This window comes from Micromys minutus (genome assembly GCF_963924665.1).
Source record: "Micromys minutus genome assembly, chromosome: 3".
In the NCBI taxonomy this organism is placed as follows: Eukaryota; Metazoa; Chordata; class Mammalia; order Rodentia; family Muridae; genus Micromys; species Micromys minutus.
This window is the reverse complement of record NC_137972.1, coordinates 22,827,739-22,889,473: the sequence shown is the minus strand read 5'-3', so window position 1 is coordinate 22,889,473 and position 61,735 is coordinate 22,827,739. Positions and strand designations below refer to the sequence as shown.

Here is a 61,735-nt window from a genome sequence, read left to right as displayed (position 1 = left end):
ACTCAAAGACCAAAATCACATGGTCATCTCACTAGATGCTGAGAAACATTCGACAAAATCCAACACCCCTTCCTGTTAAAAGTCCTGGAAAGAACAGGAATCCAAGGTCCATACTTAAACATAATAAAACCAATATACAGCAAACCAACAGCCAACATCAAACTTAATGGCGAGAATCTTGAAGCAATCACACTAAAATCAGGAACTCGGCAAGGCTGCCCACTCTCCCCCTACCTATTCAACATAGTACTGGAAGTCCTGGCTGGAGCAATTAGACAGCAAAAGGAGATCAAGGGGATATAAAACAGAAAGAAAGAGATAAAAACATCACTCTTTGCCAATGACATGATAGTGTACTAAAGTGACCCCAAAAATTCCACCAGAGAACTCCTACAGCTGATAAACAAATTGAGCCAAGTTGCTGGATACAAAATTAACTCAAACAAATCAGTAGCCTTCCTATACTCAAAGGACAAACATGTGGAGAAAGAAATTAGGGAAAAGGTACCCTTCACAATCGTCACAAAAACTATGGAATACCTTGGTGTGACTCTAAATAAGCAAGTGAGGGACCTGTATGACAAGAACTTCAAACCTCTAAAGAAAGAAATTTAGGAGAACCTCAGAAAATGGAAAGATCTCTCATGCTCATGGATTGGAAAAATCAACATCTTAAAAATGACCATCCTGCCAAAAGCAATCTACAGATTCAATGCAATCCCCATCAAAATTCCAACCCAGTTCTTCATGGAATTGGAAAGATCAATGTGCAATTTCATATGGAATAACAAAAGACCTAGAATAGCGAAGTCTATCCTCAACAACAAAAAAATATCTGCGGGAATCACTATCCCTGACCTCAAGCTATATTACAAAGCAATTGTGCTGAAAACTGCATGTTACTGGTACAAAAAGAGGCATGTGGATCAATGGAATAGAATAGAAGATTCAGAAATGAGCCCTCATGTATATGGTAACCTGATTTTTGACAAAGAAGCAGTAAACATTCAATGGAAAAAGGACAGCCTATTCAACAAATGGTGCTGGTCCAACTGGCACTCAGCATGCAAAAGAATGAAAATAGACCCTTTCTTATCTCCTTGTGCAAGCTCAAGTGTAAGTGGATCAAAAATCTCCACATTAAACCAGATACACTGAAACTATTAGATGAGAAAGTAGGGAAAACCTTAGAACACATAGGCACAGGAGAAAATTTCCTGAACAAAACACCAATGGCTCAAGCTCTAAGGTCAAAGATTAACAAATGGGACTTAATGAGATTGCAAAGTTTCTGTAAGGATAAGGACATTGTCAAGAAAACAAAACGGCAACCAACAGAATGGGAAAAGATCATTACCAACACCACATCAAATAGAGGCCTAATATCCAAGGTGTACAAGGAACTCAAAAAGCTAGACACCAGAGAATCAAATAACCCTATTAAAAAATAAGGTACAGAGCTAAACAAAACGTTCTCAGTTGAGGAACACCGAATGGCCGAGAAACATCTGAAGAAGTGCTTGACATCCTTAGCCATCAGGGAAATGCAAATCAAAACAACCCTGAGATTCCACCTCACACCAGTCAGATTGGCCAAGATCCAAAACTCAGATGACAGCAGATGCTGGCGAGGCTGCGGAGAAAGAGGAACACTTCTCCACTGTTGGTGGGGTTGCAAGCTAATACAACCACTCTGGAAATCAGTCTGGCGATACCTCAGAAAATTGGATATAGTACTACCTGAAGACCCAGCTATTCCACTTCTGGTCATAAACCCCAGAGACACTTTAATACACAACAAAGATATATGCACCACAATGTTCATAGCAGCTCTATTTATAATAGCCAGAAGCTGGAAGGAACCCAGATGTCCTTCAGAAGATGAATGGATACAAAAATTGTGGTACATATACACAATGGAATACTACTCAGCCACCAGAAACAATGACTTAACCAAATTCTTAAGGAAATGGCTGCATCTAGAGAATATCATCCTGAGTGAGATAACCCAGTCACAAAAGAACAGACATAATATGCAGTCACTGATAGTGGGATGCTAACCCCAGAGGCATGCACTCCCCCAGAAACAACTCACAGACTGTAAGAAGTCCAAGAAATAAAGAAAACAAAACAAAAAATAATAATTACAAAACAAGAAAACTTTAACTATTTCCATGTTACATTTTGTTTTACATGTACTTTAGTTCATTGTAACTATTAAGTTTTCAAGGCATACAATCAAACCTTGAAAAAAATCAAGTACTGACTAAAAAATATATTCATATAGTTTTATGTAAAAATTATGTTAAAATCTGAAAAAATAATACTGACAAAAAATGTATAATTTTAAGCAAAAAAATGTTTAAAATATGTACATTTATCTTTGTTTTGTAAAACAAAGTTGTTTAGAGTGGAAAAAAAAAAAAGAATGGAGCAGAAACTGAAGAAAGGCCATCCAGAAACTGCCCCACCAGGGGATCCATTCCACATGGAAACACCAAATCCAGACACAGTTGCTGATGCCAAGAAATGTTTACTGACAAGGTCCTGATACAGCTGTCTCCTGTGTGGCTATTCAAGATTCTGACAAATACAGATGTAAATGCTTGGAGCCAGACATAGACTGATCACAAGACCTCAGTGGAGGATTTAGGAGAAGGACTCAAGGAGTTGAAGTGGCCTTATCTGGCATCAGTGAGAGAGGAGACCCTTGGTCCTGTGAAGGCTTGATGCCCCAGTGTAGTAGAGTGCTAGGGCAGTGAGGCAGGAATGAGAGTGGGCAAACTCATAAAAGTAGAGCAAGTGGTGATTGGATCTTGGGTAAGCAGTGGGGAAACATGTAAAGGAAATAACGTTTGAAATGTAAATAATAAAATATCCTATTTAAAAAAGAAAAGAAAAAGAAAGAGAAATGTCTGACACATTTAGCCTCATGTAAAGTAGACATTTTTAAAAGCAAAGAGTACCCCATGAATCACTTTCTATGAAGTAAGGAAATTAGAAATCATGACATTGCTTGAAAAAAGATGTGTGAATTAAATATTTATATTTAATTTTCACATTGTATATGTATTTCAAAACACTGTACTTATAAGCATATACAGTGTAAGATGCTAAAAATACACAAGTGGATAATTGAGCCCATAAAGTAATCATAAATAATATTTTCTACTTGAAGCCTTTGGCCTTGCCTTACAGAAACACTCTAAAATGACACTGTTGTTAAAGGATTAAGGATCCAACCTTCCACCCCCAACCCCTACTCCCAGAACACTGAGCCCTTAGATGCCTCTTTCAGATGACCATTTATGACATAATTATGTCACCACTGGTTAGTTTCTATTTACCTTGGGGTTTTGAGGAGTCTCAGCTCACTGAGTGGACACATCCCATGGGTGTTTTAGAGGACTTCACACTTCTTAATTGTGTGTTTTTCTCCTGAGGTTCAGGATTCCCAAGTGCCAAGTCAAGGGGTCCTTGAGCCCTTTGAGACCAACAGTGACTCTGTAAAGGGGACATCATCTAAGGCTAAGTATGTGCAAAGCAAAGTTTACTCCTAGGAAACAGAAGTGTTTGGATCCTGGTAAGCCTATATCAGGACAGAACAATGCTTTATACCCTTGATCCACACAGACCAGACCGACACATGTTCTTTGTGTTTGTTGATGTACTATCAGGGTTGATTAGTCACAGACTCTCAACTGAACAGATTTCTGGGTTTTATCAATTATTTATCAATGTTAGTATGAAATTACTTATTGCTTTCTGTCTCCTGATTGTTTTCATTATATTCCAGGAACAAGTTTCTTGTTTCACTTTAATTATACCTGATTCTACTAGCTACTATCAAGACGGGGATTTTGTCATTGGAGGACTCTTTTCCCTTAGAGTGATTAGTGGAGATGCTAGAAGTGTACAGGACTTCACAGATACAACCTTTAAACGGGAACATGTTCTTGCGTAAGTGTTTGGCTTCTCTCTTTAAAAAAAAATAGTATTTCAGGATTTAGAATGTATAAAATATTTGTTGATCAAACCCTCTTCAATTACTTCCACTCCAGTGTCCAATGTTTTCTTTCTCTTCATGGTATGTTGGTCTCCCCTCCCCTTCCCCAACATCACAGACTATAACTTACTCACAGTTTTACATCTACTGTTTTCATTTAGGCATGCCAGTACTGTAGTAGTGTAAGACATAATCTAGAGTGTAACAAGCTACTTGGGCAAACCTCACTCAACACTCAGCCACCCTTTTCTAGTAGCCACCAAATGCCAATAGCTATTCAGCCATGACTATAGCTCTGTAAGTCACTCTCCTATTCATGCTGAATTCTCCTAAATATATAAAAAGGCTTGAAAACATTTTTCATTTGAAGCAATTTTCTTTGTTTTGATTAAGTGTATTGTACTGAGAACATAATATTTTTTGCTTTAACTGAACTATTTTAAGTTGCCATAGTTGATCAAGCACTGTATTTTCCAAGGTTTATCCAACCTTTAAGACCTCATGAAATACTGTATTAATACTTGCTATATTTCCCACATGCTGTACTTCTCAATTTTAATTTACCAGACACAAATTGCACACTAAAAACTAAAATTGTACATTTGATAGTTTTTGGTTGTACAAATATTTCATCTCAGAACTTGAGAAACAGAGGTACATGGATCTCTAGTAGATTGAGGCTTACCTAGTTACTTAGTGAGTTTCAATCCAGCAAAACTAAATAAGCAAGGCTCTGTCTCAAAAAAAATTTAAAGAAAATTGTGAGTTTTGTAATAATTTGTACTACAAAACTTTTTCAAGACTAATTCTTCAACATATTTAATATAGAATATCCTGTTTGTTTCTTGGATTATTCTGTATTTTTTCATAGGACTTAAATTGTTAGGAAAAAATCCAGAATTTTAGGCAGCATGGGAGGAGCTACAGAGAGAAAAAAGAGAAAAGTAAATGATGTAATAATATTTTAATTAAAAATTAATTTGGAAAAGAAGACATGATGATCTTTCTAATTTTTCCTCCTAGATATCTCACTAAACATTATCAGCACATTTTGGCAATGGTTTTTGCTATAGAAAAAATCAACAAGGACCCAAATATTCTATTCAATATGTCTCTGGGATTCTATCTCTTCAATGTTGACTTTACTGAGATGAGGGTCACAGAGAGTTCTATGACTTTGCTCTCAGGCGAGAGCCGCCCACTTCCTAACTACAGCTGCAGGCCCGAGAAGACTGATAAACTGGTTGCAGTGATAGGAGGTGTTTCAACAGGAATTTCAACTCAGATCTCTCGAGTTCTAAGCCTCTACAATGTCCCACAGGTATGCAAGGAATGATCCTTAGGTTAAACATACTAACACAGTAATAAATGCAATTAATCCATTTATTGTTTATTAATAAGGTATAAAACTACTTAAAAGTTTACTACTTATTTTCAATCTAAAGTATATAATTTATTCATAAGTTGAAATCATGCTTATATAACAAATTTAATTTAAAGCCTTTACATTTGAAAAAGTAGATACTGTAATTAAAACCTGTATTTCAATCACTCCAAGAAAGTTTATTTACCTTATACTTTTATTGATACTGTATTTCTTTGGTATGCAGTTTTAAAACATTACAGAACATGTGGACTATAATAATTCTGTTCATGTACCTTCATTATAACTACAACAGACATATTTCTGTTTATTTTTTACTGTGTTGTCAAGTCAGATTGCATATAACATTTATTTTTCCAAAGAACAAAGAGGTCAGACTACTCTGGCTGGACGATTGGGCTGTTAGTAATTTCCCTCAGTTGGTAGGGAAGTTTTGATTTTTTTCTTTGTTTTCAAGTCTATTTCTTGATCAGTAATAATGTCTTATAAACAATGCTAGAGAGGTAGCATTTATAAGAACATTGTATCGTAATTAGCAATAAAATTGGAAAGGATTACTTAGGAATAGATTAAGTTGCAAATTACATTGATCCAGAGCTTAATGTATCCTCAGTGATTTTAAGTCTTAGGAAAGTGAATTCAGCTGCCATGTTGATTTATTTTAATTTCAATCTTTACTTATTTGTATACTCTTAAGACTGGTTCTCACTATGCAAAGTTGCCTGATCTTGACATTCCAATGTAGCCCAGAATAACCTCACTTAGATCCTCCTTCTTTAATTCTCTAGGGCTGGAATTAAAGTATTCACTAGTATGCCTGACCATTATTGTTCATTTTAGAAGCTTTTATGAGTAAATTTTATTTTTTTCTTATATGTATTTGACTTTGGACAAATGTAAATTATGACATTCATAACTAATACAATTTTTCACAAGAAATATATGCATAATTGTACTTGAAATTGGTTCTTCTACCAGCTTCTCAATTGCCCCTGGCCTCACACCTAACAGGTCCTCATTCAGTTTTCCTGACATAGGATCCTTCCCTTTTCTCTGCAGCCTTTTCGCTCCATGTAGGCCCCTGATCAGCCATACAATGATCTGCTGAGCTTCCATAGTCCTTTCAGAAAATGCTTGTACCAGTCTTTCTGTTTATTTAAACAACAACACCACAAAAAAAAAAAAAAACATTTACCCTCAATGATTAACTATGTGTAATTATTACCACTTGAAACTATTCTAAATCACTAGGTTTTCTCAAAGTTAATTAGCTTGGGTAAGTTATAAAACTAAATTAGTCTTCAACTCCCTCAAAAATATGAGAGTGGCAAAATATCTAAAATGATAGGAAGTCTAACATGGCCTCCAGAGCTGAAACAGTTTGTAGAGACACATCTACACTAGCAGTCCCCTCTTAACAACATGTGAGAGGAATTCTGATTGTGTAGAGGTTAGAAGCTTTTTGTGTAGCAAGTTTGTAAATTGAGAATTTAACATACAAACCTGTTTGATAAGTTAATGAATATGGAGTCATATTTTACCTGGCTGTGGAGAATGTGAGCTAAGTTTTTCTCTAGTAGAGAAAGAGCTGGGTTGAGTGATTTCAGCACAGTAGCCTGCAGCTCCATGCAAAAACTGGTATCCAAAGTTAAACAATAAAAGAGAGATAGCTGAAAGAGGATAAAGTGGGGATTCCATGGTAGAGAAAAGGCACAGGCTTCTGCACTAGAGCAGGATAAAAGGTTACCACTTTTTAATATTTACTGCAACACCATGATTTCTTTCTTATTATTGATATATACAAATCTATTAGTTTGGATGTTTATTTTGTGTTGTTAATTGATGAAAGTGTATATCAGGGCTGAGAGTGTTCATGATTAGTGTTCCAGTAAGAGCCCTTAAGAAAACCTTCAGACATAAACATATCATATGTGAATGGGGATAATTTTCCAAGTTATCGTATTTGTATGATTGTGTTAGGATAACAAGCTAAAAATGAATGGCAAAAAGGAATAGCCTTTAGCCCATTGCTGGTAGTTTTATTAAAAATCTTTTATATTTTTCATCTGGCATTTTATCCAAGTCACTATCCCCATTTTCAGAAATTAAGGAGTTAAGATCTTTGAGGTGTCATGTTGCTTTGGGAGGTTCATGTTTCTTTTGTCTCTGTGATTGTGTTGGATTTCTGCTGGCCTGAATACTTCCTTTGAATTTACTTGTATATCTCATTAATGAGCCACTCAATCTCTTTATTTAGATATATTTTAATATTTTGGAGAGAGACAGAAAGAGAGAGACAAAGAGAGAGATAGAGACAGAGAAAGAGAGACAGAGAGACAAAGAGAGAAAGTAATTGGTTTAGTAATTAAGATTTTTTTATTTTATTTGTATAAATTTTTGTCCTGTGTCCTGCATGCATGTTATGTATATCTCTGTGTACTTAATGTCCATGTGCCTCTACTCACAAGGAAATCAGCGGGAACCTGGGATCACTTGGGAGAAAATGAGGGACAAGAGGCACAAAGAACAGACTGCAAGTCAAGAGGTCTGGACAAGCTAACAAATTTTTATTTTTCACATGCTAGTTTCATTCAGGTAGAAGAAGGAAGACAGGCACAGGGATAGAGGACTATCCAGCTAAAGAAACATTCACAATACCCTTTTGGAGAATTATATAGGTAGGGGGAGTAAATAGGTGCAACAGAATGTTCTGCCAAGAGGATCTTTTGCCTGGGTGACTGTTCTACTCAGCTAGCTACCTAACCAAAGTGAGATCATCTGATTGCTTGGAAAAAGCCTCTACCGTGGGAAAGAGAAACCTAGGCCAATATCTAGGCAAAATGGTGTTACTCAGTCTAAGGGAATTTAATTCTGTCAGCTCCCAGCCTATCCTTCCTTTTTATTTGGTTTATGACTTCTGTGGCTATAGGCAAGTGGTCATCTATCTGTCTGAAGACAAAGGTCTTTCACCAGAGAGGTGAAGCACTGACTGATCCTTCTAGATTTGTTTACATGATGTCTTTTTGAAGAGAAGGTCTGTGTCCTTATCAGAGATTCGAGAATGGCCAAGAGCACCTCTGAACACCAAACTCTAAGCATCCAGGTTTGCTTCCCAGGGGTCTCAGAGACAGAATGCATGGTCCTCCACTTTGCAGTGCTTTGCCTTCAACCTCTCAATGGTGCCCACACTTCTCATAACCAAGTGTGCATAGATCTGAGTTCTATGCACACCCTTAAGGAGGCCCACTCATTGTGGGTTCATCAAGACCACAATCTGCAAAGTCAGTTGGTAATGGACTTGTATTTGGATGCAAAGGATTCAATTTGCTGGCAGATGAACTTCACCAGCATGTTAAAGTCCCAGGGTGCAAAGGCCAGCAGTATCAGAAAACCTACAAAAGGGCCAAGAATGGATTGGAGAAGTGTGGTAAGTCATGGAGAAGTAGGTGAAAAGCTCAGCAGAAAGAACAGAGCAGAATATGTTACCTAACAACCTGACCACAGAATTCATGAAGGTGGCCTGAATAGCCTGGTGATATTCTATACAACCTGAATCATAGAAGCTGGTGTAAACTATTAATATTGACACTAATGTATTTTATAATGAATGGCTCCCAATATCTCTGGGGATGCCCACCATACTGTAAACATGGACCCTATATTTTGGTCCCTGGTAAAAGTTTAATGCTTTGGGTTGGGTGGAGATGGCTGGTGAGAGATCTATGCCTGTATCTTCTTCTTCCAAATTTAACTGATCTTACTTAGATAGCCTAGAATAATGTATCTGAATTGGTTTTTCTGCTAAGTTATTTATTTGTTGTTTAATAAAGCTGGTTAGTCTATTAAAGGCCCAAAAAACAAAAGAAATAAGAAATAATCCTACTAAGGGTCCTAAAATGTTAGGCTGGAGTGTAGACACCAAGGTGAATTTGACAACCAGTTTTTGTACCAACTCTCTCTCTCTCTCTCTCTCTCTCTCTCTCTCTCTCTCTCTCTCGTCCTTCTCTTACCTTTTTCATACTTTCTTTGACTACTACTGTTTTTGTCTACATAAAAATAGAACTTTACATGAGGGCAGCACAAAAACCACCCTGTTGGAGAAAAAGGAGGTCCAGTCCTCACATGTTTTGAAGAATGACTTCAGACAAAGAGGAGAGGGAATAATGCAGGTCATCAATCTGCTGTTGGAGATGTTGGATGTGTTCATCAATGGCCATCTGTATTTCTCTGTATCTGGAGTCTGAACGTATAATGGAGGAAATACCTGTTTTAGTTTCTACAGGCATTAGGATGAGAACAGATATAGTAATAGCCAAAATGGGCTCTCTCCTTTGCTTTTGCAGGTCAGGAGAGGTGTCTGAAGACTGATCACACAGATAGAAAAATTCATCAGAGCAATAGCAGGTTAATCAGGGCACCATCTTAATGAGAATGCAAAGTCTGGGTCATGCTCGAAGAAGACAGAGATGAAAAGGCAAAGTATTAGGCCATCAAGGCAAGTCCACCATGTCTCATTGGTGGGGATAATGAAAGCACAGGCCTTGTCATAGACAAAGGTCACATTGCAGAGGTAGGAGTAGTGAGGGGGTGAATTGGAGGAGCCAGCACAAACCCCTGGGCCTGACACCTGTGATAGGGACATTTCTTGCTATTTTGAGGTCTGCCACTGACATTCCCATGAAGAATTGGCATAGAAAAAAATCACCAAAAACAGCAATAGCTTCATTGAACAGGGGCTGAAAGTGATAACAAAGCCAACAATCATTAACCATATTGAGGGAGGTGGCATTGAGCATATGTATGTTTTGTTTACCAGGGTCAGGATAAGGGTTTTAGTGGGTGTGTATAAGGGAGAGGGTAAGGGGGTAATGAAAGGACCAGCAGAAAGTACAGATGATCCAGCAGATCCTGGATCTTGGGCAGAAGGACCTTTTGTAGTTGAAATGGGGGTGGGGCATAGGAGGCTTAGAGATAGGTAGAGGAACTAAGACAGGGTTTGGCATGATGGGAACTGCGCTATTGTTGCATATTGGCTCTTTAAGGGGTTTCACAGTGAAAGTTAGACCTCTACCAGTGTGATATTGGTAGAGCCTAAGTCTCCAGGAGAAACCTTTTGTCCAATCTTTTGTCTTGGTCCTATCTAAGATTCTACTAGTTAAGGGGAAACACCAGCCATGAGTTTTGATATTGGTGTCCTTACATTCTGGGGAGAAAGTGTTGAGGCCAGCTTTTGGAAATCTCTGTTCACTGTTATATAATCCCCGGTAGAAAAGGCAGATAACTCCCTATAGTATTGCTTCCCTAGATCTTACAGAAAAGATCATGCAAGCTTCCATACATATGCAGGAGGAAATGGTCATGATGCCACCTTGGGAAGACATAGAAATCTGTTCTTTGTAGGAATGTGTGGCAGAATTGGTTATCACAGTTAACTTTGACAGACTGAAAGATTGAAATAAGGAGATTTTGGGGGGAGTATGACTGTGTATTGAGTATGTTTTCTTGGGAGCAGTATATAATTTGAGCTGGTGTTCAACACCCCAAGTGGGCATTGCCCCAAGGACAAGTTTACAAAGGTCTTTTGAAGTCATGGGGCCTTTTGAAGAGGTAGGTTAAAGGTTGTTATCATATTCCAGAGGATCATCACCAGTCCTTGAAGGAGCAGCATCTGAAAGAGAAGAAGAACAAGTCTCAGGAGGAGACTGCTGCTCCATTCTGGACAATGAAGTGTTAATAGGTTTAATTAGCTTCTCAGGGAACCATCTTGGATCTTGAGTATTCTTGATCATAAATGCAGGCTAAACCTCGACCCCATAAGAAGGCCTGGATGAGGTCCCTTCCATTGGACCATAAGGGGATCTCTCCACTGTACTAATGCATGTGAATCCTGAGATGTTGGATGTCAAGTGGCTTAAGTCCCAAAATGAAAAGGGACTTTTGAGAGAATGCTTGTCCCATCATGTTACTTTTAAGGATTTTGGCTCAAATGTGTTTTCTGAGAGCTATGAAAAGGCAGGTCGTGTAGTAGTTGTCTCTCTCTGGAAGAACACAGAAGTCCTTCCTTACTATATGCACAGAGTTCTCTCCAGAGAGACCCAAGAGGGCCGCACAAGTTGGGTGCCAATTGTCCGAACTGGCAGGGCAGTCAAGGGGAACCCAGAATCACCTATGAGAGAATGAAGGACAAGAGTTGCAAAGAACAGACAGCAAGTCGAGAGGTTTGACCAAGCTGACAAACATTTATTTTTCACATGTTATTTTTATATAGGTATAAGAATACAGTAAGGCATGAGGCTAGGGGACTTTTCAGTTAAAGGACTTTTCACAATACCCTTTGTGGAGAATTACATGGAGAGGGGAACTACTGAGGTGTAACAGAATGTTCTGCCAAGCAGAATCTGTTGCCTGGGTGATTGTTCTACTCAACTAGCTACATTACCAAAGTAAAATCACCTCATTTCTGGGAAAAAAAAAAAAAAAAAAAAAAAAAAACCTCTACTATGGGAAACAGAATCCTAGGCTGAGATGTGCAAAATGGCTTTACTCAGGCTAAGGGAATTTCTTAATTCTGTCAGCTACCAGCATCCATGGAGAAAGACAGAATAAGGTGCTAAATCATCTAGATATGGAGGTATGGGTAGTTGTGAGCTGCCCTAAGTGGTGTTGGCAATGGAACCCAGATCCGCTACAGGAACAGTTCATATTCTTAAATGCTGAGGGACCTTTTCAGTCCCAGCTACATATTCTCATGATGAAAAAACTATGACTAAAGTGAAAGAGTAAAAGTATTTGTAACTTGGATTTCACCTGGTGGTTAAGGATATTTAACACAGTTAAAATATTTATCAAACATGACATCCTAAGACATTGTTGTCATTTCTTTAAGTAATTCTCTTGCACACAGCTTAAGCATGAACTGTGGAGCTGGCAGTGCTTTGCTGCTGACCATGTGCTACACTTATTTCCTGTCCTTTATCAGGTTGCCTTTTTTGTTTGAGTTTTTCGGTGTAGATTAATTAAACAATCTCTAGTATATGTAAATGAATCTCTAACATATGCAAATCATTCCAACTTTATTTAGACAGATGATCCTTTGTTCCCATTTCCTCTTTGGCTCTCTGAGTGTTGTGTGTCTGTTCTCAGCCAGTTCTGTGTGTTGGGTTCTCTGTATGCTAAGACCCACATCTTTCTTTCTTGATTCATTTTACATTTCCAGACCCCTTAACTGAGTTGATGAAAATTTACAAAGGTTTTTTGATTTGACCGAATTGCATTTTAACTTATAGAAGCTTTATTTAGCTGTTTTATAGTTTAGAATTTTCCCTCAACATTTTAGATTTTCTCCACTAAAAGCCTGTTTGCTAAGTTCTATTTAGATTCTGTTTATGATCTTACTGCCATCTATCTGATTATGGGATCTCTGTTTGTGATTATTGTGAATATTGGTCACTATGCAATGTGTCATCTCTGACATCCAATCTCGTGTCATTTTCTTATTCTCTTTCATTTCTAGTACTGAAGAATTATGACTTCATGGAGGTGCCATAAGTATTTGTTATTTGTTTTCCCACCCCCGTTGAGAGTATGTGCACGTGAGTGTGTGTGTGTGTGTGTGTGTGGTGATATGAGTATGTGTGTATCTGTGTGCTTCTGGTATATGACATGCCATATAACTTGTGTTAGGACTTTGCAGATAGACATGTTGGTACACCTGAAGCCAGATGCTCTTCCTTCATCACTGTCTACACAGTTGACTTGAATTAGGGTTTTGCCCTGAATTTTTTTGTTTTTTTGAACATCTTTATATTAAAAAACAAAGACAAATGAATAAATTATAAGCATTTTTGCAAAAGAGTATATGAATACATTTTTGTCAGAACTTGATTTTTTTCTTAAAGATTTGATAGTATACATTAAAATCTTACTAGTTACAGTGAGCATAAAGTACATGTAAAACAAGATGTAACCTAGAATTAGCCAAAATTTTCTTGGTGTCTAACGATGAAGCATAATGATTTTTCATTTTCTTTTCTTCTTCTATTTTTTTTCTGGCCTTTATTTTTTCTTTAACTTCATATATTCTGTGAGTTGTTTCTGGGGTATTCAGAGCTTTCTGGGGGTTAGTATCCAATTATCAGTGACTGCATATTATGTATGTTCTTTTGTGACGGGGTTATCTCACTCAGGATAATATTTTCTAGATGCAAACCTTTTCTTGAAAATTTTGTTACATTATTGTTTCTGATGGATGAGTAGTACTGCATTGTGTAAATGTCAAACAATTTTTGTATCCATTCATCTACTGGAGGACATCTGGGTTCTTTCCAGCTTCTGGCTATTATAAATAGAGCTGCTGTGAACATTGTGTGCATGTATCTTTGTTGTAAATTGGAGTGTCTCTGAGGTATATGCCCAGAAGTGGAATAGCTAGATATTCCGGTAGTACTATATCCAATTCTCTGAGGAATCGCCAGACTGATTTCCAGAGTGGTTGTACCAGTTCACGACCCCACCAACAGTGGAGAAGTGTTCCTTTTTGTCAACAACCTCGCCAGCAACTGATGTCATCTGTGTTTTGGACCTTGGCTAATCTGACTGGTGTGAGGTGGAATCACGATTGTTTTGATTTGCATTTCCATGATGGCTAAGGATGTTGAGCACATCCTTAGATGTTTCTCAGACATTCGATATTCCTTAATTTAGAACTTTTTGTTTAGCTCTGTACCCCATTTCTAATAGGGTAGTTTGATTCTCTGGTATCTAACTTTTTGAGTTCTTTGTATACCTTGGATATTAGGCCTCTATCTGATGTGGGGTTGGTGAAGTTCTTTTCCCATTTTGTTGGTTGCCATTTTGTTTTCTTGACAGTGTCCTTAGCCTTACAGAAACTTTGCAATCTCTTTAAGTCCCATTTGTCAATCTTTGATTAGAGCACGAGCCATTGGTGTTTTGTTCAGGATACATGTGTCAGGACTTTGCAGATAGGAATGTTGGTATTCCTGTAGTGAGAGAGTCTTCCTTCATCACTGTCAACAGTGCAGATTTGAATCAGGGTTTTATCCTGAATTGTAAAATTGAGATTTTGAAATGACTAGTCAATGAACTGTTGACATTTACTTGTCTCTACCTTCCTTTGTAAAGCCTTTCTTTACCAGGACCCTCTGGTCAAATTTGTCACAGTCATATGTATACATATGTAGTGTTAGCCAACAAAGTAATGGGTTTATTATGGTATCTTCATGCATGTATAACATTTTACTTTGTTATTCAGTTCCTTTAAGCTGATGTTGAGGACTGATGTTGAAGTTAATACCTAGTCACCAATACATTAAACTAAAATCTCTTGGCATAAATTGCCTAAACCAAGCCTGCTCTCACCTAACTATCCAGTTTCCTGCCATGGTGACCTTCCATTTCCATACCTTCCTCCTAAGGAAGCCTCATCCAGGCCTGTTAAGGTGCCTAGAGACTCTTCGAGGTGCTGTTAGTGCCCATTGTCACCCCCACACTAGTTCAATTTTAGATCAGTTCTCTCCTGAGATGACAGCCTTCCACAGCCCTCTATGTCATAGGAAGTAACCACCTATAGATTTTCTACTTTGTCAGCTCTTCTTCCTAGAAGAACAGTTGTCTTCCTGAGAGAAACACCTGGATTGAAGACATGAAAGAAACCGAGACTTGTCCTGTCAGCAGGACAACAGGTCTCATTAAAATAGACTCTTGCCTTATATTTAGATGTGATTTGTAATATGTGAAACATATTTTTATATATGGTTTCAAAATAGTTCATTTGGGTTTTTAGAAATAAGATTATTAACAAAGTTTAATGTTTTATAAAGATTATGTTTTATAAAACAATTTATGTTTTCTTAATTTAATTGGATGGGACTCATGAATGTACTATCAGTATATTAATATAAAAATTGTGTCATTTTATATCATCTATTTATATACCTTACTTTTGTGCATTTACTAAATATTTAATATTTCTTTATGTTGTAGTTTTTCCCTCAAATGATTCATATTTACTTCATTTTCTGATTTCTTCTGTCCTATTCCTTCTACTTTTCTCTACCCACTGCTCTCTTCCAATAAATTAAAAACTATTCAGTGTCTTTATTCAATTATCCTGACTTTGGATTCAATGAGCTATATGTTTACTAAACATTCAAATTCAGATGTTCGGTGAACAGTCAGATAATGGAGCCAGATTATTAGCTGTGAATTAGGGAAAGATCTGGTGACCAACTGATTTTAGGAGATTGTTACAGAATTTATGGGGAAACGAGAATCAAGGCCCCATCTGACCATGGGACACTGGGATATTATGATATCACCAGTTAAGAGATAGAAGATTCAGTAAGACAGACTGAAAATGTTGGACAGTCCTTGGAAATACATTTCCTGATGAAATAATGATTCCTGGAACTCATTTAGGAAATTATTTTATACCCATATTCAATATTAAGTAGAGCAAATTTTAATAATTTATCATTGATAAAGCAGATTAAGTAATTAGAGATCTTGTATAAAACTCACCCCAGAGGAGGTGTGCTCTAGTGAATAGGAACAGCAGCTTAGTCATCAGAGTTGAAGTTTTCTGGTAGAAAGGATAGAAATGTGACAGAGGTGGCCAGAGGTTCCTGTTCAAGAAGAGGCTTTACAACTTTCATTGAGGTAGATAGTAAGCCCTTTATACTAAGCAAGTTTATTTTATGGAAATATACAATGGATTGAACATTACAGAAAGAATATCCACAAAAGAACATCAGGGAAATATATACTTCACAAGTAGATGTTAAAATTCTCCATGGATTCCTATTTGTTGTTTAACTAATTTCCTATGTGTGACATCAAGTAAACAAGACTTTAGAGTTAAGGTTCCTGTACTTCCATTGTCAGAAAGAGGCAAGGTTTGATAAAGGAAATGACAGATTTGCAAATGCTCGTGTTTGACAGGTATTATCACAACAGGAAGAACCAGATAGACACTCTGTGGCCCTGATAAATTCTATAGAAGCTGAAACAAAAATTACCTTTGCATGAGAAGTGAGAAGAATGTGGTGGGATTTAGGTTTAAAAATGGTATTTCTTAGCAAAGTTATCTGTTTATTTTTTCTGGAGTGCACATAGAGAACACATAAAATATGATCTCGAATAAATATAATTATCTTCTATCTAAAAATATAACTAATATATATCTAAAAATATAACTTTATTAACTAGTAACTTTCTTCCTGTTTAGATCAGCTATGCACCTTTTGACCAGAGTCTTGAGAGCAGAGTCCAGCTCCAGTCTCCTTACCAGTTTCCTGTGCACACCACAGCCCTGTACCAGGGAATTATTCAACTGCTGCTACACTTCACTTGGGTCTGGGTTGGCCTGGTGGTTCCAGATGATGTGAGGGGAGAAGTCTTTCTTAGGGACATCACAGAGGAGATGAACAACCATGGAATTTGTGTTGCATTTGCAGAAAAGAATCCAATATTTTTTACTAAAGAAAATATAAATTGGGAACGTTTTAGGGAAAGATTCACAATGACCCATGTTATAGTTGCAATTGGGGACACACAGTCTTTTCTGAGGACTGCCTTTATCATCACTTGCAATAAACCTTTTGGTCATGTCTGGATCACAACTTCTGATTGGGATATCACCACATTACCCTTTGGAGATGATGAAGCTTATACATACTTCGGTGGAGGATTATCATTTTCAGTTCAAATGGGTAAAATACTAGGATTCAAGAATTTTCTCAAAAGTGTACAACCTGGAAAATACCCTCAGAATATCTTTATCAGAAAACTGTGGTCGATCTTATTTGGATGTCCATATTCATATGAGCCCTCGATCAGGGAAGATCAGTGTGATGAAAAGCTGAGCACACTACCTCTACACCATTGGGACATGAATACCTCACCCTACAGCTTCAAAGTCCATGCAGCTGTGTATGCCATTGCCCAGGCACTCCATGAGGAGCTGTCACTCAGAGTGGAAGGAGACTCACTCCATAAAGATGTACACCAAGCTCCTGTCCCATGGAAGGTAGCAATATCTGCTCTTGTATTTACCTAGGCATTGGGCACTGCCTTGTGTGTTCTCCATTTTGATATATGATCTTTCCTAATTAGTGTTAGGAAAATATTTTTGTTCTTAGCATACTTCCTTAAGGTACTGTCTCCTGCCTAATGTACTCATAGTTATTTCATTAGCATAAAGTTATAGTGTTAATAAATAAAGAGAAACACCTTTTATTTGTGCAAGTTGAGATAATATTACTAGTAAAATATATATGTATATAATGCTGAAAAAGATTTTCCTAATTTTAGCACATTCAAGCAATAATATTTAAGCTCTTTAATAGTCACATCTTTTTCTTTTTGCTTTTAATGTTTTGTGAAGAAATTATAGGATTAAAACCAAGACATTTGTTAAGTACAAATATGCGACATTTTAAGGGATTTTTGGTCCATTTGAAGGCAATAGCTTGTTTTGTTTTTTTGAACATGTCCTAGAAGAACACATAGCTTCCATAAGGTTAGACATTTTAATCCACTCCTGTTTTCTAGCCTATGGGAGTCTGAAATATAAGGAACATGAGTTGAAACCAGCATGAACAGCATAGATAGTTCTTGTCTTAAAAATCAAATTTAGAATAAAACTGAAACCAAAATATTCTCTCTAAAATGAAGCTGGATTGAATAGACTGGTAATGTAATGACACATCACCTTTCCTAATGTTTATCACTCTACACATGCTTGTCCTTATTGTTTTTTTTTATTAAAGAACTTTATTTAAAAAAAAAAATAAATGTACAAATCTCTAGCATGTTTGGATAAAAGCATACAAACACACCTCCATCTTTGCTTGGCAATTTTCTTAAGTTTTGATAATGTACATCAAGATTCCACCAGCCACAATGAACACAAAATATGTGCAAAACAGGATGAAACCTGGAATTAGTCAAAGTGTCCTTGATGTGTAAGGAGTAAAAATAAGGGTTTATTTTCTTTTCTTTCTTTTCTTTACTTGAACTTCACACAGTCTGTGAGTTCTTTCTGGGGTGTTATAAAGGTTTCTGGGGTTAGTATCCAAATATCAGTAACTGCATATTAGTCTTTTCTTTTGTGACTGGGTTATTTCACTCAGGATGATATTCTCTAGATGCATCCATTTTCTTGAGAATTTCATAAGGTCATAGTTTATGATAGCTGAGTATTACTCCATTGTGTAAATGTACCACAAATTTGTATCCATTCATCTACTGAAGGACATATGGCTTTTTTCCAGCTTCTGGCTATTATAAATAGAGCTGCTATGAACATTGTGGTGCATGTGTCTTTGTTGTATATTGAAGTGTCTCTGGGGTATATGCCCAGAAGTGCAATAACTAGGTCTTCAGGTACTACTATTTCCAATTTTCTGAAGAATCACCAGACTGTTTTCCAGAGTGGTTGTACCAGTTTACAACCCCAGCAACAATGGAGAAGTGTTCCTGTTCCTCTACATACTTCCCAGCATCTGCTGTCATCTGAATTTTTGATTATGTCCAATCTGAGTGGTGTGAGGTGGAATGTCAGGGTTGTTTTGATTTGCATTTCCCTGATGGCTAATGATGTCAAGCACTTCCTTAGATGCTTCTCAGCCATTCAATATTCCTCAATTGAGAACATTTTGTTTAGCTCTGTACCCCATTTTCAATACGCTTGTTTAATTCTCTTGTGTCTAGTTTCTAGAGTTCTTTGTATATCTAGATGTAGGGTTGGTAAAAACCTTCTCCAACTCTGTTGGCTGCCGTTTTGTTTTCTTTACAGTGTCTTTAGCCTTACAGAAACCTTGAAAAATCATTAAGTACCTTTTGTCAATCTTTCACCTTAGAGCATGAGGCATTGGTGTTCTGTTCATGAAATTTTCTCCTGTGCCTATGTGTTCTAAGGTTTTCCCTACTTTCTCATCTAATAGTTTCACTGTACTTGACTTAATGTGTAGATCTTTGATCCACTTACACTTGAGCTTTGTACAAGGAGATAAGAAAGGGTCTATTTTCATTCTTCTGCATGCTGAGTGCCAGTTGAACCAACAGCATTTGTTAAATAAGCTGATTTTTTCACATTGAATGTTTACACCTCCTATGTCAAAAATCAGGTGACGATATATGTGAGGGCTCATTTCTAGATCTTCTATTCTATTCCATTGATCAATGTGACTATTTCTAGACCAGTACCATGCAGTTTTTAGCACAACTACCTCGTAATATTGGTTCAAGTGGGGGATAGTGATTTCCAAAGATATTTTTCTGTTGTTGAGGATGGATTTCTCTATTCTAGGTCTTTTGTTATTCCAGATGAAATTACACATTGCTCTTTGCAATTCAATGAAAAACTGGGTCGGTCTTTTGATGGGGATTGTACTGAATCTGTAGATTGTTTTATAAAGAAGGCCATTTTAACAATGTTGATCCTTCCAATCCATGAGCATAGGAGATCTTTCATTTTCTGAGATCTTCCATGATTTTCTTCTGTAGAAGTTTGAAGTTCTTGTCGTACAATTCCTTTACTTACTTAGTTAGAGTCACACCAAGGTATCTCATAGGTTTTGAGAAGTGTATCATTTCCATAAATACTTGCCCTTTGAGGAGAGGAAGGCTACTGATTTGTTTGAGTTATTTTTATGTCCAGCCACTTTGCTGAACTTGTTTATCAGCTGTAGGAGTTCTCTGGTGGAATTTGTGGTGTTGCGTAAATACATTATCATGTTATCTGCAAATAGTGATGTTTTTACTTCTTCCTTTACAATGTGTAACCCTTTGTTCCTTTTGCTGTATAATTGCTCTGGCCAGGACTTCCAGTAATATGATGAATACATAGGGGGAGAGTGAGAAGCCTTGCTGAGTTCCTGATTAAAGTGGGATTGCTTCAAGTTTCCCACCATTAAGTTGGATGTTCACTGTTGTTTTCCTGCATATTGCTTTTATTATGTTTAGGTATGGCCCTGGATTCCTGTTCTTTCAAGACCTTTAACATGAAGTGTTATTGTATTTTGTCAAATGTTTCTCAGCATCCAGTGAGATGACCATGTGGTTTCTTTCTTTGAGTTTGTTTATATGATAGAATTTCCATATATTAAACCATCCCTGCATCCCAGGGATGAAGCCTACTTGATCATGTTGAATGGTTGTTTTGATGTGTTCTTGGATTTGGTTTGTAAAATTTTTTTGAGTATTTTTGCATCAATGTTCATAAGTGAGATTGGTCTGAAGTACTCTTTCCTTGTAGGGTCTTTGTTTGGATTAGGAATGAGTATTATTGTAGCCTCAAAAACTGAGTTAGGTAGTGTTCCATCTGATTCTATTTTGTGGAATAGTTTGGAGAGTATTGGTATTATGTCATCAATAAATGTCTGATCAAATTCTGCACTGAACCCATCTGGATGTGGGTGTATTTTGCTTAGGATACTTTTGATGACTGCTTCTATTTCTTTAGGTGTTAAGGGATTATTTAGATGGTTTACCTGGTCCTGGTTTAAATTTAGTATCTGGTATCTATCTAGGAATTCATCAATTTCCTCAATATTTTTGAGCTTTGTTGAGTACAGGCTTTTGTAGTAGGATCTGATGATTCTTTGAATTTCCTCAGTTTTAGGTGTTCTTTCTCCACTCCTTTCTGATTTTGTTAATTTGGATACTCTCTCTTTGCCCTCTAGTTAGTTTGGCTAAGCGTTTATCAATCTTGTTAATTTTCTCAGACTACCAGCTCTTGGTTTTGTTGATTCTTTGAATGGTTCTTTTTGTTTCGATTTCGTCTATTTCTGCCCTAAGTTTAATTATTTCTTGCTGTCTACTTCTCCTGGGTGCATCTGCTTACTTTTGTTCTAGAGCTTTGAGCTGTGCTGTCAAGTTGCTAGTGTATGCTCTCTCTAGTTTCTTTTTGGAAGCACTCAGCACCATGAGTTTTCCTCTCAGTAATGCTTTCATTGCATCCCATAAGATTGGGTATGTTGTGTTTATGCTTTCACTGAATTCTAGAAAATCTTTAAATTATTTTTTCATTTCTTCTTTGACCCTGCTAGCATTTCATATAGCATTGTTTAGTTTCCAAGTGTTTATGTGCTTTTTGTTGTCTGTGTTGTTATTAAAGACCAGCCTCAGACCATGGTGATCTGAAAGGACTCATGGTATTATTTCAATCTTCTTATATCTATTGAAGCTTGTAGGTGGTCAATTTTTGAAAAGGTGCCATGAAGTGCTGAGAAAAAGGTTTAGTCTTTTGTTTTAGGATGATATATTCTGTAGATATTTATTAATTCCAGATGGTTCATAACCTCTGCTAGTTGTTCAGTGTCTTTGTTCAGTTTTTGTTTCCATGATCTGTCCATTGGTGACAGTGGGGTTTTGAGATCTCCCACTATTATTGTGTGGTGCGCAATGTATTTTTTAAGCTTAAGTAGGGATTCTTTTATGAATATAGGTACTTTTGTATTTGCAACATATATGTTAAAGATTGAGAGTTCCTCCTGACAAATTTCCCTGTAATAAGTAAAAAGTGTCCTTCATTTTCTTTTTTGATACCTTTTGGTTGAAAATCAACTTTATTTGATATTAGAATGGCCATTTCAGCTTGCTTCTTGGGGCAATTTGCCTGGAAGTTTTTTTTTCCAAACTTTAACTTTGAGATAGTGTCTGTCTTTGTCCCTGAGATGAATTTCTTGTATGCAGCAAAATGCTGAGTTTTGTTTGTGTATCCAGTCTGAAAGCTTATATCTTTATATTGGGAAATTGAGTCCATATTATGTTAACAGATATCAAGGAATATGGTTGCTCCTTCCTGCTATTTTTCCTTTTGGAGGTTGAATTCTGCCTGTATGTCTTTCTTCTTTTGATTTTCTTGCTTAGGGGTTTTCTTGTTTTTATTAGGATGTAGTTCACCTCTTTATATTGGGTTTTCCCCCTATAATTCCTTGTAGTGCTGGGTTTGTGGTGAGATATTGTTTAAATTTAGTTTGTCTTAGAATATCTTAGTCTCTCCATCTATGGTGATTGATAGCTTTGCTAGGTATAGCAGCAGGGGCTGGCACCTGTGCTCTCTTAGGGTCTGCATGTCTGTCCAGGCTCTTCTAGCTTTCATAGTCCCTGTTGAGAAGTTGGATGTGATTCTGATTGGTCTGCCTTTATATGTTACATGGCCTATTTGCCTTACTACTTTTAGTGTTTTTTCATTGATTTGGGCACTTGGCCTTTTGACTATTATGTGTCAGGAGCAATTTCTTTTCTTGTCCAACCTATTTGGAATTCTGTAGGCTAGTTTTATGCTCATGGTCATCTCATTCTTAAGGGTAGGGATGTTTTCTTCTACAACTTTTGAAGATATTTACTGTGACTCTAGGTTGATATTCTTCACCCTCCTCTATTCCTATTATCCTTAGGTTTTGTCTTCGCATTGTGTCCTGGATCTCCTGGACATTTTGGGTTAGGAGCTTTTCGTTTTTTGCGTCTTCTCTGACTGTTTTGTCTGTGTTTTCAATGTTGTCTTTGGCCCCCGAGATTATCTCTTCCATCTCTTGGAGTCTGTTGGAAATGTTTGCATCTGTGACTACTGATTTCTTTTTTAGGTTTTCTATCTCTTAAGTTGTCTCTTTTAGTGTTTTCTTTATTGTGTCTATTTCTGTTTTAAATTCCTTCTTTCATTTATCCATCTCTTTGGTTCTGTTTTCCTTTTCTTTGAGTTCTTTGAGTTCTTTAAGTGTTTTTTCTTTTTTCCTCTTTAAAAGCTTATAATTCTCTATGCTTTTTCTCCCATTCTTGTTTAAGGATCTCTATCATCATCTTGAGGTATGATTCCGTGTCTGAGTCTTCTTTTTTAGGAGTGTTTGGCATTCTGCTGTTTGCTGTGATGGGAGAGCTGGGTACTAGTGTTTTCAGGTTGTCTTGGTTTCCCTGTGGTATGTTCTTTCGCTTTCCTCTTGCGATCTTGTTGTCTGTGTTAATATGTTGTCTTCTTGTCAGTACTTGCTTCTCCCTTGTACCTGGCCTGTGTCCCTAGATCTCCTCTGTTACTGGTGGCAGATGGTCTGAGCACCCATTCTGCACTCAAAGTCCTCTGGCTGGGAATAGACCAATGCTGGATTACTGCTAACCTGAACCAAGCGAGTGGGGGGGCACACTAGTCCCATGCTCGGCAAGGTCTCTCTGCAGAGATCTCTCTGCACCCTGGCTAGTTGAAACACCTTCTCCCCAGGCCTGTGTCCCTGGATCTCTGCTGTTCCTGCTGGCAGATGGTCTGAGCACCAGTTCTGCACTCAAATTCCTCTGGTTAGGAATAGCCTGATGATGCGTTACTGGTTCCCTGAACCAAGCAGGTAGGGCACTATCCGTGCACTTGGCAGAGATCTCTCTGCAGAGGTCTCTCTGCACCCCGGCTAGTCGGAACGCCCTCTCAACAGGCTTGTGTCCCTGTATCTCTGCTGTTCCTTGTGGCAGATGGTCTCTGCTTATCTTTTCAAATGTTTTGCATTTACAAAACTGTACCAAAATCAATTTTCTCTACCTCATTGTCAACGCTTTCTTTTTGAAATTGCTTAAATTTGCTTAATATTGTTTGGTACTTTCAAACATTTAAATAATAAACATTGTATATTTTCTACCCCTGATCCATGCATTCCCAGTCTTCCTCCCCTTTAGAGCTTTTTTTTTCCAAACAGCCATATCTTGCTCTCATGACCTAATTTTGTACGTGGGATTCTGTAAATGAAGGTATAATTCCCCACCCAAGAGTAGAAGGTTATTACTAGACTTTGGAATAATTGTCCCTTTAGATCACATAAATCTTTTGTGTGTTTTGAATATTGACAGCAGGCCCTCTAACACATACAAAATAGTACAGCTCAGGGTGAGCTGCATTTACCTTTTCCTGACATCAGTGATGTCAAATGTCTTTCTTTTATTTTTTTCTTAACTTTATTTTAAAAACAAAGATAAATGTACAGATTTTAATCATTTTTGCATAAAAGTATACAAACACATTTAATAAGGTTGTAATTAAGTATTTGTAGGTACCTATACAAACACATATGTATATATGTAACCATAATATAGGAAAAGAGGTTATTAATTTGAGGAGATAGGAGAGAAACTGGGAGGGGCTTTAGGAAAATAAGGGGTGTGACACAGTTCTCTTTTAATTAAAATATATTCTTTTTTTCATCTTTTTTTCTTGATCTTCACACAGTCTGTGGGTTGTTTCAGGGCTGTTCAGGGCTTTCTGGGGTTAGTATCTCATTATCAGTGACTGCATGTTATGTCTGTTCTTTTGTGACTGGGTTATCTCACTCAGGATGATATTCTCTAGATGCATCCATTTTCTTGAGAATTTCGTTAGACAATTGTTTCTGAAAGCTGAGTAGTACTCCATTGTGTAAATGTACCACAATTTTGTATATATTCATCTTCTGAAGGACATCTGGGTTCTTTCCAGCTTCTGGCTATTATAAATAGAGCTGCAACGAAAATTGTGGTGCATGTATCTTTGTTGTATGTTGGAGTATCTCTGGGGTAAATGCCCAGAAATAGAATACGTGAGTCTGCTGGTAGTACTATGTCCATATTTCTGAGGAACTGCCGGACTGATTTCCAGAGTAGTTGTATCAGTTTACAACCCCACCAGCAGTGGTGAAGTGTTCCTCTTTCTCCAAAGTCTCGCCAGCATCTATTGTCATCTGAGTTTTGGACCTTGGCCAATCTGACTGGTGGAAGGTGGAATGTAAGGGTTGTTTTGATTTGCATTATCCTTATGGCTAAGTATGTTGAGCACTTTCTTATATAATTCTCAGTCATTTGATATTCCCTGATTGAGAACTTTTGTTTAAGTCTATACCCCATTTTTAATAGGGTTGTTTAATTCTCTGGTGTCTAGCTTATTGAGTTCTTTTTATACCTTGGATATTAGGACTCTATCTGATGTAGGGTTGGTAAAGATCTTTTCCCACTCTGCTGGATGCCATTTTGTTTTCATGATAGTGTCTTTAGCCTTACAAAAACTTTGCAATCTCATTAAGTCCCATTTGTCAATCTTTAACCTTAGAGCTCGAGCGATTGGTGTTCTGTTTAAAAATTTTTCTTCTGTGCCTATGAGTTCTAAGGCTTTCCCAACATTCTCATCTATTAGTTTTAGTGTACCTTGTTTACTGTGTAGACCTTTGATCTACTTGCACTTGAGCTTTGTACAAAGAGATAAAAACGGGTCTATTCTCATTCTTCTGCATGCTGAGTGACAGTTGGCCCAACACCATTTGTTAAATAGGCTGTCCTATTTCCATTGAATGTTTACAGCTCCTTTGTCAAAAATCAGGTGAAAATATACATGTGGGCTCATTTCTGTATTTTCTATTCTATTCCATTGATGCACATGCCTATTTCTGTATAAGTACCATGCTGTTTACAGGACAATTGACTTCTAATATAGCTTGAGGACAGGGTTAGTGATTCCCGCAGATATTTTCTTGTTGTTGAGGATGGATTTCTCTATTCTAGGTCTTTTGTTGGCACAAATGAAATTGCACATTGCTCTTTCTAACTCAGTGAAGAACTGGGTTGGAATTTTGATGGAGATTGCATTGAATCTGTTGATTGGTTTTGGTAAGACAGCCATTTTTAAAATATTGATCCTTCCAATCCATGAGCATGGGAAATCTTTCCATTTTCTGAGATCTTCCTTGATTTCCTTCTTTAGAGCTTTGAAGTTCTTCTTATACAGGTCCTTCATTGCTTAATTAGAGCCACACCAAGGTATTTCATAGTTTTTGTGACTATTGTGAAGGGTATCTTTTCCCTAATTTCTTTCTCCACATGTTTGTCCTTTGAATATAGGAAGGCTACTGATGTGTGTGAGTTAATTTTATATCCAGCCACTTTGCTGAACTTGTTTATCAGCTGTAGGAGTTCTCTGGTGGAATTTGTTGGGTCGCATAAGTACACTATCATGTCATCTGCAAATAGTGATGTTTTTACTTCTACCTTTTCAATTTGTATCCCTTTGATTTTCTTTTGCTGTCTATTGCTCCAGCCAGGACTTCCAGTACTATGTTGAGTAGGTAGGGGGAGAATGGGCAGCCTTGTAGAGTCCCTGATTTTAGTAGGATTGCTTCATGTTTTGCACCCTTAAGTTTGATGTTAGCTGTTGGTTTGCTGTATATTGCTTTTATTATGTTTAGGTATGGGCCTTGGATTCCTGTTCTTTCCATGTCTTTTAACATGAAGGGGTGTTGAATTTTGTCAAATGCTTTCTCAGCATCTAGTGAGATGTCAGTTTGGTATTTTTTTTTTGAGTTGATTCCTATGGTGGATTACATTGATGGATTTTTGTATGGTAAACCATCCCTTCATGCCAGGTATGTAGCCTGCTTAATGGTTAATGATTGTTTTGATGTTTTTTGGATTCAGTTTGCAAGGATTTTGTTGAGTATTTTTGCATCAATGTTCATAAATGATATTGGTCTGAGGTTCTCTTTCCTTTTAGGGTCTCTGTGTGGTTTAAAAATGAGGGTTATTATAGCCTCAAAAAATGTGTTGTGTAGTTTTCCATCTGATTCCATTTCATGGAATAGTTTGGAGAGTATTGGTATTATGTAGTCAATAAGTGCCTGATAAAATTCTGCACTAAACCATTCTGGACCTGGGCTTTTTTTTTTTTTTTTTTTTTTTTTTTTGGTTGTGTGGCTTTTGATATCTACCTCTATTTCTTTAGGTGTTATGAGATTATTTAGATGGTTTACCTGGACCTGATTTAACTTTAGTACCTAGTATTGGTCTAGGAATTCATCCATATCCTCCAGATTTTCCAGCTTTGCTGAGTATAGGCATTTGTAGTATGATCTGATGATTTCTTGAATTTCCTCAGTTTCAGTTGTTATTTCCCCACTTTCCTTTCTGATTATGTTAATTTGAATACTCTCTCTTTGCCCTATAGTTAGTCTGGCTAAGCGTTTATCAATCTTGTTGATTTTCTCAAAGAATCAGCTCTTGGTTTTGTTGATTCTTTCAATGGTTCTTTTTGTTTCTATTTGGTCAATTTCTGCCCTAAGTTTGATTATATCTTGCTGTCTACTCCTCTTGGGTGTATCAGCTTCCTTTTGTTCTAGAGCTTTCAACTATGCTATCAAGTTACTGATGTGTGCTCTCTCCAGTTTCTTTTTGGAAGCACTCAGAGCTATGAGTTTTCCTCTCATTACTGCTTTCATTGCATCCCATAGGTTTGGATATGTTGTGTTTTTGTTTTCATTGAATTCTAGAAAATCCTTTATTTCTTTCTTTATTTCTTCCTAGACCCTGCTATTGTTTAACAGAGCATTGTTTAGTTTCCATGTGTACGTGGGCTTTTTGTTGTCTTTGTTGTTGTTAAAGACCAGCCGTAACCCATGGTGATCTGAGAGGATGCATGGGAGTATTTCAATCTTATATCTATTGAGGCTCGTTTTGTGACCCATTATGTGGTCAATTTTTGAGAAGGTGCCATGAGGTTCAGAGAAGAAGGTATATTCTTTTTTTAGGATGATATTTTCTGTAGATATCTATTAAAACCATTTGGTTTATAACCTCTGCTAGTTTTACAGTATCCTTGTTCAGTTTTTGTTTCCCTGATATGTCCATTGGTGAGAGTGGGGTATTGAGGACTCCCACTATTATTGTGTAGGGCACAATGTATTTTTTGAGCTTTAGTAGGGTTTCTTTTATGAATACCAGTGCTTTTGTATTTGGAGAATATATGTTAAAGATTAAGAGTTCCTCCTGACAAATTTCCCATGTAATGAGTAAAAAGTGTTCTTCCTTATATTTTTGATAACTTTTGGTTGAAAAGCTGCTTTGTTTGTTATTAGAATGGTGACTCCAGCTTGCTTCTTGGGTCAATTTGCTTCGAAGGTTTCTTCCCACCCTTTTACTCTGAGATAGTGTCTGTCTTTGTGTCTGGGATGAGTTCCTTGTATGCAACAAATTGCTGGGTTTTGTTTATATATCCAGTCTGATAGCCTATGTCTTTTTATTCGGGAATTGAGTCCATATATGTTAACAGATATCAAGGAATTGTGGTTGCTTTTTCTTGCTATTTTAGTTTTGGAGGTTGAATTGTGCCTATATGTCATTCTTCTTTTGGTTTTCTTGCTTAGAAGTTTTCATGTTTTTATTGGGATGTAGTTTCACTCGTTGTAATCAGTTTTCCACTTATAATTTCTTGTAGTGTTGGGTTTATTTTAGATATTGTGTAAATTTAGTTTTGTCTTGGAATATCTTAGTCTCTCCATCTATGGTCATTGAGAGTTTTGCTGGGTATAGCAGCTTTGGCTCTCACCTGTACTCCCTTAGGGTCTCCATGATGTCTGACCAGGCTCTTCTAGCTTTCATAGTCTCTGTTGAGAATTCGGGTGTGATTCTGATTGGTCTGCCTTTACAAGTTACATGGCCATTTTCGCTTACTGCTTTTAATATTTTTTGTTTTCTTTGGGCCCTTGGCATTTTGACTGTTATGTGTCAGCAGGAGTTTGTTTTTTGATCCAATCTATTTGGAGTTCGGTAGGCTTGAAGGTCATCTCATTCTTAAGGGTAAGTAAGTTTTCTTCTTTGATTTTGTGTAAGATATTTACTGTACCTCTTAGTTGATATCTTCGCCCTCCTCTATTCCTATTATCTTTAGGTTTTGTCTTCTCATTGTGTCCTGGATCTCCTGGACATTTTGGGTTAGGAGCTTTTTGGTTTTTGCATCCTCTCTGACTGTTTTGTCTATGTTTGCAATGTTGTCTTTGGCTCCCGAGATTCTCTCTTCCATCTCTTGTAGACTATTGGAAATGCTTGTATCTGTGAAAACTGATTTCTTTTATAGGTTTTCTACCTCTAAAGTTGTCTCTTTTAGTGTTTGCTTTATTGTGTCTATTTCTGTTTTAAATTCCTTCTTCCATTCCTTCATCTCTTTGGTTCTGTTTTCCTCTAGTTCTTTAAGTTCTTTGAGTGTTTTTCTTGTTTCCTCTTTAAAAGCTTTTAAATTCTTTATGCTTTTCTTCCAGTTCTTTTTTAAAGATCTATATCATCATCTTGAGGTATGATTTTAGGTCTTCATCTTTTTCTGGTGTGTTTGGCATTCTGCTATTTCCTGTGATGTGAGAGCTGGGTACTGGTGTTGCCAAGTTTTCTTGGTTTCCCTGGGGTATGTTCTTTCTCTTTCTTTTTGCCATTTTGTTTTCAGTCTTTTGTCCCTGGATTACTGCTTGATCACTGCTGGGTTGCTGCTGGCTCACTACTGGTTCATGGCTGCTCCAGTCCTGTGTCCCTGAATCACCACTGGCTTACCAGTGGCTCACTGCTGTTCTGCTGGCTCACTGCTCTTCCTGGTGGTGGGTGGTCTGAGTGCAGTTCCTCACTACTTGGTGTTCAGCTTGGAATAGCCAGATGCAGGGTTACTGGTTCCCTGGAGCAAGCTGGGGCAAGGAGGGGGAAAGTGGGACAGCAGGCTGGCTCACGACTGGCTCACTGCTAATCCTGGTGGCGGGTGGTCAGTCAAATGTCTTTAAACAGATTGACTTTCTTGTCTGTTTTACTCAAGGAGCTTTTACTCCAAGGTTTTGATCTGTTTTTATTTGATTATCAGAAAAACAAAAGATCCACCTCCGCTTATTTACATGTTGATGTCCTGTTTCTACATCAGCATTTGTGGAAGAGACAACATTTCAGCCTTTGGATGTTTTAGAGTCTTGTGTATTCACTTAGTTTCTGGATTTCTGTTTAGTTCTTCAGCTATGTGTTTATGGTATATTCCATACTTGTATGGCTGCAATTTTATAAAACTATTTGGGATGAGAAACACAATGCTTTAATTTACTTCTTCTTGATCAAATTTGTAAAAGGTGTGTGACTTCCTTTTGGTTCTTCTCTCCTATGGAGTTTTTAGACATTGTTAATCTAATTACAAACCTCTTTTAATTTTTGGAAGACATTGCCTTAATCTGTTCAACCTTTTGAGTAATGAAGACTTTTTAACAATATTAACTCTTTTAATCCTTGATTTGTTGTCTATATTTCTTCAGTCTTCTTCAATATCTTACATGTTTCACTATAGGCATATTTTAGTTACTTTTCTAAATTTGTTTGTAATATGATTGAGGCAACCCAGTGGAAGAAAAAGAGTCTCCTGTGGAGTCAAAAGAGTCAGAGGCACACCCTCTCCTATATTTCAAAGTCCCTCAACCATCCCAGATAAACAACCACACATGAATGCAAAGGAACCTAGTGCAGACATGGGCAGGCTCTCTGCTTTTCAATTCAGTCTCTGTGTTACATTATGAGCCCTGCTTTGTTGATTCTGTTGGCTGTGTTCTCCTGGTATTCAAACTACTCTGGATCCTACAATACTATCTTCCAGTCTTCCATGGGATCTACGGAAACTGCCTAATATTTGGCTGTGGGTCTATGCATCTGCTTCCATCAGCTGCTAGATAAAGTTTCTAATAAAAACTGGAATAGGTACCACTCCACAAATATGTAAAAATATCCTTAGGAATCTGTTCTTCATCTTGTTGATGTTGCTGGGTTCTGTTGGCTTTGGTTCTACCTTATGTCACTGAGCCACCGAGCTTCAGGTTCCTGGCCATTCAGGCAGTGTCTGACATGAGTTACATATCCTGGCTTAAGTCTTAAGTTATACCAGTCATTGTTTGGTCACTCACATAGATTTTTATCCCAAGCATATATTGCTGTCAGTAGAGGTTGGGGTTCCAATGTCTTTTGGCTGGATGGGTGTTCAAGCTACACCAGTAGGAGCTTTGCCTACATACAGAAGATGGCCAGTTCCTATTCCATATAGTCCATTACTAGGAATCCTCACTAATGTCACTCTCATAGATAACAGACAGTTTCCAGACCAATTGGTTTTGACAATGTCCCTATATGCTCCACTATTCGGTCTCTTTCTGTCCAGACGTTCTTCACCTCCTTCCTCAAACATTTGCCTTCTTGTTTCCATCTCCACTCACCCTCTAGCCTACCCACCAAATATATTCTATTTTCCCTTCCCAGGGATATTCATGTGACTCCCACCCTAGAGCTATACTTGTTAATTAGGCCCTCTGGGTTTGTGGATTATAATATGATTATCATTTATTTTACAGCAAATAACCATGTATAAGGAAGTACATGTCATGTTTGTCTTACTGGATCTAGGATGCCTCACTCTGGATATATTCTACTTCCATTCATTTGCCTGCAATTTTCACAATGTCATATTTATAACACCTGAGTAATATTTCATTGTGTAAATGTACCACACTGTTTATCCATTCTTTAGTTGAGAAATGGCTAGGTTATTCCAGTCTCTGGCATTTATAAATAAAGCCACTTTAAACTAATTGAGAAAGTGTCCTTGTAGTAGGATAGACTATCCTTTGGGTATATGCCTAAGAGTGGTATAGGTGGATCTTGAGGTATATCAATTTCCAATTTTTTGTGGACCCATAATAATTATTTCTATAATTGCTGTACAAATTTGAACTTCTTTCATCCATATAGAAGTGTCCCCATTGCTCCATCTTCTCACCATCATGAGCTGTCACTTGTACATTTAATCTTAACTGTCCTGACATGTCTTAGATGGATTCTCAAAGTAGTTTTGATTTGCATTTTTCTAATGGTTAAGAAGGTTAAATATTATTTTAAGTGTTTTTTGGTTTTTTGATATGTGTCTGTCAAGAATTCTCTATTTAGATATGTATCTCATTTTTTAAAAATGTAGATTGTGTGTTTTCTTGCTGCCTAGTATCATCAGGTCTGCATATATTTTAGACAGTTCATTCTTTGTCAGACTAAGAGTTGGTATAAATCAGTTCTCATTATGTAAACTGACATTTTGACCTTTTGAAGTTGTCCGTTGCCTTGCAGAACCATTTTTGTTTCATGAGATCTCATTTACTAATTGTTGATCTTAGTACCTACACTATCAATGCTCTATCTAGGAAATTGTTTTCTGTGCTAATATGTGAAAGGCTGTTTCCTAATTTTCCTTCCATCAAGTTCAGTGTGTCTGGTTTAATGACTATTAATTGTACAGGGTGATATATATGGATCTATTCACCATTTTTAACATAAAGACATCCAGATTAAATGGCACCATTTTTGAAGATGCTTCTTTTTCTTTTGACTTTGTATTTCTGGCTTCCTGATTAAAAATCAGTTGTTCACAGGTGTGTAAATTTATTTCTGGATCTTCAGTTCTTTTCCATTGTGAAACATGTGTGATTTCATGAAAATAGTTTGTGGGTTTAATTACTATAGTACTGTGCTGCAATTTAAAATTAAGGATGGTGACAGTTCTTGATGTTATTTTACTGTTTTTTATGTTAATTCTACAGATTCATGACTATGGGAGATCATTCCTTCCTTAAATAGCTTCTTATATTTTTTTATTCAAAGACTTAAAGTTTTATGATAAAAATTTATGGCTTTATTTCTTGGTTAACAAAACATATTTTATATTTTTGTGCCTATCATGAACTGTGTTGTTTTCTTGATTTTTTTCCTCAATCTATTTCTCTTTTTTATGTAGGAAGCCTGCTAATTCTTTTGAGTTAATCTTGTGGCCCTCTACATGCCTGAAAGTTTTTTATATTTCATAGGAGTTCCCTGATTTAGGTTGCTTATATATGTAATAATATCTTCTGCAAATAATAATATCTTGAATTTTTGTTTTCTATTTTATATCCCTTGTTCTCCTGCAGGTATCGTTTTAACTAAATAATTTTATTCTTAAAAAAAACAAACATAAATATACAAATTTTAAAAGATTTTTTACATAAATCTATATGAATATATTTTAACAACTTTATTTTATAAAACAAAGATAAATGTACAGATTTTAAGCATTTTTGCATAAAATTATGCAACACATTTTTGTCAGTACTTGTTTCTTTTTTTTAAAGGTTTGATAGTGTGATAAAGATCCCACCAGTAACAATGAGCATAAAGTACACATAAAACGAGATGCAACCTGGAAATAGTCAAAGTTTTCTTGTTGTGTAAAGATTTTTTTTTTACAATAAGCAGACAGTACATGTAATACAGGGTACCACCCGGAATTTGTCAATGTGTTCTTGGTGGATAAGGATTGAGCATAACTCTTTTTTTTTGCTTTGCTTTGTTTTCTTTTTTTTCTTGGACTTCATACAGTCTGTGAGTTGTTTCTGGGGCAGTGCGAGCCTCTGGGGTTAGCATCCCACTATCAGTGACTGCATATTTTTATTCAGTACTTGATTTTTTAAAGGTTTGATAGTATCCATTAAAATATCACTAGTTGAAATGAGCATAAAGTACATGTAAAGCAAAACATAACATGGAAAGGACGAAAGTATTCTGGAAGTATAAATATTAAAAATAATGATTTTTAAGTACCAAGAATTGCCACAAGGCTACATTATTAGCTCTTGAATTTTTAATGATTTAATGTCTAGGTATAACACACACTAGGAGGGTGATATACACTTATTTTTATTTTTCTTATACAAAAGCCTAAGGCTTACAATTTTTTGGCCTTACTTTTTTTTTTCTTTTTTTTTCTTTACTTTTTGTTTCATTTTTGAGCTTCATGTAGTCTGTGAGTTGTTTCTTGGGGATTCAGAGCTTTCTGGAGCCAGTAGGCAATTTTTGTGACTGCATATTATGTCTCTTTATTTGTGACTAGGATACCTCACTCAGGATAATATTTTCTAGATCCATCCATTTGCTTAGGAATTTCATAAAGTCATTGTTTCTAATAACTGAGTAGTACTCTATTATGTATATGTATCACAGTTTCTGTATCCATTCATCTACTAAAGGACATCTGGGAACATTCCAGCTTCTTGATACTAAAATTAAAGCAGTTATGAACATGGTGGAGCATGGGTCCTTATTATATGTTGGAGAATCTTTGGCGTAAATGCCCAGAAGTGTAATAACTGGGTCCTTGGGTAGTACTATGACCAATTTTCTGAGGAACAACCAGACTGATTTCCACAGTGGTTTTAGGAGTTTGCAATTCCACAAAAAAAATGGAGAAGTGTTCCTCTTTCTCCACATCCTCACCAGCATCTGCTGTCATCTGAATTTATGATCTTGGCCAATCTGACTGATGTAAGGTGGAATCTCAGGGTTGTTTTGATTTGCATATCCCTGATGACTAGGGATGTTGAGCATGTCCTTGGGTGCTTCTCAGCCATTTGATATTCCTTATTTGAAAATTCTTTGTTTAGCTCTGTACCCAATTTTTAATAGAATTTTTTGATTTCCTGGAGCCTAATTTCTTCAGTTCTTTGTATATATAGCATTTTAGACCTTTATCAGATGTGGGATTCGTAAAGATCTTTTCCTAATCTGTTGGCTGCTGTTTTGTTTTTTTTGACAGTCTCCTTAGTTTTACAAGAATTTTGCAATCTCATGGAGTCCTATTTATTGATTCTTGACCTTAAAGCATAAGCCACTGGCGTTCTGTTCAGAAAGTTATCCCCATGCCAATGTGTTCTAAATTTTTCTCACTTTCTCATACAAGAGTTTCCATTCATCTGGTTTTATGTGAAGATCTTTGGTCCACTTGCACTTGAGCTTTGTACAAAAAGATAAGAAAGGATCAATGTTCATTCTTCTCCATGCTGAATGGCAGTTGAACCAACACCATTGGTTGAAGAGGCTGTCCATTTTCCATTGAATGTTTTCACCTCCTCTTTTAAAGATTATGTGACCATATGTGTGAGAGTTCATTTCTAAATCTTCTATTCTGCTCCAATGATCTACATGCCTATCTCTGTACCAGTACCATACATTTTTCAATGCAATTGCTTTGTAATATAGCTTGAGGTAAAGGATGGTACTTCCTGTAGCAGTAATCTTGTGGTTGATAATGGATTTCACTCTTCTGGGTTTTTTGTTATTCCAGATGAATTTGCAAGTTGCTCTTTCCAACTCTATGAAGAATTGAGTAGGAATTTTGATGGGGATTGCAATGAATCGATAGATTGGTTTTGATAAAATGGACCTTTTTTATAATGTTGATCCTTCCAATCTATGAACATGGGAAATCATTCCATTTTCTGAAACCTTCTTCAATTTTCTTCTTCAGAGATTTGAAGTTCTTTTCATACAGATCATTCACTTGCTTAGTTAGGGTCACACCAAGGTATTTCATATTATTTGTGACTGTTGTGAAGAGTATCTTTTACAAAATTTCTTTTGCAGCATATTTGTCCTTTGAGTAGAGGAAGGCTACTGATTTATTTGAGTTACTTTTATATCCAGCCACTTTGCTGAAGTTGTTAATCAGCAGTAAAAGTTCTCTGGTGAAATTTTTGAGGTCACTTAAATATACTATCATGTTATCAACAAATAGTGATATTTTGATTTCTTCCTTTGTAATTAATATCCCTATTACTTCCTTTTGCTATGCAATTGCTCTGTCCAGTACTTGCAGTACTATATTGAATAGGTAGTAGGAGAGTAGGCTACCTAGTCTATTCCCTCATTTTAGTGGGATTGCTTGAAGGTCCTTTAGTTTGACATTTGCTATTGGTTTGTTGTGAATTGCTTATATTATGTTTAGATATGGGCCTTGGATTTCTGCCCTTTACAAGATTTTTAACATAAAGGGGTGTTGAATTTTTTCAAATGCTTCCTCGGCATCTAGTGAGTTGATCATGTGGTTTTGTTTCCTTTGAGTTTGTTTATATGGTGAATTATGTTGATGAAATTGTGTATATTGAACCATCTCTGAATCCCAGAGATGAAGCCTTGATCACGCTGAAAGATTGTTTTGATGTGTTTGTGGATTCAGTTTTCAAGAATTTTAATGAGTAATTTTGTATCAATGTTCATGAGACAGATTGGACTGAAATCCTCTCTCTTTGCAGGTCTTTATTTATGAACAACTTTATTTTTAAAAACAAAGATAAGTGAACAAATTTTAAGCATTATTGCATGAAAGAATACGAATACATTTTTGTCAGTGCTTGGTTTTTTTTTTAAAGGTTTATAGTGTGCATTAAGATCTTGTTAGTAACAATGAGCACAGAGTACATGTAAACAGGATGTAACCTGAAATTAGTCAATGTTTTCTTGGTGTGTAAGGATTAAGAATAATGGTTTTTTCATCTTTTTTTTTATTGAACTTAATATAGTCTGAAACCTGCTTCTGGGGTATTCAGAGCTTTCTGGGGTTAGTATTCAATTATCAGTGACTGCATATTATGTCTGTTCTTTTGTGACTGGGTTATCTCACTCAGGATGATATTCTCTAGATGCATCTATTTTCTTAAGAATTTCATAAAGTCATCGTTTCTGATAGCTGAGTAGTACTCCATTGTGTAAATATACCATAATTTTTGTGTCCATTCATCTACTGAAGGACATATGGGTTCTTTCCAGATTCTGGGTATTATAAATAGGGCTAATATGAATATTAAGACGGAATCTCAGGGTTGTTTGATTTGCATTTCTCTGATGGCTAATAATGTTGAGCACTTCCTTAGATGCTTCTCAGCCATTCAATATTCTTAAATTGAGAACATGTGTTCTAGCTCTGTACCCCATTGTTAATAGGGTAGATGGGTTCTCTGGTGTCTAGCTTCTTGAGTTCTTTGCATACCTTGGATATTAGGCCTCTATCTGATGTGGGCTTTGTAAAGATGTTTTCCCACTAAGTTGGTTGCCATTTTGTTTTCTTGACAGTGTCCTTAGCCTTTCAGAACCTTTGCAATATCATTAAGTCCCATTTGTCAATCTTTGATTTTAGAGCATGAGCCGTTGTTGTTCTCTTCATGAAATTTTCTCCTGTGCCTATGTGTTCTAAGGTTTTCCCTACTTTCTCTTTTAATAGTTTCAGTGTACCTGGTTTCATGTGGAGATCGTTGATCCACTTGCACTTGAGTTTTGTATATCTCCTTGTAGGTCTTGTGTAGTTTAGGAATGAGAGTTACTGCGGCTTTCAACAATGAGTTGAGTAGTGGTTCATATGGCTCCCTTTTGTGGAAATTTTGGAGCATATTGTTATTAGCTCTTCAGTGAATATCTGATAAAATTCTGCAGGGAACCCATCTAGTCCTGGATTATTTTTATTGGGGGAAAGGCTTTTGACGGCTGCTACTATTTCTTTATGTCTTGTTGGATTGCTTAGATAGCTTGTCTGATCATCACTTAACTTTAGGAACTGGTATCTATCTAGAAATTTGTCCATTTCTTCCAGGTTTACAGTTTCGTTGAGAATAGGCTTTTGTAGTAGGATCTGATAAATTCTTGAATTTCCTCAGTTTCTCTCATTATCTCTCCCCTTTCATTTCTGATTTTGTTAATTTTGATACTCTCTCTGTGCCTTCTAGTTAGTCTGGCTAAGAGTTTGTCCATCTAGTAGATTTTCTCACAGCTTCTGGTTTGGTTTATTCTTTGTATGATTATTTTTCTCTACTGGTCATTTCTGCCATGGTTTTGATTATTTCCAGCAAACTATTGCTCTTGGGTGTATCTTCTTCTTTTTGTTCTAGAGCTTTCATGTGTGCTGTCAAGCTGCCAGTGTATGCTTTCTCCAATTTCTTTTTGTAAGTACTCAGAGCTATGAGATTTTTTTTCAGTACTGCTTTCATTGTATCCCATTTGTTTTGTATTTGCACTTTGATTTTCATTAAATTCTGAAAAGTCTTTAATTTCTTTCTTTATTTCTTCCTTGACTAGCCTATTGTTGTTGGATAGAACATTGTTCAGCTTCCATGTGTATGTGGGCTTTTTGTTGTCTTTTTTATGATTAAATTCCTGCCTTAGTCCATGGTGATCTGATAGGATGCATGAGAATATTTCAATCTTCTTATATGTGTTGAATCTTGTTTTGTGACTTTACATTTAATATTTGAAAAGTTACAGTGAGGAGCTGAGAAGAAGGTATATTATTTTGTTTTAGGATGAAATGATCTCCAGATGCCTGTTGTTTCCAATTGGTTCATAACCTCTGCTAATGTCGCTGTGTCTCTGTTCAGTATCTGATTCCATGATCGGTCTATTGAAGAAAGTGGGATTTTGAAGTCTCCCAATATTATTGTGTATGGTGCAATATATTTTTGAGCTTTTTAGGGTTTCTTTTATGAATTTGGATGCTCTTGTATTTGGAGCATAGATGTTCAGGATTGAGAGTTCATCTTGATAGAATTTTTTCCTTTAATGTGTAAAAATTGTCCTTTCTTATCTTTTTGATAAAATTTTGTTAAAGTCTACTTTATTCAATATTAGAATTGCTATTGCAGGTTTTCTTCTTGCTATTTACTTGGAAGCTTTTTCCAGCCTTTTACTCTGAGGTGGTGTCTTCCTTTGTCTCTGAGATCAGTTTCCTGAATGCAGCAAAATATTGAATCCTACTTACATATTCAATCTGAGAATCTATTTCTTCTTGGGGGAACTGAGTCCATTGATGTTAAAATATATTAAGGAATAGTGATTCTTGTTTCCTGTTATGTTTGTTTCTTGAGGTATAATTATGTTTGTGTCTTTCTTTTTTCAGTTATCTTGCATAGTTATTTTCTTCGTTTCCCTAGAGTATAGATTCCCTCTCTGTGTGATAATAGATAGGGTTTCCATTATTATCTGTGTACAGCTGGATTTGTGGTCAGATATTGTATATAATTAGATTTGTTCTGCACTATCTAGGTCTCTCTAGCTATGGTTATTGAGTTTTTTGGTAGATATAGTAACATGGACTGGGATTTCTGTTCTCTTAGAGTCTCTATGATGTCTATCCAGGATCTTCAAGCTTTCCTAGTCTCTGTTGAGAAGTCAGGTGTAGTTCTTTTTGGTGTGCCTTTATATATTACTTGTCTTTTTAAATTTTTCTACTTTCCTCTTGCCATCTTGTTATCTGTGATTATAGGTGATCTTCTTGTCACTGACTGGCACCTTTCTCTCCTGTAGATCTTATGACTTGGCCATTTCTCTAGTCCTAAAAGGGCACCTTTCAAGAGAGCACCTCAAGGTCTGTGCTCTGAAAACTCCTGGTGATATTTCCCTGGATTGTGTCCCAGGCTCTCTGCTGGTCCAGGTGTAATATCACCTGTGCAGCTGATCTGGGGACACAGGCTTTGCCTGGCAGATCCAGAGTCCTGATGACAGAGACCCAGCCCTCACTCTGGGCTGAAAAGGCTCCTTCAGGTTTCTATTTGCTATAAAGCACATTTGGTTTATATCATCTCTTATCTCCAGTATTTTTTGAGATTTTGTCTCAGTGTGTCTGTATTTGTGTGTGTCTGTGTGTGTGTGTGTGTGTGTGAGTGTGTGTGTGTGTGTGTGTGTGTGTGTGTGTGTGTGTGTGATATAGGTCTGCTGCTCTCATGGATAAGCTCTATGATAAATGTTTGATATGCAGAAAAATAATGAAAGCCACAGAATCATAAAGTTAGAGAAAGAGGGGAGAGATAAAGTAACCAGGTTTATTTGCATCTCTGTTACTTATAGTGCAAGTTCTGAATGTTTTTTCTCAGCTCCATCCATTCTTACAAAAGTACCAACTTGGAACATGCACCAATGAGGAGAATGTTGTGAACAAGGAGGTTTCTGCCACCAAGCTTGACATCCTTAATTACCAGTCTCAGCCAGGCATCACCAGCGCTCAAGTGAAAGTTGGCGAGTTTATCTTTGAATCTCACAGTGTTAAGCATTTTTCCCTAAATGACAAAATTCTAACATGGGGTGAACACCATAATAAGGTGAGTATTTTTGAGGGTGGGACCATAAGCTGTTCCAAATGTGGAATTCCTCAAAGAGCAGGGTTGCCAGAAGTCATCACCTTTTGGCCTAAGAAGAACAAACTGATTTAATTGCCAATAGTTATCTGATTCTGTGCCCACAATAGTAAGAAAGAAGTAATGTTTAGAGGCTATATGCTTTTAACCTTCATCACTGGGTTCCAGTTCAGTACCTGACTATTTGTGTGGAACCCCAGCAAGTTATCTTGTTCCTCTCTATTTCTATTAGAGTTATGTCTTTGACTCACTCTGTCAAATCATTCTCTGATTGATCATCTTATATGCGCCTCAATTAGAAGTTACTTTCTAGCAAGGTGAGTTTCCTTCTACAAACTAACTTTACCTTTCTTTTTTAGGATTAAGGATGTGCTAAAAGCTAACCCATACCAGAACTAAAAAAGTATTTTAGAATAAATAACAGAATCATAGGGTACATAAACTGATTAAATACCCTGGACAGATATTTCTAAATTTAAAATTTAAAGCTATATTTACACCTATCCCCTTAATTTGGAACTGTTCACCCGAAATACCTCACTGATAAGATTAAAATAGTAATAGTAATAGTAATGGGAAACATTTTGTTCTTCAATGGATCCAGTACATTTTCTCCAGTGGAAGACACTGGGCATATCAAAAACAACAATTCAGGTCTCATGTCCAGGAGTAATTTGCCAGAAAAATATTTATATTAATACTTTATGTGGTCACAGTTTGGTGGGTTTTGTTTTGATTTGTTTTTCTTTTTGTGCTGTTGTATTTGTTTTTCTATGTTTCTAGTGACTGTTATTTTATTGGGATTGTAGGTTGTTCTTTGAGAAAAAACATAAATTTGGGTGGACTAGGAAGACCAAAGGATCTAGACAGAATTAGGGGAAGGGAAGTATATGATCAACCTATATTTAAAGTTTCAAAATCATTTTAACTATAACAAAATATTAGTTTGAAATATAATAAAAATAAGAGCTGAATAACATAATAAAACAAGAGTTTGAAAGGGAGAGAGAGGAGAGAGAGGAGAGAGAGAGAGAGAGAGAGAGAGAGAGAGAGAGAGAGAGAGAGAGAGAGAAGAAAGAGAGAGAAAAGGAAGAGAGACACGTGCACTTTGGCTTTTCACTCTCTAAAAACATGGAAATTCTTGATAATTACAGTACAAAAAGGTACTGCTGCAATCTACCATCTCACTGCTGATACTGACTGTCATGTACTGACTCTCTTCTCTCCCATGCCTTTTATACAGTCTCCTACTGCTGTCTGCAGTCAGAGTTGTCAACTTGGATTTAGGAAAACACCTGTTCGAGGGAGACCATCCTGTTGTTTTGATTGTCTCCCATGTCCACATGGAGAGATTGCAAATGAAACAGGTAGAAATTTTTGGAAGTGATTCTAAATAAAAAAAAAAAAATCTATAAGTGGCTCTGAATGTGGAAATTTCAAGAAATATTTCTGAGTGTAGGAATTTTGAGAAATGATTCTAGATGTGGGAATGATTCACAGCAGGACAAGGGTGGGTAAAACAAAGCCTGAAGTCACAGTTACAGTAATATAGCTAACACCTATTCATTTAAAACAACTTCTTGCTGGATGAAGGTGGCAAAAATTTTAATCCTAGCACTCAGTGGGTGGATCTCTGTAATCAAGTTCAGCCTGGTCCTCAGAATGAGTTAGAGTACAGGTAGGGCTACACAGAAAAATCCTGTCCTGAATAACAAAGAAAAAACAAATAAAAATCTTGATCTCCACCCAGGCTGGCTGTTCACCTTTCAGAGTGCAGGATTACAGGTGTGCAGTATGGTGTCTTGCTGTTATCATATTTCTAAATAAAGACAGGTCCCAGGCAAGTGTCTTTGAGAGGGAATGAAGTCTCAGCTTAGTGAATTAGACTTCCCGTTTCACTGCATATGCCTTAAATATTCAAAGATCTACCTCTACCTGTTTATTACAAAAGACATTATGTGAAGATTACCAAATCTTTCTGTAAAACAATAGTAAACTCCAGTACCTTAAATATATTTGATAAATATTTTTTGAAAATAAAGTGCAAAATTGTTTTTCTTTAATAAATTTCTAATTAAGTTCAATAAATGAACGAAATTAAGGAAGTCACCAAAGTGAGCATTTTTTATCCCCCAAAAAATCTTTCACCTAAAATGTATTGTCTTCAGCATTATTTTATTTTAATTGCCACTTTATTTTTTTTAAAGAGGGATACATATAATGATTTTAAAGGCATTTTGGTATAACATTATATAAATATATTTTTAGTACTTAATTCTTTTAGAAGTTTGATAGCATGCATTGAAATCCCACTAGTTACCATAAGCATTAAATATATGTAGGACAGAATGTAACATGGAAACAGATTTCTTGCTGAGTATAGATTAAGAATAATTATCTGTGAATATGAAAAATTACCACTAGGCTATTATCTTAGCTCTTGGACTATTAATGATTTAAGGTCCATGTGTACCACACACTGAGAGGGTACTTTACTATTACACGTATTTTTTTTCCAAAGAAGGACTGAGGGTTTCTTTTCTTCTTCTTCTTCTTCTTCTTCTTCTTCTTCTTCTTCTTCTTCTTCTTCTTCTTCTTCTTCTTCTTCTTCTTCTTCTTCTTCTTCTTCTTCTTCTTCTTCTTCTTTTTCTTCTTCTTCTTCTTCTTTTTTAGCTTCATATATCCTGTGAGTTGTTTCTGGGGAGTTCAGAGCTTTCTGGGGTTAGAATCCAATTATCAGTGACTAAATATTATGTCTGTTCTTTTGTGACTGGTTTACCTCACTCAGGATGATATTCTCTAGATAGACCCATTTTCTTAGGAATTTCATAAAGTCGTTTCTGATAGCTGAGTAGTTCTCCATTGTATAAATATACCACAATTTTTGTATGTATTCATCTAGTGAAGGATGTCTGGGTTTGGTCCAGGTTCTGGCTGTTATAAATAGGGCTTCTTTGAACATTATGGTTAATGTTTCTTTATTGTATGTTGGAGCATCTCTGGGGTATATGCCTAGAAGTGGAATAAATAGGTCTTCAGGTAGTATTATGTCCAATTTTCTGAGAAAACACCAGAATGATTTCCATAATGGTTGTACCAGTTTACAACTCCAACAAGAGTGGAGGAGTGTTCCACTTTCTCCACATCCTTGCCAGCATCTGCTGTCTTCAAGTTTTTGAGCTTAGCCATTCTGACTGGTGTAAGGTGGAATCTCAAGTTTGTTTTGATTTGCATTTCCCCAATGACTAAGAATGCCTAGCACTAGCTTAAATGCTTCTCAGCCATTCAATATTCCTCAAATGAGAACTTTTTGTTTAGCTCTGTACCCAAATATTAAATAGGATTGTTTGATTCTATGATGTCTAATATCTTGAGTTCTTTGTATAACTTGAATGTTAGGTATCTATAAGATATAGGGTTAGAAAAGATCTTTTCCCAATCTGTTGGCTGTCTTTCTGTTTTCTTTACAGTGTCCTTAGTCTTACAGAAACGTTAAAATCTCATTAAGTCCCATTTCTCAGCTTAGAGCACAAGCCATTTGTGTTCTGTTCAGGATGTTTTACCCTGTGCCTAACTGTTCTAAGTTTCTCTTCTAATAGTTTCAATGTACCTGGTTTAATGTAGAGATCTATGATCCACTTGCACTTGAGCTTTGTACAAAGAGATAAGAAAGGTTGTATTTTCATGCCTCTGCATGCTAAGTGCCAGGTCAACACTGTTTGTTAAAGAAGCTCTCCTTTTTTCATTGAATGTTTATAGCTCCTTTGTCAGAAATCAAGTGGCAATATGTGAGAGGGTTCATTTCTGGATCTTTTATTCTATTCCTTTGATCCACAAGCCTAATTCTGTACCACTACCATGCAGTTTTTAACACAATTTGCTTGTAATATAGCTTGAGGTCAGGAATGGTGATTCCCACAGATGTTTTCTTATTGTTGAGGATGGATTTCGATATTCTAGGTTTTTAGTTATTCCAGATGAAATTGTACATTGCTCTTTCCAACACTATGAAGATTTGGGTTGACATTTTGATGGGGATTGCATTGAATCTGTAGATTGCTTTTGGTAAGATGGCCAATTTACAATGTTGATCCTTCAAATCCATGAGCATAGGAGATCTTTCCATCTTCCGAGATCTTCCTTGATTTCCTTCATCAGAGATTTGAAGTTCTTATCATACAAGTCCTTCACTTGCTTAGTTAGTGTCACACCCAGGTATTTCATGTTGTTTGTGAATATTATAAAGGGTTTCTTTTCCCTAATTTCTTTCTGCATATATTTGTCCTTGAGTAGAGTAAGGGTACTGATTTATTTGAGCTAATTTTATATCCAGCCACTTTGCTGAACTTGTTCATCGGCTGTAGGAGTTCTCTGGTGGAATTTGTGGGGTCGCTTAAGTACACTATCATGTCATCTGCACATAGTGATGTTTTTACTTCTTCCTTTCCAATTTATATCCCTTTGATTTCCTTTTGCTGTCTGATTGCTCTCACCAGAATTTCTAGAACTATGTTGAATAGGTAGGGGAAGAGTGTGTAGCTGTGTCTAGTCCCTGATTTTAGTAAGATTGCTTCAAGTTTCTCACCATTAAGTTTGAGGTTGTTTAATGGTTTGCTGTATATTGCTTTTATTATGTTTAGGTATGGGTCTTGGACTCCTGTTCTTTCCAAGACTTTTAACAAAAAAGGGTGTTGAATTTTGTCAAATGCTTTCTCAGCATCTAGTGAGATGAACATGTGGTATTTCTCTTTGAGTTTGTTTATATGGTAGATGACTTTGATGGATTCCTGTATATTAAATAATCCCTGCATCCCAAGAATGAAGCCTACTTAATCATGGTGAATGATCCTTTTGAAGTGATCTTGGATTCGATTTGAAAAAATTTCATTGAGTATTTTAGCATCAATGTTCATAAGGGAGATTGGTCTGAAGTTCTCTTTCCATGTAGGGTCTTTGTGTGGTTTAGGAACAAGGGTTATTGTGGCCTCAAAAAACGAGTTAGGTAGTGTTTCATCTGATGCTATTTTGTGGAATAGTTGGAAGGCATTAATATTATGTGGTCAATAAATGTCTGATATAACTCTGCATTGAACCCATCTGGACCTGGGCTTATTTTTTTTTTTTTTTTTTTTTTTTTTTTTTTTTTTTTTTTTTTGGAACGCTTTTGATGACTGCATCTATTTCTGTAGGTCTTATGGAAATATTTAGATGGTTTACCTGATCCTGTTTAATTTTAGTATCTGGTATCTGTCTAAGAATTCATCTATTTCCTCCATATTTTCCAGGTCTGTTGAGTATAGCCTTTTGTAGTAGCATCTGATGGTTTCTGAAATATCCTCAGTTTCAGATGTTATATCTCCACTTTCCTTTTTGATTTTGTTAATTTGAATACTCTCTTTTTGCCCTCTAGTTTGTCTGGCTAAGGATTTATCAATAGTGTTAATTTTCTCAAAGAACCAGCTCCTGATTTTGTTGATTCTTTTAATGGTTTTGTTTCTATTTTTTCAATTTCTGCTCTGAGTTTGATTATTTCTTGCCATCTATCCTCTTCGGTTTATCTGCTTCTTTCTGTTCTAGAGTTTTCAACTGTGCTATCAAGTTGCTCATGTATGATTGCTCCAGTTTCTTTTTGGAAGCATTCAGAGCTATGAGATTTTCTCTTAGCTGCTTTCATTGTATTCCACATGTTTGGGCATGTCGTGCTTTCATTTCTATTAAATTGTAGAAAATCCTTAATTTCTTTCTGTTTTTCTTTTTTGACCATGCTCTCATTTAATAGAGCATTATTCAGTTTCAATGTGTATATGGGCTTTTTGTTGTATTTGTTGTTACTAAAGATCAGCCTTAGTCCATCGTGATCTGCTAGGTTTCATGGGAGTGCTCCAATCTTATATCTATTGAGGTTTGTTGTGTGACCGATTATATGATCATTTGTGGAGAAGGTGCCATGAGGTGCTGAGAAGGTGTATTCTTTTTTTTAAGGTGAAATATTCTGTAGATGTCTATTAATTCCAATTGGTTCTAAACCTCTGTGAGTTTTTCTATGTCCTTGTTCAGTTTCTGCGTCCATTATCTGTCTTTTGTTAAGAGTGTGCTGTTGAGGTCTCCCAGTATTATTGTGTTTGGTCCAATGTATTTTTTGAGCATTAGTAGGATTTCTTTTATGAATATGGTTACTCTTGTATTTGGACCATATATCTTAAGGATTGGGAGTTCTTCCTGATAAATTTTCCCTGTAATGAGTAAAAGGTGTAATTTTCTTCTTTTCTGATAACTTTTGGTTGAAAATCAACTTTATTCAATATTAGAATAGGTACTCCAGCTTTTTCTTGGAGCAGTTTGCTTGAAACGTTTTCCCAACCTTTTACTCTGAGATAGTGTCTGTCTTTGTCTCTGACATGAGTTTCCTGTATGCATCAAAATGCTGGATTCTGTTTTTGTATCCAGTCTTATAGCCCATGTCTTTTTATTGGGGAATTTAGTCATTTATGTTAACAGATATTAAGGAATAGTGGTTACTGTTTCCTGATATTTTTGCTATTAGTGGTAGAATTGTGCCTGTGTATCTTTCTTCTTTTGGATTTCTTGCTTATTTATATTCTTGTTTTTACTACTATGTAGTTTCCCTCCTTGTAGTAGGTTTTCCACCAATTATTTTAACAACTTTATTTTAAAAAACAAAGGTACATGTACAGATTTTAAGCATTTATGCATAAAATATGTGAATACATTTTTGTCAGCACTTGATTTTTTAAAGGTTTAATAGTATATATTAAAATCTTACTAGTTACAATGAACATAAAATTACATGTAAAACAAGCTGTAACCTAGAAATAGTCAAAGTTTTCTTGGTGTGTAAAGATTAAGCATAATTGTTTTTCTTTTTCTTTTTCATGAACTTCATAAAGACTGTGAGTTGATTCTGGGGTGTTCAGGGCTATCTGGGGTTAGTATCCAATTATCAGTGACTGCATATTATGTTTGATTTTTTGACTGGGTTACCTCACTCAGGATGATATTCTCTAGATGCATCCATTTTCTTAAGAATTTCATAAAGTCATTGTCTATGATAGCTGACTAGTACTCCATTGTGTAAATATACCACAATTTTTGTATCCATTAATCTACTGAAGGAAATCTGGGTTCTTTCCATCTTCTGGCTACTATAAATAGGGCTGCTATGAACATTGTGGTGCATGTGTCTTTGTTGTATGTTGGAGCTTCTCTGGGTCATATGCCCAGAAGTGGAATAACTAGGTCTTCAGGTAGGACTATGTCCAATTTTCTGAGAAATTGCCAGACTAATTTCCACAGGGGTTGTACAAGTTTATAACCACACCACGAGTGGAGGAGTGTTCTTATTCTCCACATCCTTACCAAAATCTGCTGTTTTCTGAATTTTTTATCTTAGCCATTATGGTTTGTGTGAAGTTTAATCTCAGGGTTGTGTTGAGATGACTTATAATTAAAGGCTAGGCTTACATTCACCTATTATTCTTTGTAGTGCTGGATTTTTGATCAGATATTGTGTAATTTAGTTATGTCCTAGAATATCTTGGTCTCTCCATCAAAGGTGATTGAGAGTTTTCCTGGATACAGCTGCCTGGGCTGATGCTTGTCTTCTCTTAGGGTCTGTATGATGTCTGTCCAGGATCTTCTAGCTTTCATAATTTCTGTTGAGAACTCTGGTGTAATTCTGATTTGTCTGCTTTTATGTCTTACATGACCTTTTTTCCTTACTGCATTTAGTATTCTTTCTTCATTTTGCACACTTGGTGTTTTGACTATTATGTGTCAGGAAGAATTTATTTTCTGATCCACTTATTTGGAGTTCTGTACATTTATTTTATGCTCATGGTCATCTCATACTTAAGTGTATGGAAGTATTCTTCTACAGTTTTGCTGAAGATATTTACTGTGCCTCTTAGTTGATATTCTTCACACTCTTCTATTCCTATTATATTAGATTTTGTCTTCTCAATGTGTCCTGGATCTCCTGGACATTATGGATAGGAGCATTTTGGCTTTTGTATCTTCTTTGACTGTTTTGTCTATGTTTTCAATGTTGCCTTCACTCCTGAGATTCTCTCTTCTATTTCTTCTAGTTTGTTAGAGGTGCTTGCATCTTTGACTCCTGAATTCCTTTTCTGGTTTTCCACCTCCAGGGTTGTCTTTTTTAGTGTTTTCTTTATTGTTTCTATTTCCATTTTCAATTCCTTCATCTCTGTGGTTCTATTTTTCTCTAGTTCTTTGATTTCTTTGAGTGTTTTTTCTATTTCCTATTTAAAAGTTTCCAATTCTTTATGGTTGTCCTCCCATTTTTGTTTAAGTGAGTTATTGATGCTCTACTAAAAGATCTACATTATCATCTTGAGGTATGATTTCAGGTCTGAGTCTTCTTTTTCTGGAGTGTTTGGCATTCTGCTGCTTGCTGTGACAGGAGAGCTATGTTCTGATGTTGCCAAGTTGTCTTGGTTTCCATTGCTTAAGTTCTTTTGCTTTCCTCTTGCCAACTTGTTGTCTGTGATTAATCGTGGTCCTGGTGTGAGTAATTGGTACATGTCTCTCCTGTGTATCTGAGAGCCCAAGATTTTCAGGAGAAAAACTGATACTCTGTTTTAACTTTTGATGGGCAAAAAGTGAGTTCTGTTACCAGTGACTCAGCTCTGTCTTTATGGGCTCAGATGTGGGAGCCCTTATGAGAATTTTCTCGTAGCTCAGCACTGTGCCCACAGGTCCTGAGTACTAGCGGAAGAGACCTGGCTCTTTCTCTAGTCCACTACAGACCCTTTCCCAATAGCACAGTTCTTTCTGCACTTTGAGAACTCCCAATTTCCTCTGCTGGGCCAATCTGTCAGACACCTATCTATTCTAGGTGTAAGGGGGTCTGTAGAGTTTAACTTCAAGTACATCCTTTCTCGGGCAATACCAGGCTCCCACTGACAACGGCTTGTGATTTACTGTGGGCCTGTGTGTATAGGCTTTGGGGAAAGGCTTTCCTTGCTGATCCCAATTCTCTATGCAAGAGTTCCAGCTCCACTGAACCAGAGGGCCACGTTTTCTGCATGCTAACCCTAGACCTCTCTGTGCTTTGGCTACTCACATCACAGTCTCGCCAGACCTGTGTCCCTGGATCTCCCCAGTTCCTGGTTGCAAATGGCCTGAGTGTTAGGTGGACACACAATGGCTATCAGGACTGATACCAAGTCCTTATTCCATGGCTCCTGCTCTCCTGATCCAAAGAGAGGGCCTCGTTCTCTGGATGCTTGGCCTAGACCTCTTTGTGCTTTGGCTACTCGAGAGGCAGTCTCACCTGGCCTGTGTCCTTGGATCTTGCTGTTCCAGGTGGCAAATATCTTGAGCATTTGGTGTGCACACAAAGGCTTTCCAGGCAGATACCAAATCACTGTGGCAGAGTTCCTGCTCCCCTGAACAAACTGGAGAGCAGTATTTTCAGTATGCTTAGCCTGGCCCTTTCTGTGCTTTGGCTACACACAGCACAGTCTCATCAGGCCTGTGTCCCTGGATCTCCGCTGTTCCCAGTGGCAAAATCCACCATTATTTTTAAAACAATTGAAATCAAAAAAACAAAAAAATAGCACAGATTCTAAACATAGATGTAAGTAAATGTTAGGAAGGTTTTTTTTTTTTCTAGGCCGTCCTGTCAGAGGTCTGCTCTGGCAGACTGGTTGTCTCCTGGGGATATCTGAGGGGGAAAGAGAGTAAAGAGTGTCAAGGACTGGCAAGAATTGTTCATGTGAAATGTTTAGAGCTTTGTGTATATAGTATATGTTTATATATACATATACATACATATATATATACACACACACACACAAACACACACACACACACAAACACACACACACACACACACACACACACACACACACACACACACACACACACATATATATATATATATATATATATATATATATATATATAGACATATATGTATACATATTTACCAGTCTTAAGTCTTTGAAGTGATAGCTGGCCTTACTCTCAGTTACTCTTGAGGCCAGAGAGTGCAGGCATTTAGCACCTCATAGTAAAACTTCTGAGGATTGAGTAAAGTAGCCTTTGTTTTTATCTCGGAAGGAACCTGGAGGCTAGGACTCTCAGCCTGCTACTGAAAGTCTCAGGAAAAAAAGCACTCTCAAAATTGATTTTAATAATTATTTCTTAGTTCTTCTCCAAAAACTTCATCTCCTCCAAAAATACTCTTATCAAAAGTTTTTTTCTTAATTTTTAAGTTGCTTTTTAATTTCTACATTCCCTTTTAGATTTTAAGTTTCCCCTTAATTTCTAAGTCCCCTTTTATTTCTAAGTTATTCTACTATGATGTCCTTCTTCCCATCTTGCCCTCTACCCTGCTTTGATGTAACAATTGCATACAACGTATTCTTTCCTAGATTTTTGTACCATTTCTAGTGGAATAGATCACTTGATTTTTACAACCATCTTTTCTTCATTTTTTTAATAAAAGTTCAACCATAAATTCAAATCATAAATTAAATAAGTTTACAATAGGTATTGTTTACATATGTATCCATTGGTACTCAACATTCATTCCCGGGAATAATACTATGGATTCATTGAAATTTAAAATCCCTAATTTTTTGACTAAGTGATTATTGAATTTTGGTATAAATAGTTCCAGTCAATATTTGATCTTCTGTCCTTGCACTTACTCCAAATCATTAGTTCTCTTTTCATTACCTTTGTTTGGTTCATTGTTTAACAACCTATTGGAATGTGCTCTAAGTAATAGATGCCTGTTTCTATTGCTTATTATTTTGATACTAAAAGACTGACAGAGTTCTAATTACAGTTTTAATATCAGAAAGAAGTTAATAACAGTCCTATTATAAGGAGCTTAATAATTACCAATATAATTTTAGGGATTCTTACAGAATCTTGATTAATAATTAAGAAGTCATGTATTTGTCTATATAGAATCACTACAAGAGACTACATCTTCATTGATCTCCAGACATCTTCCCCAAAATGCTAGTACTTGGTGATAAGTGGGTGTGTTTGTATATATGTATATGTCTTTGTGTGTGTGTGCAAAATAAGAGGAAATGCACATTAATAGCAGAAATCTTTTCTTACATGTAATTTCTTCAGACTTGACTAGAATACAAATCCATGTTGACTTGACAGTATATGGTAAAACCATCTCAGCAGATTAACTGCTAATTTTTAGCTTGTAGAGGTTTCCTGTCACTTTTCATTAAAGCCAAGAGTTCACAAGGATAAGAACATCAAGGATTATGGCATTAAAAAGGCAGAGAGCCATAAAACCCAGAGAAGGGACACCTATAGTGAAGTATAATTTGTCAGACATGACAGGGTACTTGAGCACACAGACTCAGAGAGGCATACACCATATCAAGCCAGATAAAGTCAGACAAAACCCTAGAATGGATGGGGGAAAAAATAATAAATTATCACTCTTAGCTAGAATGAAGTGATAATAGATAGCTCCTGGAGGGAATCAGATTGTGTTTGTGTGTGTGTGTGTGTGTGTGTGTGTGTGTGTGTGTTTATTTATTTGTTTAAAATATGTGGTCCTGATAGGCTGCCCATATTTTGGTAGATGGCCTATATTGAGATGCATACAGGCAGGATTAAGTGAACTCAGTGAGGAAAAAAAAAGTAAACTTAAGAAAAATAATGGTGGGAAGGAGAGAGAGAGGAGTTTTAGGAGGACTGGTTGTAGAATTGATCAAAATGCATCATATGCATATACAAAATTTTCAAGCAATGAATTATTTCTAAAAAACAAAGGGAACAAAAAGAAAACACTAAAAGCTTACAAATGAAATTTTTCTTAGTTTTCCCTATAATCAAATATAATTTTCACATTGTGTAATTTCCCCTCAACGTCATTTCTAGATTACTTATTGTCTCATATTGTTTAAGTACACTAATGTCATGAATATATAATACATACAGTGTATCTAGATTTTACTCTTCTAAAAAAATAACTATTTTAAATATTGCATTTCAATATTATGATTCAGTGAATATAACCAGAGACATTACCTCCATAATAAAACAATGGTTTTGCACAAGTTATGCATCCTATAGATACTTCTGGGGAATAGAATGCAATAAACCAAACTGCTTCCCTTTCAGATATGGATCAGTGCATTAAGTGTCCTGACGATCAGTATCCAAATACAGAGAGGAATCAGTGTCTCCCTAAAATTACCGTATTTTTGTCCCATGAAGATAATCTGGGAGCTCTTTTAGTCTCTGTGGCCATTAGTTTATCTGCCTTTTCAGCCTTGATTTTAGGATTATTTATCTGCTATCGGGATACACCCATTGTCAGAGCAAATAACAGAAATCTCAGTTATCTCCTCCTGGTTTCTCTAATGCTCTGTTTCTTTTGCTCATTACTATTCATTGGCCAACCTAGAACACTCACTTGTGTCTTGAGACAAATGATTTTTGGGGTTGTATTTTCTGTGGCTGTTTCTGCTATCTTGGCAAAGACGTTCATTGTGGTTGTGGCATTCAGAGCTACAAAACCAGGAAGCACCTTAAAAATGTGGATGGTGACCCGACTCTCAAATGCTATAGTCTTCTGTGGTTCCATCATTCAAGTGTGCATCTGCGCAGTCTGGCTGGGAACCTATCCCCCTTTCCCGGATGTCGACATGCAGTCAGAGTTTGGGCAAATCATCCTCTTGTGTAACAAGGGCTCCACCATCGCCTTCTACTGCGTTCTGGGGTACTTGGGCTTTCTGGCCAGTCTGAGCTTGCTTATTGCCTTTCTGGCAAGAAGGCTACCTGACAGCTTCAATGAGGCAAAAACAATCACGTTCAGCATGCTGGTTTTCTGCAGTGTATGGATTTCTTTTGTACCCACTTACCTGAGCTCAAAAGGTAAAACCATGGTGGCCGTGGAAGTTCTTTCAATTCTGGCATCAAGTGCTGGTTTACTGAGCTGTATATTTCTTCCCAAATGCTATGTGATCATACTGAAGTCAGGTGGCCATTCAAGAAATAAGTTTTTTAAATGACGTCCTTTTTAAGACAATAGAATTTATTGTGATCTGTGTAAAATGAATCAGGTAGAAATATTCAAAGTAGAGGTTTAAAGTCAATGCACTTCACCAAACAATAGAAACTGCTGTGTTTTTCAAGTATCCCTGCAATCCTTGGAGCCAACTAGTGACACTGAAATAAGTCACCTCAGGTTAGTGAGTTTCCAGCTAGAAGAGAGTTTTGTTTCTCTACTTGCTGTTTATTTAAATTGCAGTTCTCTCTCTCTCTCTCTCTCTCTCTCTCTCTCTCTCTCTCTCTCTCTCTCTCTGACTCTCTCACTTGCTCTCACTCTCTTCTCTCTGTCTCTCTGTCTCTCTGTCTCTCTCTCTCACACACACATTTTGTGACAGGATTAGAAAAGATTAAGTATAAGATTGAGAGTAAATCATTTGTGTGGAAACAAGAATATCAGATGTTTAAATGTTAATGTGCTTCTTCTCTATAAGTCATATGTGTGGTGACTATATTCATTAAAAATAAATTTTAAAACAATCACGATTTTGCCACAGAAATTTTATGGCAAAAATTTCAGCTTCTCCATTTTTAAGGTCTCATAAGCAAAACAATATAACATGGAAGATTCAGTGTCTCCTGAGCATTTTGTGTACTTCTATATCCTCAGGAGAAACAGCATGAATGAGAGCTTACACAGAGAACCAGGGGAGACACAGACAGTCTTACCCTGAGAATATGTAACACATAAGTGGTAAGAGTATCTCATGAGAAAGGGAACAGCCTCCATGGGATGTACTTTACTCTATTAGTGTTAGGAGTATCAAATTGTCTTCCCATAGTGAGAGCTGACATCATGTAAAACTACTAGAATCCATTCTCAGAAACAGGATTATCTGATGTTAGACTTGGGCATAGAGAAGTAGTATAAAGCCAGGAATTCAATGGGACATAGTAAATCATGGAAATTTCCATCCTAAAACATGTGGCGTTTTATGCAGTTGCTTTTATCTAGCCAGTCATTTACTTTAAACATGATTTTCAGATCATTCCTAGGACAAACTCATCTTGGAGTTTGCAACATTGATAGGAATCACTGCTCAACCATGGACAAAATTATGCACAGAAATGGCTACATGGACAAAGTGGGTTTGTTTATGTTTTAGAACAAGTCTTACTTATGTTTTCCATCGTCTTTATACTGTAATGGTACTGTTTTATTGGACATAATACTATGACAAAACAAAGAAACATTTAAGGTATTCTGTGTCTACTTTGAGTCTTAATTGTTGCTTATTTTTTACTTCAGGAAACTTATTTGGCCATAAAAACAGCATAAAAGTATCCATTGAAATCTGCTTTGTTATGGGTAAAATAAAAACTGTTCAAAATGTATTACATGAACAGCATAGAAACACTTCTGTTCAAAGGGTTTGAAACTATGTTCTCATGGGGACTTACTACCTTAAAGTGAAAGACACTTCACTTTAAAAAGCTGCCAGGCAGATTGATTCCATGAGTATGAAGAAATACCTGTTTTCTAGATCCAGTTTTTCCTCTTAAAGTCGAGGACCACCATCTTACAAGCCAAACAGAGCACTGACAGACAAATAGAAGATTTTAGGGGCAGTTCCAAATAGATGGCAGGAATAACATCCTGGCTAGTACTTATCCAAAAGATTAAGTAACTGTTCAGCAAATATATGTTGCTAACTAAATGTACAGACATTCATGTGTGTTGTAAATGGGCAGACTGTGGCAGTCACTGAATGGTTAATGGAGACTATTCAATATCCAGTAATCTCTCAAAAAGAACAAAAATTTATTACTTGATTTGGATTTATAAATAAATGGTAAAATAATGTCTTAAAATATCATAAATACTTTCACAAATTTTAAATATATAAACAATCATTTTGTGATACTTTCCTTAATAAATATTAGAATGGTTGAACTTACCTGTTTCTCTACTTCAAGCATGTTTTCTTCACTGCACTTCTCCAGAGGGAAGCTTCATTGTAAGCTGTGTATTGAATTCATTGCTCTGTCTTTAAAATTAATATCTATTCATTTTATATTATCTTTTTTCTCTTTTGCAACGTTATATTTAAAAATAAGAATACATATACAGATTTTTAAAGGCATTTTGACATAGCACTGGATGAATATATTTTTGTCAGAACTTAATTCTTTTAGAGGTTTGTTAGGGTACATTGAAATCCCACTAGTTACCATAAGCATGAAGTAGGAAAAAACTTAACATAGAAACAATCAGTTTTCTTGGTGAGTATAAATTAATCATAATGATCTTTGAATACCAAAAATTGCCACAGGGATATATTCTTAGCTCTTGAATTATTAATGATTTCAGGTCCAGGTGTACAACACTCTGAGAATGTGCTATGCATTTACTTTTTCCTAAAAAGGACTGAGGGTTTCATTTTTGGCTTATGTTTTTCTTGAGCTTCATATGGCCTGAGAGTTGATCCAGGGATATTCAGAGCTTTCTGGGGTTAGTATCCAATGATCAGTGAATCCATATTGTGTCTGTTCTTTTGTGACTGGGTTACCTCATTCAGGGTGATATTTTCTAGAGGCATTAATTTTCTTAAGAATTTCATAAAGTCATTGTATCTAATAGCTAAGTAGTACATCATTGTGTAAATATACCACAATTTTTTCATCAATTCATCTGATGAAGGACATCTGGATTCTTTCCAGCTTCTGGCTATTATAATTAGGACTGCTAAGAACATTGTGGTGCTTGTGTCTTTATTGTATATTGGAGCATATCTATGGTATATGCCCAGAATGGAATAACTGGTTCTTCCGGTAGGACTATGTCCAATTTTCTGAGGAACTGCCAGACTGATTTCCAGAGTGGTTGTACCAGCTTACAACCCCACAAAGAGTGGAGGACTGTTCTGCTTTCTTCGCACCCTCGCCTGCATTGGCTGTCATCAGAGTTTTTGATCCTAGCCACTCTAACTGGTACGAGGTAGAATCTCAGGGTTGTTTGATTTGACTATTATTTTATGTGGTGCAATGTATGTTTTATATTTTAGTAGGGTTTCTTTTATGAATATGGGTACTCTTGTATTTGGACCATATATGTTAAGGATTGAGAGCTCCTCCTGATAAAATTTTTCTACAATAAGTAAAAAGTGTCATTCCTTACTTTTTCTGATAATTTTAGGTGGAAAATCTACTTTATACAATATTTGAATGGCTACTGCAGCTTGTTTCTTGGCTGTCTCCTTAGAAGTTTTTTTCCCATCCTTTAACTCTGAGATAGTGTCTGTCTTTGTCTCTGTGATGAGTTTCCTGTATGCAGCAAAATACTGGATCCTTTTTATGTATCCACTTTGATAGCCTATGGCTCTTTGTTGAGAAATTGAGTCCATTTATGGTAACAGTTATTAAGGAATAGTGGTTGATGTTTCCTGTTATTTTTGCTTTTACAGGAAGAGTTATGTCTGTGTGACTTTCTCCATTTTTTTGGATTTTTTGCTTAGTAATTTTCTTGTTTTTTCTAGAATGTAGTTTTCCTCCATGTGTTGGGTTTTTCATCTATTATTCTTTGTAGGTCTAGACATGTGGTCAGATATTGTTTAAATTTAGATTTGTCCTGAAATATCTTGGTCTCTCCATCAATGGTGATTGAGAATTTTGCTGGGTATAGCTGCCTGGGCTGACATTTGTGTTCTTTTATGGTCTGTATGATGTCTGTCCAGGACCTTCTAGATTTCACAGTCTCTGTTGAGATGTCTTGTGGAATTCTGATTGGTCTGCTTTTATATTTTACAGGATCTTTTTCCTTTACTGCTTTTAATATTCTTTCTTTGTTTTGAACACTTGGCATTTTGACTATTATGTGTTGAGAAGAATTTCTTTTCTGGTCTACTCTATTTGGAGTTCTGTAGGATTCTTTTATGCACATAGTCACCTCATTCTTAAGGGTAGGGAAGCATTCTTCTATGTTTTTGTTGAAGATATTTACTGTGCCCCTTAGTTGATATTCTTTCCTCTCTTCTATTCCTATTAATATTAAATTTGGTATTCTCATTATATCCTGGATATCCTGGAAATTTTGGCTTAGGTGCTTTTTGGATTTTGCATCTTCTAAATGTTTTATCTATGTTTTCAATGATGCCTTCAACCCCTGAGATTCTCTTTTTCATCTCTTGTAGTCTGTTGGACATGCTGGCATCTGTGAGTCGTGGTTTCTTTTTTAGGTTTTCCATGTCTGGTGTTATAGTTTTTTGTGTTTCCTTTATTTTTTATTTACATTTTTAATTCCTTAATCTTTTTGGTTGTGTTTTCCTGTAGTTCTTTGAGTACTTTGAGTGTTTTTCTTGTTTCCTCTTTAAAAGCTTCTATTTATTTATGGTTGTCCTTCTGTACTTCTTTAAGTGAGTTATTCATGCTCTTGTCAAGATCTCCATCATCATCTTGAGGTATGATTTCAGGTCTGAGTCTTCTAGTTCTTGAATTTTGGCAATCCACTGCTTGCTGTGATTGAAAAGCTGGGTTCTGATGTTGCCAGGTTGTCTTGGTTTCTATTGCTTAAGTTCTTTTTAAGTTTTTTTTTCTTGCCATCTTGTTGTCTGTGATTATATGTGGTCTTCTTGTCAATGATTGATACCCATCAATCACGTGGACCTGAGGGCCCACAGATTCAGGAAGAAAACAACTTCAGATAGTTCAGCTTATAGTGGGCAAGCAGTGAGTTAATGTACCAGTTACTCAGCTCGGTCTTTGTGGTTCCAGGTGTGGGAGCTCTTGTGAGGCTGTTCTGGTAGCTCAGCCATGTGCCCACAGGTCTTGAGTACTACTGTAAGGGACCTGGCTCTTTCCTTTTTTTTTCTTTTTAAACAACATTATTTTTAAAAACAAAGATAAATGTTTAATTTTAAGCATTTTTGCATAAAAGTACATGAATAGGTTTTGTCAGTGCTTGGCTTTTTTTTCCCCAAAGGTTTGATAGTATACATTAAAGGCTAAGAACACATCAAAACAATCATTCACCATGATGAAGTAAGCTTCATCCCTGGGATGCAGGGATAGTTTAACATACAGAAATCCATAAATGTAATCCAATATGTAAACAAACTCAAAGAAAAAAATCCACATGTTCGTATCAATAGAAGCCTTGAAAGGATTTAACACAATTCAGCACCCCTTCATGTTAAAAGTTTTGGAAAGAACAGGAATCCAAAGCCAATACCTAAATGTAATAAAACCAATATAAAATAAACCAAGAGCCAAATCAAACATAACAGTGGGAAACTTGAAGCAATCCCACTAAAATTAGAAACTTAACAAGGTTGCCCACTCTCCCCCTACCTATTCAACATAGTACTGGAAGTCCTGGCCAGAGCAATTAGACAGAAAAAGGAAATCAAAGGGATACAAATTGGAAAGAAAGAAGTAAAAACATCACTATTTGCAGATGACATGATAGTGTACTTAAGCGACCCCACAAATTCCACCAGAGAACTCTTACAGCTGATAAACAAGTTCAGCAAAGTGGCTGGATATAAAATTAGCTCAAACAAATCAGTAGCCTTCCTATATTCAAAAGACAAGCATGTGGAGAAAGAAATTAGGGAAAAGATACGCTTCACAATTGTCACAAAACTATAAAATACCTTGGTGTGACTCTAACTAAGATAGTGAGGGACCTGTATGATAAGAACTTTGAACCTCTAAAGAAGGAAATCGAGAAAGATCTCAAAGAATGGAAAGATCTCCCATGCTCATGGATAAGAAGGATCAATATTTTAAAAATGGCCACATTACCAAAAGCAATCTACAGATTCAATGCAATCCCCATCAAAATTCCAACCCAGTTCTTCATTGAGTTGGAAGGAGCAATGTGCAATTTCATCTGGAATAACAAAAGACCAGAATAGCGAGATCCATACTCAACAACAAGAATCACTATCCCTAACCTCAAGCTATAATGCAAGGCAATTGTGCTGAAAAATGCATGATACTGGTACTGAAATAAGCATGTGAATCAATGTAATAGAAAAGAAGATCCAAAAATAAATCCTAATGTATATGGTCACCTAATTTTTGACAAAAGAGATGTAAACATTCAATGGAAAAAAGACAGCCTATTCAACAAATGGTGCTGGTCCAACTGGCACTCAGCATGCAGATGAATGAAAATAGACCCTTTCTTATCTCCTTGTACAAAGCTCAAGTGCAAATGGATCAAAGATCTCCACATTAAACCAGTTACACTGAAACTATTAGATGAGAAACTAGGGAAAACCTTAGAACTAAAAGGCACAGGATAAAATTTCCTGAACAGAACACCAATGGCTCAACTCTAAAATAAAAGTTTGACAAATGGGACTTAATAAGATTGCAAAGTGTCTGTAAGGATAAAGACACTGTCAAGAAAACAAAAGAGCTGCAAAAAGAGGGGGTAAATATATTTAATAACCCCACATCAGATAGAGGCATAATATCCAATGTATAAAAAGAAGTCAAAAAGCGAGACACCAGAGAATCAAACAACCCTAAACAAAAGTGGGGAACAGACTTAAATAAAAAGTTCTCAATCAAGGAATATTGAATGCCTGAGAAACATCTAAGGAAGTGCTCAACATCCTTAGCCATCAGGGAAATGCAAATCAAAACAACCCTGAGATTCCTCCTTCCACCTGTCAGATTGGCCAAGATCCAAAACTCTGATGACAATAGATGCTGGCAATGATGTGGAGAAAGAGGAACACTTCTCCACTGTTGGTGGGGTTGTAAACTGATACAACCAATCTGGAACTCATTCTGGCAGTTCCTCAGAAGAATGGACAAAGTACTACTTGCAGACCCAGTTATTCCACTTATGGGCATTTACCCCAGAGACGCTCCAACTTACAACAAAGACACATGCACCACAATGTTCATAGCAGCCCTATTTATAATAGCCAGACACTGGACAGAACCCAGATGCCCTTCAGTAGATGAATGGATACAAAAATTGTGGTGCACTTACACAATGGAATACTACTCATCCATCAGAAACAATAACTTAACCAAATTCTTAAGAAAATGGATGCATCTAGAGAATATCATCCTGAGTGAGATAACCAAGTCACAAAATAACAGACATAATATGCAGTCACTGATAATGGGATATTAACCCCAGAAAGCTCTGAGAATCCTAGAAACAACTCACTGACTGTGTCAAGTTCAAGAACAACAAAAAAACAATATATTTTAATTAAAATAGAACTGTATCACATCCACCTTTCCTTCCTACAACCCCTCTAAGTTTCTTTCTCATCCCCTCAAAGTAATACTCTCTTTTCCTATATTATTGTTACATGTGTGTGTGTGTGTGTGTGTGTGTGTGTGTGTGTGTGTGTGTGTATGTATGTACCCACAAATAGTTAATTACAACCTTAAAAAATGTATTGGTATACTTCCAAGCAAAAAGGTACATTTATCTTTCTTTCTTAAAATACAGCTTTTCAATTTAAAAAAAAAAAAAAAAAAAAAAAAAAAAAAAAAAAAAAAAAAAAAAAGGAATTGTAAAACAGGACGTAACCCAGAATTAGTCAAAGTTTTCTTGCGGAGTAAGGATTGAGCATAATGTTTTTTTTTTTCCTTTATTTTCTGTCCATTCACCTACTGAAGGACATCTGGGTTCTTTCCAGTTTCTGGCTATTATAAATAGAGCTGCTATGAACATTGTGGTGCATGTAATTTTATATATATTAAGGTGTTTCTGAAGTATATTCCCAGAAGTGGAATAACTCCATCAGCAGGTGGTAGTTTGTTGAATTTTCTGAGGAATCACCAAACTGATTTCCAGAATAGTTGTACCAGTTTACAACCCCACCCACAGTGGAAAAGTGTTGCTCTTTCTCCACAACCTCCCCAGCATCTGCTGTCATCTGAGTTTTGGATCTTGGCCAATCTGACTGGTGTGAGGTGGAATCTCAGGGATGTTTTGATTTGCATTTCCCTAATGGCTAAGGATGTCAAGCAATACTTAAGATATATCTCAGCCATTCGATATTTTTCAAATGAGAACTGTTTTTTAGCTCTGTGGCCCATTTTTTAATAGGGTTCTTTGATTCTCTGGTGTCTAGCTTTTTGACTTCTTTGCATACTTTGGATATTAGCCCTCTATCAGATGGGGGTTTGATAAAGATTTTCTCATACAGGTCCTTCACTTGCTTAGTTAGAGTCACACCAAGGTTTTTCATAGTTTTTGTGACTATTGTGATGGGTATCTTCTCCCTGTTTTTTTTTTTCTCGACATGTTTGGCCTTTGAATATATGAAGGCTACTGATTTGAGTTAATTTTATATCCAGCCACTTTGCTGAACTTGTTTATCATCTGTAGGAGTTCTCTGGTGGAATTTGTGGGGTCCCTTACGTACACTATCATGTCATCTGCAAATAGAGATGGTTTTACTCCTTCCTTTGCAATTCGTATCCCTTTGATTTCCTTTTGCTGTCTAATTGCTCCGGCCAGGACATCCAGTACTATGTTGAATAGGTAGAGGGAGAATGGGCATCCTTGTCGAGTCCCTT

General features: G+C 36.4%; 1 protein-coding gene across 1 annotated transcript; it reads left to right on the top strand.

Annotated features, from left to right (window-relative positions):
• Window positions 1-3,745: 3,745 nt before the first annotated feature.
• Window positions 3,746-53,199, top strand: LOC308418447 (vomeronasal type-2 receptor 26-like; the record flags this gene model as incomplete). The annotated part of the gene is made up of 6 exons (XM_080913819.1): window positions 3,746-3,960; window positions 5,030-5,327; window positions 16,636-17,436; window positions 39,896-40,120; window positions 41,400-41,523; window positions 52,307-53,199. The coding sequence occupies 6 exons, from the start codon at window positions 3,746-3,748 to the stop codon at window positions 53,197-53,199; spliced, it is 2,556 nt and encodes an 851-aa protein (XP_080769945.1).
• Between the last annotated feature and the right edge of the window lie 8,536 nt (window positions 53,200-61,735).